The sequence below is a fragment of the Coturnix japonica genome, chromosome 4 (genome assembly GCF_001577835.2).
Source record: "Coturnix japonica isolate 7356 chromosome 4, Coturnix japonica 2.1, whole genome shotgun sequence".
NCBI classification, from domain to species: Eukaryota; Metazoa; Chordata; class Aves; order Galliformes; family Phasianidae; genus Coturnix; species Coturnix japonica.
The window spans coordinates 10,422,808-10,494,218 of NC_029519.1; the positions used below are offsets into that span (position 1 = coordinate 10,422,808).

Consider the following 71,411-nt stretch of genomic DNA (forward strand, 5'->3'; position numbering starts at 1 on the left):
CTTGATCTATTCATTTTTGGGGATTTTTAATCAACATATCCACTCCATCAGCATGGATGCATTTCTGATGGGGGGGGGGGGGGAAGAGAGGGAGTGAAGCTTAGCGCAGTGTGTGGAGAGCTGTGTGGGTGTAATTACGGCTTGCTCTTTTTTGGGGGATTTGACTGCTGTTGGGAGGCATTCTCTAACAGCCTCCTGGGAGACGGAGTCTCTTGTCCACTAAACTCATAGGTGATGACAGAAGGGAAAATAGCTGCCTGGCTCTCCTGGGAGCCAATGGTTTTGTTTTGGATGCCGCTCTCCTTTTGGACCCACCTCCGGACTCCATTCTGCTTTGATGTATCCCCTGCACCTCAGTCTCTTCACCACACACCACAGAATTGTGTGCTGAATGAATGTAACTGCCCAAGAGATGCTCCCTGACCTTCATCCCAGATGCACTTTCAGTGAGGTGAAGTGCCTTTGAGGCAGAGCCTTACTGAACTGCAGTGCATTGCCTGAGGCTGTTGAATGGATATGAGTACCCACGGCAGCAGGAGGTGACAAACACAGGTTCTGGAAACTGCATCTGTGAGAATAGCTGGGCAATGGTTGTATGGATGCGGGAGGTCCCAGTGCTGTAGCCCATGTGTGTTCCCAAACCCCTTTCCTTTATACCCTATAGACCTCAACACCAGGCATTCCACTCCCATTGCTGTTTCCTGACATTCCAACCTCAAATCTCTCTCCTCACACAGTCTATTAAGCTAAAACACCCTGTGAGGCTCTTGCTGCTTTCCCAGTGTTTATCTGTGCAGCTCTCCCTGGCCAGGGTGTGTGGGCTCGTGGGAGCCTTTGAAGATTTCTTCTTTTCCATTTTCTGAACAGGCTTCAGTCTTCTCTCCAATCTTTTTATTTCACCTCCTTTCAACACATCAGCCTGATTTTTGCTGAGACTTAACAGCGACGAACAAGATTAAGACTGGAGCTTAGCCAGCATTAGAGGAAGATATCTCCTTCCTGATGTGCTGGCAATTACTAGACCCCAGTGCCAGAATCTCTCTCCAGAAATGCAGGCATTTCTGCCCAGTTGGTTTTGCAGTGTGGAGGCTGCAGGGCACTGAGTGTGGCTCTGTGTCAGCTTCTCTGTTGCCTCAGCTGCCACTGATTGCTTTTGGCAGCTGGAGGGGCTGGGGTAGTGGGGAGAGCACCAAGAGAGTCAGGTTGGATGTTAGGAAAAAACTATTCTTAGAAAGCGTAGTGAGGCGGTGGCACAGGCTGCCCAGGGAAGTGGGGGAGTCACTGTCCCTGGAGGTGTTTAAGGAAAGCATAGTTGTGTCACTGAGGGATGTGGTATAGTGGACATGGTGGGTACGTGTTGATGCAAGACTGAATGATCTCTTCCCTTAAGTGCTCCAGGTGGGAGTAGTTTGCCCTGCAGAGAGCCCATCAGAGTGCACTGAGGTATGTCAGGTCTCATCTGCCCAAGAGCCACCTCCTTGGTGAGCTCTCACCAAAATAGTACTGATGGGGGGCACCAGGGACTGCAGCATCCCATGTGTTGCATCCCTTGCCTACACCAGAAGCCAACCCCTCCAAAACATGTCCCTGGGGTTCAGGTACTTAAGTGTGGACTTGTCCCTCCATTAGGAGGGAAACCAGAGCTTTGCAAGAGAAGGAAGTAATGAGACCCTGAAATGCCTCACAGCTTCTAAGGAGAGGTATGAGAACATAGGCTAGCTGCAGGCATCTGTTGCAATTGCAGCAGCTGAGCTCGGCCACAAATGAGCAGTTAGCATTATTTACTATTGTATAAACATTCCTGATACAGCATGGAGAGGAGTCATTGAAACCCTGCAGCTCCAAGCAGAAATGCCTAAGGACATTAACAACAAATAAACTGTGCTCCGTCTTTAAGTCCTGCTAGGGAGGCCAGTGGGTTCCTGTGGAGCTGCAGTACAGAGATGACCAGGCAGTGTTCTGGCTGACCCCATCTCCCTGTGGGGTTTTCCCATGAGCCCCAGCTTGTGCATGTGCAGGCTCTGCCCTGAACTCAGATGTGCCCTTTAGAGAGCCTCAAACCCACCTATTCTCTACTACTAGGAAGTCACAGTGTGAAATGCAATTGGCATTCCAATCCCTGTGTTTTCATCTCCATCACTTTCCTGGTTCCTTTTCCCTCATGCTGAACTACTTTGACAAAGGTTGACAAGGAGACAGCTTGTCTGTGTCCAGGGGCAGCTGCATTTCTACAGTGAAGGGCAGTAATTACTTCTGTTCCTGCAGCTGTGTGTCCCCAGAATATACACCAGGAGTTGCAGACCTTTTAGAACGTGTCCTGCTTGGGAGTGATGCTGTTGTCCACACACCCAACCACAGTTCCTGTGACAGACATGTGACATCCTGTGCATGGATGGCATAGCTGTGAATTCCCATTTGAAACTCTAGTGGAGCTTCTGCTGCTTGATTTGCTGAGGATTTTTTTCCTTTTTCACCAAATGCTGCCAGCTCACTTCACCTCCGCACTCTTTCCTATGTACATGTTCTCTTTTTATGTATTGATCCCAAGGAGGAATATAGCATTTTAAGCCCCAAGCTGGGGAGAGTGCCAGAAGAACAGAACCATAAAAAAAGACCTGGTGATGGCATCCTTTCCATCCCCGTGATGACAGCAAGAACCATTTTGACACCCAGGATCAGATCATGTATCTGCTCGGTGATCTCTTCCCACTAACTAGCTTGAAAGAGGAATTGTTCACACTGGAAAGGGGCAGGGAGGCTCCTTCAGGCCCTGTCTGATGTAGCAGCAGAGACTGAAAGCGAAGTTCTTGCTTCCATCAATACCCCCCTGGGACAGCTTGCATCAGTTCTCGGCCTGGGCTGTCCTCCCACACCCTTCATTCTCCTTGGAAAATCTTCATGTCACATTTCTTCAGTCTCCAGATATCTCCAATATTTCTTTTAATCCACAAGTTTGCTCCGGCACCTAAAAATCAAACGGTGTCCTCTCTGCTTCATCTATCATCACTGTCCATATCAATGGGAAGCTGGAGCCCAGCTGGAGCAGTTATTGATGTCGTGTGAGCCCAGATGCAGCATCTGCTGCTGTGCCCAGTCTGCCTGGTGAGCCTGAACAGACAAAACCTGGATGTGTTGAACAAATGCCCTCAGAGAGGAAACAAGTGTTTCTACCATGCAGGACATGCCCCAGCTCAGAGAAGAGAATTTAGATATATGGAGGGCAGTTTTCATCCTCTGAGTTTTCCAAGTGGATCCCTTGGACCAGACCTCTGCTGGAATGTCCCACAGCTTTGGAAAAGGAGAGGGAAACCATATAGCTGCCGGGTCACAACATGACCCCATTTTATTGCCAGGAGAGTGAGCATCAGCAATGGCAACTCAAACCCTCCTCCGACAGGAGGCAGAAATAGCAAATGCCTCTCCATGCCGCCCTCCAGAGCCTGTTTTTTCCCAGCAGCCAGCTCTTAAACGCCTCGGGTTAATACTTCCCTCCACTTGCATCCTTTTTCCATCAGCGAAGCCCTCCCGGTGCAGCCCAATAGAGCGGCCGCTGTCCGTGGTGCTGCCAGAGCGCTTCGCCTTCCGCCTCCCCCTGCAGCTCCAGCTCTGGTTATGGGGCATCTCCCTCGGGAATCTCGCTAGCCTTGCACGATAGGGGACTTGGCACAGGGCTGGAGTTGCCTCTGCTTCTCCCAGAGCTGTTTCTGCAGTCCCTGTGCAAGCGGTGAGGACAGCACGAGCAAAGCTTCATTCGTTGTGGCAGCAGAGTCCCTAGGGGTCCGTGTTCGTGAGGACTCTGTAAATAATTGGTTTTATCAGTTTGCCAGCTAAATCATAATACCAGAAGGGAGGAAAAGCTACTTGAATGAAACATTTCATCTCCTGTTTAAGTTTGGAGAATCCCACAACAGAGGACCTCAAAACAAATGTCTCTTCTAAGTGGAAAACAGGGACTGTTTCCTCCCAGCACGCTGGTGCAGGACATTTTGTGCTTCTCAGCATTCAGACTGAGCGTTATTTCTTTCCTGTTCAAAGCCATTCACTGTGAATTTGAAGAGGCTTCTTCCTTCCTGAGTCTGCACTATTGGTAAATCAGGTGTTGGAAAGGCAGTGCTCTCCCCTTCCTTTCCTATGCACAGCATCGGCATACTTCATCCCTACCTTAGGTACAAGTAAAAGAGCAGTTTAATCAAGAAACCGTCACAGATGAAGAAAAGCAGGGAGGACAGCTGTTCAGTGCATACAGCTACCTGGAAGGTGTCCCCAAAACAGCATCATGTTCTGATCCCCACCCTCTGTTCAGGACATATCCAGCTTTGTGAGCACTGTCCTGCCCCAGATCTCCATACTCATGTAGAAGAAGGGATGGTCAAATTCATACTATGAATTTCCACACGTACCACTTCACATCCTGCGTCTTGAGGGGGAGCTGAGAGCACATGTATGAACCCCTGGATTTTCTGTGATCTGTTCAAGCCTACAGCTCCTCAACAGCTGCATCCTCCTGTTGCGTTTTTTCCTACTTCAGCTTCATCTGGGTCTCTGAAGGACTTCTGGGGCAATCTGGTGCCTTGCTTTGAAGTTGAAAGAGCTCTTTTCACCTCCGCTGTTGCTTTGATTTTCATTATTTACTCTTTTGACATGTGCTTCCTATAAACCCATCATCCCAGAGTGGCTTCTGTGCATGCACTAAAAGCAACATCAGCTGCAGCTGCTCAGTTACAAGGAAATTCCATCTTGGAGCTGCGATGCCTGCAGCTGCCTCCTATGGCTTTGATGCTGCTCAGATCTCATGCTTGAGGGTTAAGGTGATCATTGCAAGAATCAGCAAGGGAGAGCCTGAGTAGGAAGAGCCAAAATCCCCTGGGTACACCGCTGTTATTTATTGCCTGTGCTCCTGTAGCTCTTCTCATCCCCACTGAGACTGGTCCTGGCTGTAAGACATGTGAACATGGGGAAATGACACATCCCTGTCCTGCTGAACTGAGTCAATGAGACAGTGGTTACCAGCATGTTACCGGTGGGGAAGGAAGAAGAGTTTTTACTGTGTCTGGGGGGGAAGGGCTGTGGCAGAGCCAAGGGAACTCATTGCCCATGGTGGCACTTCATCAAGTGGCATAAAATCCCAATTTGTGACCTTAGCAGAGGGTGGTGATGCCAGAGAAGCTGTGGATACCCCATTGTTAGAGGTGCTAAAGACCAGGTTGGTTGGGGCCTCAGGCAGCCTGAGCTGGTGGGGGATTGGCAGAGGGTTGGAACTGGATGGGCTTTGAGATCCCTTCCAACTTAAGCCATTCTGTGATCCTATGATGTCTGCAAGAGGCACAAGCAGGCCCTTTGGGGAATAGGCTCCTGCATCTCATGGGCTGTTACCAGCTAATGAAGGATAATTATCCCATCTGCATGTAGCTGTAACAAAGTTGATTCCCAGTAACTCTGACCTACAACGTGCCAAGAAGGAATCTACTACTCCTGTTTACAAGGAGAATGCCTGCAGCAAAAAGAACACGAGATCCTTGGCAAACCAGGAGAGTAGGAGCGAGGAGTGGCAGACAAAACCCTCAGCCCCTCATGCATCTCAACAGCTTGTTTTCACAGGACAGCAGGCCAACAGGTGGGAGGGCACCTACTGTAACACCATATGCTTTGCGTTGTTTTTCTTTCTTTTTGGGATGATGATGACCCTCTCTAAAATAGAATAATAAGTGAAGAAGAAGAAATCTCTATGTACTCAAAGCAATGAGGCAAAGACCTCGCCGCCTGCCATTCCTCAGAGGGGCACAACCAGCCCGGTGCCAGCTGCCGCTGTCGGCTCCCGGGGCGCGGTGCCGGCAGCTGTTTGACGGGGGCTCTCCGAGGAGCCCCCCCGTTACCGCCCGGCCCTCTGGGGGCGGTAGGCGGCCCCTCGCGGGGAGCTAGGACCCTGCGCTCAGCCCCTCCTCCGCCCGCCGCCGACTCGCAGAAGAGATGCCCAACTTTCCCCTGCCTCCCCGGCGGCGCGGAGCCGGGCGGGAGGCGACGGGGCTGGAGCGCGGCGCAGCGGGTATAGGGGGGGTCCCGCTGCCGCCGCCGCCGCTCCCCCCAAACCCGGAGCCGGCCCTCGCCTCGCCGAGATGCCCGCGATGGTCCTGCTGCTCTGCCTGGCCCTAGGGCCGGCGCTGCGTTCTGCCAGGTAAGCACCCCGCCGGACGGGTGCCCGCTCGCTGCCTCAGTTTCCCGTCGGGGTGATGGGCGCGGAGGAGGTCTGAGTTGTGGGGCGGCTTCAGCGGGGGTCTGGGCACCGCCGTGCGGCCGGCGGCTCCCAACAGTCCGCCTCGAGGCTCCGCGTCCCACCGCACCGTGCCCGCGCGGTGCCTTTGCGCATCGGGTCCCCATTTTGAACGCCACGAATCGAAGGGACGCCCCGTTCCCCACATCTCCATCCCCTCTCCGGCCGAATCCCGCCGAGGGCTGAGCTCTGGGGGAGGCAACCAGAAGAAGCTCGGCACCTCCCGGTTGTTCCGCGCATCACCGGAGCGTTTCCACCCGGAGCTGCGCGGGGCCCCTCCGTTAGTCCCCGTCCCTCGGCACCTGTCGGGAGGGAACAGCTTGGGTTCTGCCCCGCTCCACAGGTTGGCCCCGGAGTCGGTCCGGGAGCGCGATGCTGCCCGGATAAGGGCGAGGGGGCAGCGGAGCCGTGGGGCCGCGGGCACGGTTCTCCCCCAGTGCCGGCGTTTCGTAGCGCCTTTCTGTAAACAGCAGTGAAAGACCCCAAGCACGAAGGGGTTTCAAGTTTCTTTTTATTTTTTTTTTCCCCTCTCTTATTCGTTTTAATTTATTCATTTTTAATTATTTATTTTATTTATTAGTTTATTATTGCCGTTTTAACAATTGCTATCCCCTCTGGTGAGTTTAATGGCTGGATTGGGAAAGAACATGTCAGCAGATTGTTGCCCCCCGGGCTCGAGAGAAGAGGGATTTCGCTGGCTGAAGCTAATTGACAGAATAAGCCGCCTTAAAGCCGATCAAATCCCATTACAAATGCAGTCAGGGGCAGGGAGCACGAATCCTGCTACTGAAGGTCTTCTCTGCCAGACTCCCTGAAGTCAGGGTGGGCAGGTCGATCCCTGCTGCTGTCCTCCAGTGTCCAGCCGTGCCAGTATGGAGAATGAGAAAGCAGCCCCACGGCTCATGCCTGGCACCCAGGGTGGTTGAGGGCTGAGAGGAACCCGTGGTGGTCACGGTTCCTTTCATGCTGTGCTTAGAGAGGACAGGCTGCAAAACTGCACAGAGGTGATGTTAAGTCCTGTATTCATGTGCCCTTGAGTGAGGAGCTGTATCCTACAGCTGGCCTGGGTTCCCTTCTGCCTGCTGCCAGTGCCTACTCTTTCACTGAGCTGCAAGGAGAAGTGGCTGTGCATGATGTGGGGGTGACGGAGCAGCAGAGGAAGACTGGGGGAGAAAAAGGAGTAAAGGAACGAGCGGTACCACTGGGGTCTCATCCTGCACTTACTGCATTTTCCTGGCTGCAGGCAGCCCTGTGTTGACAGTGGGTGCCTGGGTGATGAGCTTGGATCAGATGCAGTGTGTGCAAGCTCTCCTCTAAGCATGTGCTGCGAGACCCCAGTGTGGGGTGGGCTGGATGCTCTGTGCTGTGACTCAGCACTCCCCAGGCCATTTCCCCATCAGCATTTCCCTGGCTGGGACCAGGCATCCAGCTCAGAGCCCTGGAGTTGTACCCAGCACAGTGTTACGCATCCAGAAAGCTGGCACTGACAGTGCAGGCTTCATCAACAGAGCTTCAGTGGGTGTGCTGTGCAAGGAGAGGTATAACGACAGGTGAAACACATTGAGTACTGTTCAGTGAGCCCCCTGTCCCTAAATTCTCTGCCTACTTCTAATTTAGATTAATTTACCTGAACGTTCCTGTGCCTACAAGCCCTTGGAGACATCGGGATGGGTGACAAGGACACATTAGCATGCAGTAATTGGGATTGAGCGCAGTGTTGTTTCAGCCAGGTGAAATGTCCTTGCACTGTGTTGCTGTCTGTTCCTGTGGTGCAGGCGAGGCATTGAGCTGCATTCACAAAGGGGTGGGGCGCTCTCAGCCTGGGGTCAGTACCTTATCCTGGACATCTCTGCTTCAGGACTGGGGATGGAGTGCAGGGCAGGGCACCAGTGCCCCGATGGTGGCATCTTTTAGTGTGAGATGCTACCAACCCCAGACTTTGTCTGCACACCCAAGGCTGCTGGGCAGGGTCATGGCAGAGCTGGGAGAAGTATCAGTTCTGGTCTCCCCACAGTTCCCCAGCCCATGGCACTAGAGCAGGACAGAGCTGAGTTCCCCAGCAAAGGAATGGAAGGGAAGCAAATATTCAGCAACCTGCGAATGCACCTGCTGGGAACCACTTAGCTGGCCCTGCTTTTAATCTGCCCATCAGCGTGCTTGGGAACCTCAGTAAAACAGGTGCCTGCTCCTGTAAAGCAGAATAAGGGAGGCAAGCAACTGTCAGTGTCCTGCAGTATTGCCCGGGGTTGCCCAAGGAGCGTTGTCCAATCCCATCTGTACACATGGTCACATTGGACAGGACACTTCCCTGCCATGCTGCCTGCTCAAAGCAGGACTCCCCGCAGGTTCCCAGCTTTGCCCTGCAGTGTCCCCATGCCCTCCTGTGCCGCTGTCCTCATCACTACGCTCCCAGCTGCACCCTGTGGCTGTGAGCAGCAGCGCTGTGAGGTGGCTGTTTTGACATTTCCACGAGCAGAGGTGAGGAAATGTGGCTCTGCCTTTCCTCCTGGCTGCACGGAGACATATGGGAGCTGGCTTTCCCCTGTCACCCAGCCAGAGCAGCATTGTGTGAGGAGACAGAGCCACAGGGACGGCACTGTGCACAGGAGCATTGGGCATTGCTGCAGGTTTGCAGTGTGACGTTCCCATCTGCAGCTGGAGTGGGACACGCACAGCTTCCATCCCTTATCTCTGTCTTCTGTGATAACTCCTGGGCTCTTGCCTTGTGGTTTGAACTGGGGCCTCTGGTGTGGAGGCTATAGAGTAGCACCGGTGTCATATCTGGTCATGAAGAGCTGCTCTGTGTGTCTTACATGTATTCACCAAAAGCATATTTTCTCCGGCAAAAGCTGGCTTGCTTATGCTAAAATGGCTTAGTGTGGTTTTAGCAGCCCAGGATTAGCTGCATTAGGAAAAGAAAAAAAGAAAAAAATATATACTTCTGGTAGTGTCACTGCATCTGTAATATGGATGTGGCTCCTACCCCAAACCGCAGGGTGTTTAGCAACAGTGCAAAATGGGGAAAGCCAGAAAGCTGAGGTCAGGGTATGCAGTCTGGCCTGGTTTAGCCCAGGGGGATGTTTAGAGCTTTGCCACGGCCCTGGAGATGCAAGAGCTGGGTTTGGAGGGGCAGCAGGAGGGCAGAGTGCTGGCAGGTGATGTGTCCTGGGTTGGGTCCTGGTAGGATCAAGGGAACACTGACATGAGTTTTTGCTGTGTTCCCACTCTGCTAAAGGCAGCAAGGGAAGCAGCTGGGCTCACTCCCCCTTGCTGGGCTGTGGGCAGAGACACATATCCCTCCCTGTTCCCCCTGTCCCCAGGATCCAGTTTTGGGGTGGGTGCAGCCTCAGGACTGTGGAACTGCCCCTGGGCCATAGTTGGAAGGCAGCGAGTTAGCGCTGCTGCAGCTTGGGTAGGAAAGCACAACCTGACAGCCCTGCTTTAAGGCTCCTTAAGCCTCGTTAGGAAGCGCAGCGCACAATCAGACAGGGAACAAGGAGCTGATGTAGCAGCGCGTAACGTGCAGAGGCAGGCAGGCAGCCGCACACAGCCCAGAGATGCGTTCCAGCACCTGAAAGCTGGGGAGATGCAAGGAGTCAGAGAGTGGCTGTGAAAGCAACTTTCATCGGGTGGTTAAAAGAGGAGCTTCTGATAAACGAACGGCAACACGTCAGCGTAACACTTTTGTTCCCTTCATCATCTGCCTGGCACTAAAGGCAGCCGTGCAGCAGAGATGCCCGCTCACACCTCGGTGCTGTGGGCTCCAGCTGGGAGGTGACAGCAGCAGGCAGCTCCTGCTGAGCCCCTGCTTGGCACCGCAGCGAGACATGCTGACATGGTAGATGATGAGCGGGGTGGGATGTAGGATCACTCGGCATCCTCTCACCTGTATGGCTGCGTCTTTGTAGGGACAGCATTGTGAATGAGCTGCCCAGGGTAGTGGCGGGTGGTTAGAGCTTTCCCTGTGACCACGTGGGCCTAATTTAATTAGATGGGGGTAGGAAGGCTCTTTTAGGATAAGGGGAGGTACTAAAGGTTTAGAGAGGGCATTTCTGATAGGGATGAGGAGAAGCTGCTGCTTGGTGCAATGTGTTCAAAGGAGGACAAATACTGGCTTCAAACTGGAAGATATTCCACTTTCCCCATCTCTAAGTGGGGAGGAAGGGTTGGTGAGCAGGGAATGGGTTGTGGCAGAACACAGCCTGCGGGCAAAGGAGTTTGCATAAGGCTTTAATTTCCCAGGATCTGTGCAGGGCAGATGGCTGCGTGCCTGGTGAGCCAGGCTTGCATGCTGCCTGCTTGGTGGCTTTAGGACCTCTTCTCTGAAGTGTTTTCTCTATAAATTGTACTGTTTGGTCATTGTTGCCTTCCCCTGAAGATGCTCACTCCAGGTGTTAGCAGCCATGAGCCCAACTGAGGCTCCTGGGGTCAGCAGGCAGCCCCTGGCTGGGACCCTGCAATGAGCGGAGGTGTGTCACCTCACATTACTGAGAGGAGATCCCCGACCTCCTCACACTCATCACCTTCCTCTTTCCCCTTTAGTGCCTCTGAAACCCAGCTGTGCCCCAACTCCCACTGAGCACTGGAGAGATGTCACAGTGATGTGTCTTTTGTCTCTGCTCCAGGTGTGAGAGCACAGAGGAGTATGATTACGATTACCTCAGCATCAATAAAACCTGGGTCCTCACCCCCAAGGCACAGGAGACGGATGCCACGCAGATCCTCAACTCACTGCTGAAGAACTATGACAACAAGCTGAGGCCTGACATCGGCAGTAAGTATCCCTGAGCTCTTGTGGGCAGTCTGGTGGTGGTGACCCAACCCAGGTTTTCCATTAAAAGAATAAGGCTGCTCTATTTGGGCTTTCTGGTCAGGTGGTCTTCACTCTTCTCCCTATTGCACACCTACACCTCCCCCTAGTCCTTCATTAGTGATTCTGACCCCTCTTACACTAGTTTTATTTTCTTTACAGTCAAGCCCACATTTATCGATGTGGATATCTACGTGAACAGCATTGGGCCTGTGTCTGTCATCCAAATGGTGAGTGGCATTGCTGCTGTAGGAGCAGAGCACTGCATCTGAGGGTATGGGATGTGGGAGGCAGCTGACCCTCACTGCTGGCTTGTGTCCTGCTGGTGTCATTACAAGAAAGGCACTGAGGCTCTGGAGTATGTCTAAAGAAGGACAGTGGAGCTGTGAAGGGTCTTGGACACAAGTCTTTTGGGCAGTGGCTGAGGGAACTGGGATTGTTTATTCTGGAAAAGAGGAGGCTCGGGGCAGACCTTACTGTTCTCTACATCTCCCTGAAAGGAGACTGTAGAGAGGTGCAGGTTGGCCTCTTCTCCCAGGTAATGGCAATAAGTAATGGCCTCAAATTGTGCCAGGGAAGGTTCATGTTGGAAAATTTGATTCTCTGGAAGAGTGGTGAGGCACTGGAACAGGCTGCCCTGAGAGGTGGCAGAGTCACTGCCCATGGGGTTTGCAAGAAAAAGTAGATGTAGCACTGAGGAACATGGTTAGTGGGCATGGTGGGGATGGGCTGATGACTGGACTAGCTGATCTTGGAGGTCTTTTCTAACTTTAATGTTTCTGTGATTCTAAGAGCTGGATTTGTTTGAGTTCTTTGGGAAGAGGTGCTCTGACCTGTTGATAACTGGGGCCAAAAAGGCTTGACTGCTATTGCTGGTTAGAAGCAGGGTGAGCTCAGTGATCCTGATGGAGGAATGACAATGTAGATGTAGGACAAGTTTCAATCCAAAAATCATTTCAAAGCAGCCCTTCCTGTCCTTGTAATTGTGGGTCTGGGAAAAGAACCACAACCCGTGGTGCCTAACCCAGGCTGTATGGCTGTCACCCCTGGCTGCCAGCACACATCTGCTTTGACCTGCCTGAAAGTGTGCCAAGGAAATCAAGCCAAGCCACAGTACATTTCCCCATGCTTCCTCTTCATTTGTTTCCTTTACCCCTTTATAGATCTCTTGGAGATCTGCATGACCACACAGGGGGTGGGGAGCAAAGAGTGGCTCAGAAGAGCCCACTCAGAGTTCAGTTCTTCAAAGCAGAGCACTAGGCACCGTTGGTCTGGTTTCCTAAGAAACAAAGCTTATGCCATGGTGATGCATATGTGAGAAGTACATACGTCCATCCTAGTCCTTCAGTAGTTTTCGATCCACTGGGCTAATAATCTGGCAGCAAATACTGGGGCTTCAGGCATGCTAAGTTTCTTCAGTACACTGAAATCAGGCAGATGAAACAGCTGTCTTCTCTGCTCCCTGCCCATCCTTGCTGGTCACAGTGCTTCCTTCCAGCACTGACCAGAGATCTGAAGATGCCTCCAGATGACATTCCTGACTAGACTTTTTTATGGGCATTTCTCCTGCCCCGTCTTCTGAAGTAACTTCTTAAGGGCATCCCTGATTCAAACTTGAGCTTAACCTTCATTCCTAAGATGCCGGGCTGATAATAAAGGTCCTGAGGACATCTAGACCTAGGTCTTGTCACCTTGCTTGGCAGCCTTCTGCCATCTGCACTGCTGAATTCTTCTCCTGGCTTAGGAGAGAGGCTGAACCCACCTGTAATCTGCATCTGTGGTGCCCGCTGCAGATACAGAGCCTCCTGTGATCTTTTTCTCGCCCCTCACAGGGTTAAGTACTCACTGCTGCCTTCAGCCTAGTGATGCTCTGTCAGGGCTTGGAAGCCGGTCCTGCATAGCTGCTGCTCAACCTCCAAATGATAAATCATGTCAGGATGCAAAACTGATTCCGGTCCTTAAAAATGAATAGGTGATTTGAAAATGCCCTGTGCCGGGTGTGAATTCTGCATCCTTCTCATCAATCACTTGTCATAAATAACATTAACATTCAGGAGTCAGCAGAACGCAGGCAGGTTTGGAGGGGGAAGAAATGTAAAGTGATTTCCTAGTATCTCTTGTAGATCAGAATGGCAGTCTTGTTTCCTATTTAGGTACTCGAGCATATTTTACATTCTCTTCTATCTGGGTAAAGGACTTTCTAAGCAGTGCCAGCTCTGGGACAGTCACTAGAAAGAATACAAGGAGATGGTTAAATAGTAGGAGTAGGGTTTAGGAGCTACACTATACAACCCTGCAGAGGAGGGCTGAGACAAAACAATGTGAGGATAAGCAGTTTCTATCAGGCCCCAGTGCTTCATGCTCCATTTGCTGAGTGGGGTGGGATTTCCAAAGGGATACAAGTGGCTTCCCTATCCCCTGAACCTGTTGTGTTTGAGGTACCTGGGCTTCCCAGGGTACTGACAAGATGCCTTTGGGGAAAGGCACATGGCTGCGAGCTCTTCCAGGGCCACCCGCTGCTGCTGGGTGCCAGCCAGCAGCACCTCAAGCCAAACGAGTTATCTCCCACAGTGCTGTAGCTTTCCAGGCTGTGCCACAGATTTGGATGCCCAATTAGATTCCCATTAACGTGACGGTGTTAGGTGTCCTTGGCCTGTAACTAAGCTTGATGGAAAAACCTGCCTTGCTTCTTTAAGTCTATTTGCAGGCAGAGATACCAGGGAGGGCTGTGGTACTTGGGGATCTAGGGATGGGGCTTTGGTTTCAGATTTCTCACTGACTGGTTGTTTGCTGAAGGTATTTGTTCCTGGTTTTGTTTAGTAATGTTATTATCACTATAGATTATGGCTTTAACTGGTGTCAAGGGCACCTAAAGCTCTGGATCACCTTCCTTTGGGGATGCTTAGCACTCAGGAAATGGTTCTGTAGAAAGAAAGCATTTGAAAAAGGTTGGAGCTGAGCACCTTTCAGTCCTGAGGATGCCCATGAAGTGTCCATGAGGGTCAGCATGGATGTGACTAAAAAACTGCTTCTGTTCCCAGCTTGACAGTGGAGAAAGCCCTGCTCTCCAGTTTCTCCCAGAGGTCTGAGTTACAAAATGCTTTTCTTTCTTTCTTGATCAAAACCAAGTAAGTCTTAAGGACTTTGTGTAGAGAATGTGGTGCAAGCACTGCAGCAGCCTCCTGGCCAAAGTGGAGGGACACGTGCTTCTCAGCCAGGGGCCTGCCTTGGTGTCTTCTTGTGCTCAGGCTTAGAGGTAGGGAAGGTAGAGTTAGTTCTGATGCTAGAGAGACTCCTCTGTGGTGCATGTAAGGGTGCTAACAGCAGAAAAGATGCCCCTCTGTGTGCAGTTCTGTAGCCAAACTTGATAAAAGGTCTTCTGTGGGGATTGTGCACCACGTTGGTCTTAATGATGCCGAAGACCAAAAAGAGCAAAACAGGGCTTTGCCATTCACCAGGAGCCGGATTCTGCTGCTCCTGAAGTGTGTGCGATTTCCATGGGGTAGCACTGAGCTCCTGCCTCCACTACTGCAGCAAATAATTTTCCTACCTCCCCCACTGAGGGGGAGACTGGTACCCGAGGAGGGTGATATGTCCAAATGCACGTGTTGAATATTCTCTCCCTCCCCTCTTTAGGAAGGAGAAGTTACGCACGATTAAATTCATAACGCTATGCCTGGCTGCAGTAGTTACCATGCAACACGCTAACGAAATTGAGGATGAAGAACATATTTTCCCATGTCTAGAGTATTGCAGAATAGATTTAATAGACTTGCATGTATGATGCGTTTGTGAAACCCTGGGAAGAAGGGAGGAGGGGTGGGGGAAAAAACAGGGGAAATGTTTATTCGTTATCAGATGATGAATAATTAATTTACAAACGTTGTCTTGTTAACTATAAATTAAATCCTCATTTGACACACTTTATAATTTAAAAGTATAAGCACAGCGTGAATGAAGAGAACTCCCCACTGACTGCTTTCATGAAATCCTGAGGAGCCAGGAGGGAAGGTTGGGCTGCCACAGCTAAAGCTGACATGGGGCAGAGGTGAGGAGGGGGCTCTTTGTCCCCACCCGCGGGCGCTCAGTGGGGATTGCTGCATGGGGTGGGGAGGCAGGGGCTGCCCACTGAGCCTTCTTCCCTCATTGCTCCCTCCCCGCTTGGAGCTGTGGGTGGTTGAGAGGCTGAAATGTGGCTCTTGGAGCAAAATCTCCATAGGTGCCACAGTGTGCGGTGAGTTGGCAGCTGTCTGTGATCGGCTGAGCTGTCCCAGCAGTGAGGGCAACGATCTCCAAAAGGGGAGCCGAGTTCTAAGCCTCACCGAGAGCCCTTCAGCATTTAGTGGCATCTCACTCTGAAGCAGAGCTGTATCCTGAGGAGTGAGCTGGGCTTGTGGGTAGGCAGCATGCATAGGAATCACTGTAGGAAGCCCTGAGCGACAGCCCCGGTGTCAGGCTGCAAGGTTCGGGTTAATATCTTCATTTCTTCTTAATAGATGGGGAAAGCGAGACCGGTAATAATTGTCTGGCTCTGAGGAACACTTAAGTCTTGATTATACTTAGCTTCAGCTGCTTTGGAATAAGTAGGAAGGAAATGAAATGAAAATGGCTTGCTTTTTAAGATGCTTGAATGTTGTGCTCTGGAGCGCAAGATAAGCCTATAGGTAAAGGGAATGTGTTACCTCCCCCTCCTTCCCCGATAATACTCCAGTAGTTGCACAGAGCTTCTCAACTAAAAGGACTTAAACACGCTTCACAAATCATCTGTTTAGGAGGCAACAGCCCAGATGCATCCACGACTGGGGTGGACTGCAGTGTCTGCAGTGCGCAGCAGTGTTCTGCCAAGGATCATGCATGGCTCTTGGTGTGCAGCATAGGAAACACATTTGTGTAATGAGCAAGGTCAGGTTTTGGTCCCCAAAAAGATGTATGGTGTAGAAATGAGAAGTGCTGGGAAATGAGTATGAAGGGTCCTGGTGCTTTTTCTGGCCATTGGTTTCCACGCCTGAGTGGCGGCTCGGCGCAGCTCCTCACTGGGGCTGGCGGTGCGTTTATAACAGCTCCACAAATACTCATTTGCTCAGAGCGCTCCTATCTCTCAGTTCCTTGGCATTCAGAATTGGCCACCTGAGCCCAGCCCTGTGTGCCCAAGCATTAGGAGAGGGACTGTTCCCTGCGTAGCTCATGTTCCTATGGTGGTGCAGTTGGGTAGGCAGAGAAAGGCACCAGCCCTCCTGGAGCCAACATTTGTCATTGTCTTAAGAAAAAGTCCATGAGGCCACTGAGAAATAGCAGCATTCGTGTGTTACATGTGGGACAAATCATGAGCAGCACACAAGGTCTAATGAAATAAATGAGTTAGTCCTACCCTGAACGTATCCCAAGAGCTTCACAAGTTTCAGGGTCTGCTCCCAAACCAGATAAGGGCTGATTTATTCACTATGAATAATTCAACCAGCTCCATTTATTATCTAGAACATACACTAATCCCCTCCAGATATTTTCTCTGTGACATCCATGTCGGCATTTTATTTATAGGCTGTTTATTGTGCAGAAAACATGAGGAGTTTGTTATCAGCAAAGATGAACAAAAAGCTGGGGGTTTGCTTCTAAAATTTGGAGCTCAGTATATGATGAAAATCTGGAGAGATGGATTCTGGAGAGGAAAAGTGCTGGGGTGTTTTTTGGAGGCATTTCAGAAAGCAAAGCCCCAAAGTTAATTAATGTCCCCAGTCAGATGCGAAATGAGGATGGTGACTGCACCCCATTGGGTTTTTCAAAGTGCAGTGTCAGTATGGAGCTCAGGAAGCCTGCAGAGCTCGGACAGTGTGGAATAAGTCAGCATTCATAATTCATAGACTATCCTGAGTTGGAAGGAACCCATAAGGATTATGGAGCCCGACTTCTAGATCCTCACAGGGCCACTCAAAAATCAGACCTAAAGCAAGTAATTAAGCAAGTGGCTTCTGTAAATTCTTTCACAGATCTGTTTTTCTGTCCTTCTGCTGGCAGAAATGGCTCAGTTCTGCATTTATTTTGTGCCAGCTAATGGAGAAAGCTCCCATTTCTTTATCCAATCTTAATGCGGTGTTTGGTAGCCCAGAGCCCTTGCAGGTAGGGAAGGATGTTTACTGTGGTGAGCTGAGGTGCTTGTGTTGTAATGTGCAATTCCTGACCCTTAACCACAGAAAACCTTTCTATCTTAGTTCATGGCCACAGCAGCTGCATCTAGGCCTCCTTTCCAAGGGTCTTTACCAGCACTGGTGCTCCTGTTGTTAATAGACTCTAATGATAGCTTTCCAAAAGCAGGGGGCTTGCCTGATGGGGTGCAGAGGTGCGGAAGTGGCTCGGATCAATGAGAAGTAGCAATTCCACCTGGATGTGCCTGGGGGATGCAGGCTTGGAGCAGCCTCACAGCTGCAGCTCATTGAGAGGAGCGCGGATGCGGCTGTCTTCATCACAAACCCATCAGCTAATGGAGCTGCTCTTCAGGTACCCAGAGGCTGACGTCTCAGCACAGACATGGATTTGTGGCCAGGCCAGGAAGCATGTGTTTGACTCTAGTACTAATCTGTGCTCTGAACCTCATTAAATTGATTCTTCCAAGTCAAAGGGAAAGCGCTATTGTGTCAAATTTGAAAGATATAGGCTCTGAGCTGTACCAATAGTTGTCACTTGATGGGCTGAATTATTTTTAAGGCAGTTGATTTATCTGAGCTGAAGGCTTTAGATCTCTCCACAGGAGAGTTCAGGATATTTAAGGTGCACAAGAGGAAAGTCAGTGTGGTGGTAGAGGCCGGGGTTTGTGATCTGGGGTTCAGAGCCAGCACTGGGGGAGCAGCTCTCCAGACAAAATTAAGACAAAATTAGTGGGCATTCTGAGGGCAAATGGGTTGAGGGACAACCAAAACATTCCCATGTGGCATCATCAGAATGCTTTGATTTGCTTTTCATTTGGTGATAAATTCTGCCCTATAACTAAAGCATCAGAGCGAGGGCTGGGAAATAGAAGTTGAAATGAAATGAATCAGATAAGGGTGAAGCAAAATATTTTGCTCACTTACTGATGGAGGAAAAAAGTTTCTAAGCAAAATGATGTGGTTGCAGTAATTCACTTCAGATTTTGACGCTTTTAGTTTATTTTCAGGAAAGTTTTTTTTCGGTAGATATTGGTTCTATTTATTTCCTGCACCCTCAGATGAAGCCATCCTACCATCTCCCTTAAAGGCTGGCGTGAAATCTGCCTGCAGTAAAGTGTGCAGTGAAATGGCACGTTTCTTCAGATTCAGCAGCCGTGGGGGACCACAGGCAATATGCATCACAAACCTCGCTGTGCCTTGATGCTAAATGCTGAATACTTGGTCCGTTACCTCCCAGTAGAGGTGTTGAGAGATGGAGACAGAGCTTATGGTGTCAGGGCAGGGCTGCTCGCCCCAGCTTCATGTGATGAGGCTGTCAGTGAGGGGTTGCTGTATAATCACCCATGACACAAAGTGCATGTGAGCAGGCCTGAGCCTCCACGTGGGGCTGTGGCAGCACTCTGCTTCTTTCTGCCTCCCCCCAATGCATGTCTTGGGTGCCTCATTCTTCAGCCTTTTGTGCTGGTTGTACATGTTATAGGGTCACAAGTGAGGGGGCAGGTAGGGTTTTGCAGCTATACAGCTGTATTGCATACAGCAGGCCAGCTTCCCCAGCACAGGAAAAGAGTTATTTGCACTAACCAGATGCTATGGGAAGTAAGGTTTGCCTGGTGGCTGGTGTCCTGGCTTCCAAATGGCAGCCACACCTGGCTGAAATGTGGCTATGCTGTTGGAGAGTCACTTGGCCTGATGTCCCTTCTGTAACTGTGCTCCGGCTTGCTTTGTCCTTGAATATTCAACAACTGATACAGAAATTATCCTTCTTCTGTAACCTGATTCCTTTCTCCCAGCTGCTTCCCTCAGACTGCGCTCCCTTGAAATCACATTAGGCTGGGCTGTGATTTTATGGTAGCTTGAGAAGAAGAACTGAGAAAGGAAAAAACAACACGAAGCGGGGAGAAGGAGCTAAATTGAGGAACTGGCAGGGCCAGGAGAGAAAGCTGGCAAGCACAGCAAGGGGCATGAGAGACAAGATGAAACAGGTTTCCTTGAAAGAGTCATTGGAGCAGAGTACACTCGTTCTTTAGCTCGGAGCAGGAGGGAGCAGTGTCAGGAGTGAGAATGTCTGCACAAAGCCCTCGCCCTCTGTGTAAGCAGAACTTCCTCAGATTCTCAGATTTTCTTTCTGTTTTTTCCTTCTTTCTTCTTTTTTTTTTTTTTTCCTTTTTTTTTTTTTTTTTTTTTTTTCCTTTTTTTTTTTTTTTAATTTTAGATATATATTTTTTCCTTGGAGATGAGGTTTAGAAAGGGATTTTTACATGCAAACACCTGTTTTCCTTCTGGCCAGCACGTGTTTTTCTTTACAAAGGACAGCAATTCAGGGATATGAGCAGTGGGAGTGCACTGTGCCCTCTGACACCTGTTTTGGTCAGAGGACAGAGCAGCATCTGCTTCTGTGTCATGGGCCCAGTAGGTCAGTCAGAGGAGAGCATAGTTAGGAGAAGCCTGCAGTGCATTCCCTGCTCCATATACTCTGTCCCTAAACTCCTGCAGTTGGCCATAGTAGGAGTCTGTTGGGACAAGAGGACGCTACCTGATGTCATTTGCCCATTCTTATCCTCTCTGTTTTTGCACACTGCTGTGACACATCATGCAGTTTCTGTGCTGAGACGATGCTTCCAGCTCTGGTCCACATAGAAAGCAAAGCTCTCATGGCTCCCTTTCTCTGCCACCCTTCCCTTGCCATCTTGACTTCAAATCACAGCGTCTGTAGCAACTTCTCCATCCTTTAGTCAGGAGTGGGAGGGACTTTCTTTATTCTCTTTGCATGACAATTAGCATCCAGCTGAGATCATTAGGCATGTTTCAGTCCATAGAGAGACTCAGTCCCTGCCCTGGAGAGCGTACGCCTTACTCGATGAAGCAAAGTCCCATAAGGAGGTAGCAAGGGGGTGGGAAATGATGTGATGCTTGAATAGGGCCACTATAATTGAAGCTGTTTCTGTTTGTGGGGGTGTATGGGCAGGGTAGCGATGCCTTCTTGATGAGGCAGAGAAGCAGAGTCATAATCTACAGACTGAAGGGAGTGCAGAGAGGGATAGGGAAAGGAGATGATTGAAAGCAGAGTGCTGAGACCACTGTAGAAGTGTGTGTTTTGCAGCAAACTGCTTGACCTCTGTAAGATTCTCAGCTCTCTCCAAGCAGTGCAGAAGGAACTGGGTGTAAGTAAGAATCAGAGCCTATGTCTCAGAGGCAGTGCTGAATTCAACACCTCCCAGTCCATTGGGTGAGCCAGCAGCAGCAGCAGGCTATGTTATGGTCCCATAAAAAAATAGTGGTGCTGCTGAACCAAAAGTTCAGAAGGGTCTGCATGAGGTGCCAGGTTGGAGGTGGAGGGATACACCCAGTTGATGAGCCCTACACCCAGGGGGCTGCAGCAGCTACTTCTGCAGTCCTGGTCAGCATCAGACTGCCCATAGTGGTGCTTCGTTTTAATTGCAGTGAGTGGCATAGGAATGGGAGGTGCAATTAAAGGAATTCCAGCATCTCATCTGAATCTTACCAGGCTGTCCTGGGGGAGCATCCTTGTCGAGTTAATTGCACACAGTGAGAAGGTTCAGCTTTTAGCCTTTTCAAAGGAAATCTCTTCTTGTCTCATCAAACACCCTATTAGCTTAAAGGACAAATAAACGAGCACCTGCCCAAAGTGCTAAGTATTCTTTTGCCATCATCCTATGAGGTTCTGTCCTTACCTGTCTCTCCTGACACCTGCTTTCTTCTTCCAGCACAGAGTTGCTGCAAGACCAATGTCATGCATTCAGAGGTAAAGTTTGATATGCAAGCAACACTTCAGCCATGAGTGGCTTTGCTTTGCAAGCAACCCAGGCATTTCCTAGAGATCACAGTAACTGGGCTGCATCCTTACTTGGCTCTGAAGGTGTTTACACATCACTTTCCACCCAGGCCATGCCCTGTTCAGAGGGTGATGTGAATACAAACTGAAAGGAGGCACCTTCTTCCCTGTGGTGCTTTGCATAGTACTTCATTAAGTGTTCAGGATCTTCCTTTTTAATCAGTTCTGTCCCATCTGTATATAGCATCCCATGTCTCTGCCTTTTCAATAATAGCCTCATCAGGGACAGTGCAGACAGACTGTGCTTCTATAAACCAGAGTCTGGCTGATGTCATGTCTCGACTCAAGGACTTTCCTTGATCCTTTGGGTAATGATTGTTAATCAGATGCTACAAAACATACACGTCCAGGTCACACGCCCCTGAAGCTCACAGTGACAGATTTCTATGTACTGGGTTACATTCCCATGAACAGAGGAGCAGGTACAATGAAAATCATCACCTGTCTTGGGGGTTTCACATAAGGAGAGAACATTCTGAAGGACAGCAGTCTGGGTTTGTTGGTGTGTATAAAAGCCTGCTTTTCCTGGTCAGCAGAGTTACTCAAAAGCAAGATGGCTTGCATTCAAACATGCTCAGAGCATTCTGTGCCAGCAAACCAGTTAATTTTCATGGCATTGGGTGGTCTGCAGCTGGGGATCTGGAACTTACCAGAACTACAGCTGCCTGTTTTGGAATCTGTAACTCTGTGGATCATCCTCACCATTTTTGCCAGTTTTTATGTGAAGGAAGCTCAGACAGGGAACTGCACTACAGGAAAGATATCTCAAAGTTTAGGTCTCTTTTTGTGCAGCTGGGACTGAGCATTTTGTCCCTGCTTGCACATGCACAGGAGCAGACATGAGCAGAGGTGTGTGGGAGCTGGCAGGCAGAGATCTCAGGAGGCAGCACTTGGTGTTGAAAGCCCTGTCCACTTCCATCTGCAGAGACTGCAAAGGTGAGCAAACCATGATCGGGGAGTTTGCAATCGACAGCATAGCGTGTACAGCATATCTTGTTTGAAGGCACCTGACAAGAGCACAGGACATGGTGATGGTTTTTAACAGCGAGGTTGTATTATAAAAAGAACGCTGTCTCAACTGAGATTCCCAGGGCAGAGGCAAAAGACATTCAGACAAGGACGGCACTGCAGAAGTGAAACAGATGGGAAGTTCAGTGTGTCACCTTGAAAACACAGATCATTGGAGCTCTGTTCTTGTTGTCCTTGAGAGCTCCCCCAGTCACTCCAGCATTATGGCCAGAGAGCTTTCTGGCATGTGATTTGGAGAGGAGGATCTTGCAAACATAGTAGAATTTATATTCTCCTTCTTTTGCTCTTTGCGTTGGGAAGACAAAACTGAGTCTCCCTTTACTCTGAGGTCTGCACAGTTCTGTTGCACTGGAGGTTTATTCCTTCCTTTCCATCACATCCTGCATTCAGGAGTAGCACCAGAACAGGGAAGTGGGGGCATTCAAAGCAAAGTGGTCATTACAGTGGGTCAGTGACAGGACTAGGGGAATCCTGGCACTGCCCAACCTCTGGCATGCATCAGCCTATGCTGTTAGTAAAAGTACACTCTGCTGCCTTTTAACAGTGCTTACACATCATTCTAGAAGGATGTTTCTGCTCACAGTCTCAGTGGACAAGAACTTCTGCATCAGATTTGAAGGTTATTCTGAAATAAGGTTATTTTATTTAGCTATCAAAGCATGGAGAGCTTCTCCAGACCTTTTGTGTGTTCCCCACAACGTGAAGCTGACTGCAGGGAGCAGCTCAGGTGTTGTCAGATCTGTTTGCAGGCAGGGAGGGATGCGTGGGATGCTGTGGAGAGGGAAATGCTCGCCTGCACAAGGCTGTGTGGGTGAGGAGTTGCTCAGTGCGGCTAGATCTGAAGAAGCTTCCTAGCGTGAGCTGCACCCACCAAGCCTTGAAAGAAATATGCCCCATTCCTGGGTCTCCTCCAATATCTCCTGAGATATTACTGAGTTATGCAGCATCTCAAAGGGTGTGCCTGAAATAGTTGCTTTATTTAGCCCTATGGTGAAGTGAAAGCGTGGACCCATCGAATTCATGTCAGCCCACCTGAAATGCTAGCCATGCTTCCCAGGCTAGCAGCTTGCTTTGTTGTGCTGCACAAGGGATGTGCTTGGAGATACAGAGAGAACTAGGTGCCACAAATAGAGAAAAATATCAGAGCAATAAAAGCTGGAATGAATCTAGCTGGGGTTTTAATCCCTCATCCCCTTTCTTCAGCTTGTGGCTTTGCTTTTCTCTTTGGCATCTGACAGAAACATGAGCTCTAAATAAAACAGGGGGAGAATCTCATAGATGAATACAGAGAGACAGGTGCCAATACAGGTGTCAATTTGCAAATTACACAGCATGGGGATCTTCTGGCAATGCACAACTGTGTTTATCTGGTGCACAAGGTAACCTGAAAATGCAGAATGTGGGGTTTTGGGTTGTGTTGTGCTAACCCTGTGAGTTTAAGCTGCAAGTCTGAAACTGGGCAGCCCTAACCTTTATTAGGCAATGTGTGATTCACAAGGTGGAACTTAATCTCAATTAGAGCTCCTGGGGTCAAATCCAACTGGAAATGCTGGCTGATCCCTCATGTGTGCACAGAGGTGAGGGAGGAGGCACAGGAAGGAGCTAACTGGGTTGCCTGCTGAGGGTGCCCCAGTAACCAGCAGGTAACCAGTGCTGATGCTGCAGGGTGTTCCTTGGCTTTAGATAAATGCACGTGATGCTGTGTAAGTGTTCCAGTGTATTTCAGTGTTTGCTCTACTGATATATTACTGTATTATTTTATGACTGAAGTTTGGTGTAAGATTACATTCACGCCAAAGCGTGTGTGCTACTCCACATGTGATCCAAATGGCGCAGCCCAACTCTTAGAGTGATACCTCTTTTTTCTCTGGTTCCTTCTGTTGAAAATCCTAAAAAGCCCATGCTGTTACAGAGAAGTTAACAACCTCCATGTGCCGCACAGCAGATGGTACCGTAATGTTGGAGGCGTTTTTTACAATAACCTTTTTTTCACATGGGGAAATTGAGGTGTAGAGAAGTTTCCTTCTGATGCTTGAGAATGAATCAGTGGCGAAGAGAAAACGCACGGGTGCAGGAGTTCAAGAAACAGCACTTCCTTATGTTTTAGGGGCTGAGCTCATCCTGATGCCAGGTCCCTTGGAGAGCAGGTTGTTTTCTGGTAGTCCAGCTCCACAGAATGGATCTCACTGAAACATGGTGGTGTGAGTCTTCTGAGGTAGGATCCATGGAAAGAAAAAAGTGTCATTCCACACTGTTTTTGTTGCCCACTGCTGGTGCTTTGGGCAGCTTTGCAGCAAGCCATGTAAGTGATGGTCTCCTGATGAGAAGTGAAGCACAAGGGCAGAAGGTCCTTGTGGAGCCGCAGATCATTCCCTTCACAAATACTTCCTTGGAGGAAAGAAGAATGTGAAAAGCGCAATATCAAAAGGATCAGAAGGCTGGCTATCCAGAAAAGGCAGTGAATTATTCATAGCAGTAGCCAGAATTATTGGTGAGATGCCCAAATGCCAGATTTATATATTTTCATATAAATCTTACCTCCAATAATTCTGAATGAAAATACATCTGTAAATACCAATGTTTCCCAATGGGCTCCCCATCTAAAGGCAAGGGATCTGCATCAGCTAGTGAGCAATTCTTCATGAATAAGAGCCACTGAAATTAGATCAAACTACAAGACAATGACAGTAACAGCTCTGATTTTTCAGAGCAGCTGAATTACTTGTGTTCTACACTTGCTGCAGAGGCTGTCAGTGGCACAAGAGGAGCTCTTTAATGCTGATCCTTTCTGAAAGCCTGGGCTTGACAGCAAGTGCTAAACCTCTGGGATCTCTGACCCTCAGCTCTACTGAAACTTTAGCATTGGTTGTCCTAGACCTGAATAATGAACTTTGCAGCATGGCCTCTGACCCGAGCAGCCAACCCTATGTTGAGAACTCCCAGTGTTTTCTAGTTAAGTGGTAGAACTGATGGGTGGCATCTAACCTGGATATATCATTGCATTTTTGTTGTTGTTGTTGTCTTCTCCTACATCTATTCCTGAGGAGGAGCAATGTAAGCTTGTAGTGACTCAGAGCTTTCAGAAGTTTGAGATGAACATTAAATGTTATTATGGTCCCAGCAGCTGGCACGGAAAAGAAAATGGTCCCAAGGTGATCTCTATCTCACTGTTTCGCAGTATAAGCCATGCCTCCATCACCACATACCCTACTTCCCAGCAGTACCCATTGTGATCCAGAGCATTCAGATGCTGGAGGGGTCTTTCCCTACCACCTGTATTCAGGCAGTGGGCACACCTGTACACCTGGCTTTGAGGACTGCTGTTGTCCGAGCTTTGTGACTCTGAAAGGGAACAGTGTGCCTCCTCGTGTCTGTTTTGAATCATCTGTGGAGGCAATGCCATCACTTTTAACTTGCTTTAGCTTAACGTGCAGCATCTGTTTCTATTTAGAGCTATTTTAGGACCTCATTTTCATTACCTTGGCTCATCCCCTTGTCTAACAAGGGTGAAGGATCAGCCTAGAGAGTGAATTGGCCACCTGATGGCAAATGCTCTTTTTTCATCATCTCATTCCTATGCAAGGGACATTTTGGTACCAATCATTCATTACCAGTTGGCTGACAGCAGAGCAAGGGTGAGGAAAATGAAGCGGAGAGCTGAGTGCTACCCTGCTCTGCCTCCTCCAGGCAGGACACCATGTCCGAGGGAGTGACCTAGGAGCACCACATTTATTTTAATGGCATGGTATGAGAAGTGAGATCTGAACCAGCAGGGAGGGCAGCAGAGGGAAGGACATGCCATAGTTATAAAAATTACACTGAGATAAATCAATAGAGGGAGGAGGAGAGATGGCAAAGTCAGACTTTGTTCCTTTGCCCACAGGAGAAGGAAACAATACTTCCATGGTCATGGTTGTTTAACACTGAAATTGGAGCAAAGACCAAGTCAAAGAGGAGCTGTCAGGAGCAGGTGACAGCCATCAGTATGGGCTGGTGGACCTGGATTCAGGCTGGGGGCCTTGTTCAGACAACCACTGAGTGCCAGACATGTTCCTGCATGGCACTAATTAGCACCTTTTCCGTCAGACTGAAAAAAAGGGTAAGGAGCAAATTGATTCACAGCAGCAGCGGCAAGCAGCAGAATGCTGGGCTAATGATATGAACGAGTGCCAGTCCAATCAAAAGAGGAGTTACCTCCCAGAAGTGCTAGTTACCAGTTAGCTGGATACTCTGTCTCTCACTAAAACTGAAAGTTCTCATTATGCTGGAAGCCCTGTTTTCTGTCAACAAAACACTCAAACACATGTTGAACTAATTGCACCAAAAAAAAGAGATGGATCCATAGCAGCTCTTCCCAAGCTTCCTTTTCTAATCCTCAGCAAAATGTATCTACCCGGGAACCCTCAGTGTCTCAGTTACTCATATAAATGATTTACACTCTGAGTTCTGTATTTCACGGGGTTAATGCACAACACCACTATGGTTACATGTACAGATTAGGTGTATAGAGCACTGCTGGGCTTTGTCCTGATAAACAACAGAAAGAGCTGTCTGTTTGCATTCTCTGGTTAGCTGGCAAGCAGCTTTCCTTGCCTGTACTTGAAATGTGTACCTGAACTTAAGACTGGATTTAGTTGGTGTCTGCACAGTGTTTGGCCCTTCCTAAGTGTGGTGTGGATGTCCTGACCCTGAGCCAGAAGTGAACTAGGAAAGTTGTCAGTGGATACAGACGTTGGCTCCCAAACTCCAGAGGTAAATGTTTGGACCGTGACTCCAAATCGGTGGGCTCCAGACCAAAAGACATGGCTCTGCTTTTCCTGAATCCATCTCAGAAAGGTGTATTCTTCTTTCTCTTTCACAGGAATACACCATTGATATCTTCTTCGCTCAGACATGGTACGACCGGCGTCTTCGTTTCAACAGCACCTTGAAGGCTCTCACACTGAACACTAATATGGTGAGCCGCATCTGGATCCCAGATACCTTTTTTAGGAACTCCAAGAGGGCTGATTCCCACTGGATAACCACTCCGAATCAGCTCCTCCGCATTTGGAATGATGGAAAAGTGCTCTACACACTCAGGTATGTGCAGAAGGCACTTATAGGTGGCTGCTGAGGTGAGGAAGCGAGATAGCCAAAGTAGCATTTTCCAGCTGTAGAAGGACAGAGTAGTGGAGAAGGTTCACAGTGCTGATGTTCCCAGACATGCAATACTGGTTGCAGAATGAGCCTCCTCTTGGTAAGAAAAGAGCTCACCCCAAAATGTTAAACTATTTTTCTGTATCGTACTGAGACAGAAGTCAGAAGCATAAATGGTTTCCAACATGAAAACTGTGTTAATTTTTGTGTTGGTCAGCCCAGTCATTTTGATTTGATAATAAACATCTGTGCTTTTCCCCCATAAATTCCCACTCTCAGAAATGAATCTGAAAAGCTCACTAAACAAAAAGGCTTGTTGAATGTGAAAATTAGATGTTTTTCCTCACTTTGAAAATATCCAAACATATGCTTTGTTTTGCTGCTGTTTTGAAATGTTCCTGCAACCAGCCAGATCTTCAACAAATTAGTGTCTCTCTTTTAAGGAAGCGAGAATCCCTCTGTCACATTATGGTGTTGAAATCAAACTACCTTCACTAGAACAAAAACATCAGCCTTGCTCTCTCTCCCTTTCTCTCTCAGGCTGACGATCGAGGCGGAATGTCTGCTCCAGCTGCAGAATTTCCCAATGGACACTCACTCCTGCCCTTTGGTTTTTTCTAGTTGTGAGTATCCATATTTTAAAAATAGTTTTAGAAGGCATCTGGAGAAACTTCAGCACAGTAAAACTCTTTTATAAAGGAGACCCTCTTCCATTTTATCTGCATTTTCACCCAATTTCTGTGTTACTCTTCGAAGGCTATTACTGCTCATTCCCTAGAGCATCCTCCCAATCTTGGTCTAGCAGAGGTATTCAGATACAGCACCTCTGAGTTTCTTCTTCATCTGGGTGGACAGTTAGAGGTGTTTATTTCACTGACCTGGTCATTCTGATCTCCTGGACAAGATATTCTGCCTTACAACTTCATTCTCTTCTTACTCTCCAAGGGAACAGAGTAAGGGAGACTCCAGCTTTGGGTACTTTCTGTACCCATTGGTACAGAAAAGCTGTATCTCCATTGGTAATTTTGTCTTCCTGCACTGAGAGATTCCTGTCCTCATGAGTTGGTTGGGAACCTGATTTAGTTGCTGTACTCCTGTTTTGGACTCTCCCGCTTCCCCTGCCACAGAGGAGATGCAACTCACATGGCTCTGAGTTGCTTCAGAAGGAAGCAACAAGCTGAGGAGATACCACTGCCTCATCTCTTGCCATCCCTCATTCTTTGCTAATTAACTGTACATGCCATGTGTTCTTGATAATTAGAAACACGCTGTGATTTAGCTGCCAAGCTTTGCTCCTTTCCTCCTCTGAGGAGCTTTATTGTAGGTGTCAAGGTCTCTTCTTCACAGTAGGCTTGTTTCTTTGCCAAGAAAGCCAAAACCAGGAGAAGCCATGCTCCAGCCTGCAGGAGCTAGACCTCCTTCTCAATGGAAGGCACAACCCTTCTTCTCCATACAAAGATCTGCTCCCAGGACGTGTTTCTTCCCACGTTGGCAGCTTTGTATTCTTGGTGTACTGATATCTGGGAAGGAAGAGTAGCCATAAGAACTGGTGAAGGCCACGTGCTGCCAAGGGATGTTGAAACCCTTAAAGATTTCATACTGGGAGAGTCCTGCTACACCAACTCACATCTAACACTCACCACTGCAGTACTCGGAAAGGCTGCATTTCTAGCATTGCTTTCCCCCCCCCCTAGGACTGAAAGTGGTCAACAAAAGGAGATGCAGTCCCTGCACCCACTGACATTAGATCACCATTAGGGATACCTAATGGTGATCTAATCAAGGGCATCAGAAATATCTACCTGAAAACTTCATGTTTTCAGAGGACCTAGACTACAGTGCAAGTACTTCTGTAAACCAAGGTGGTGTGTGAGAGGGAGGCACACCATGTACTCTCTTGCTGATGTCTTTCTCTTTTCCCCAGATGGCTACCCACGTGAAGAGATTGTCTATCGATGGAGACGCTATTCCATTGAGGTCTCTGACCAGCGCACCTGGAGGCTCTACCAATTTGACTTCACAGGGCTGAGGAACACCTCGGAAGTTCTCAGGACTGGAGCAGGTAAGGCAAAGGGAGACAGCCCACAGAAACACCGGTACATCAGAGACCTTCTGAGACACAAAGGGGCCACCAAACAATTCTGTGGGTGGAAGGGGAGGTCACAACAGTACAGTTAGAGGAACATTAAGAAAGGAAAGATGGACCTTTACTAAAAGGGGCAGTAGTAATGAAGTTGAAAGGTGCAGCGAAGCCAAAGCAGTGTAGGCCAGAACACAGACACTTTGGAACTGTAGGGTGATAATGCTGATGTGAATGAAGCTATCCCTAGTCAAAGAGTTATGAGGAAGAAGAGACAGAGTTAAGATTCCTTCTTGGCAGCGTATGTGAATGCTATGTAGATTCCTGGATGATTAACATCAGAACACAGACAGAGAAATCAGAATTTGCAGATCTCAATTCTGTCTTGGTCTTTCCTTCTGTAAAGTAGTATGTGGCTGAACACCTGAACTATGATTTAAGAGCCAGAAGAAATGCTGCATGTGTGAAGGAACAAAGAAATGGAGGCCCTTCAGCTCCTCACATCCCGCTTCCTTTCCACAGACAACTAAGGAAAGCCTCTTTGGATTGCTGACTATGCAGTCAAATGTGCATGGGTCAATATTTTTCAGTCCCCTGAAGCAGCAAGTTCAAGCAGTGATCTCCCACTCTAGAGAGAGCTACTAATGCCAGCCTCTAATTTGGATAGAAAAGCAGCACAAACCAGGATGAGGAGTGATGCAGTAAAAGTGTCTTGAATGCACCAGTTTGCCATTTGTAATTCTCTTTCTTGGTAATTGCTTGCAGGCTCCATCTTAACCCCAGAGTTATCGGGTTGCTTTCTTTCAGTCCTCATTATAAGCCTCTGAAAAAGAGGAAGAACTTCAGCTCTGAGTTGCCAAATGAACAATTAGGATGTCTACCACCACGTACCTTTTCCAGGGGTAGAACCAGAATCTAAGAACTGATTGAAGGACACCTCTTTTGTCGCAGCTCAGGTAGTTAGTTGACAAGACAGGCCATGTAGCCTTGTTATAGCTAAAAAGCTTTCTATAGAAAAGAAACCATTGAAGCAATCAGCCAAAGATTAATACTCTCCTGAGTTTCTTCCCTGAAACTTTCCCTGACAGAGTGCTATTCAGTGTGCATGGCCAGCCAGCTGGCCAGTTAGGCAAACGCAAAATCAACTGTTAAACTGGTCATGAAGCCAGAAAATCAGACAGCCACAGAGCCAGCCTGCCAGGGAGGTAGCCACAGAACCCACTAGCTGCTAAAACAGCAAGCCAGCACAATGCCAGAAAGCCTACCTCAACCAGGCACGTTGCTATCTGTGAAGCTAGGGAGCTGAGCAGTCACAATGTCAGGCACAAGGACAGCCAGATGGGCACTTAAAACAACAGAAACACTCTGAATTCTGAAGCTTTCTGCATCTTAGTAAGCTACATGTTGTGATTCCAGCGTCTCTTTCGCTTCTTTTTTTCTAGGGGAGTACATGGTGATGACAGTTTCTTTTGACTTAAGCAGACGTATGGGTTATTTTGCCATTCAGACTTATATTCCCTGCATCCTGACTGTTGTTCTTTCGTGGGTTTCCTTCTGGATCAAGAGAGACTCTACACCAGCCAGGACATCTCTGGGTAAGAGAAGGGCTGTTTCATACATGATGCTTGTTGACCACTGCTGCAACATTAGCAGACTGGAACTGCTGGAATATGAAAGTTCCTAAAGCATTTAGGCATTATTAAGCTTAGTGACGTCCACCCCTCTTTCTGTTTATAGCACCATTCTCAAGCTCAGCTGAATTTCTACCTATCTGTGCTTGCCTGGACTTCTGAACTAATTTAAGATGGCAAAAGACTCATTTCTTGATCTCAGTTTTGAACATGGCCTTCTCAAGTGGATAGTGTGGTATTCTTATGCTCCAAAAGGGATGTACTGAGGCACTGCAGTGCTGACTGAAGATCTCTGTCCACATGCACCACATGCATGCCTTCTACATCTCCTCATCACTTCTAAGGGGCTCAGTGTAGGTCCAGTCACATGAAGGTTGTAGGGTAATGAGCAAAGTTGCTTGGCCATATAAATAGAATCCCAAACTGTCAGGAGCTGGAAGTTCAGTAGGTACAGACTTTGTCAATTACACTGTAGTGGGAGCTCAAAGAATGGCAACAATTTACCTATTGTTTAGATCCACTCCACAATCTGCAGTGGCTCTTTGAGGCAGGATAAAGCTCATGTTGATTGAATCCTGCTCTGATAGGAGCTAGAGAGAGCTTTACAAATCTTTAATGCACTTCAGCTGCATCTGCATTTTGCAGAAAGCTCAGCTTCCCTGTGCTGTCCCTCCAGCCAGCCCAGCTGACTTTCCCTTTAATTGAAGGTATCATTCCCAGCCCTGCCTACAGAGACAGGCTCCCACAGGAGGCAGACCTTTGCTGTAGGAAAGAATGTCAGCACATAAAGAATAATGTGTTCTTCATATATATGATCGCCACTACATTTCAAGCCCATTGGCCTCCATTAAAACGATGTAAACTGGACTAGTTCAATTGGCATTTCAAATGTATGGGAAGTCACATCACAGTTGCAAATGAGATAGGAAAATATGAAAATCTCATGTTATGCTCCCACCCAGAGCCACTGGGCTGAGCACCTGTGTGACAGGTGGATTTAGATGAGCACTAGAGAAAGAGAAGCAGGTGAAATTGCCGCAGCTTTCTCCACATCCTAAAAGCTATGGCTGAGAGCGCAATACCAACTCTTGGAGCTGATCGTGTATTGGTTCCTAATGCCTGATCTCTGAAAACAGGTTTGTGAGCATTAATGCTACTTAGAAATCCATTCCAAGCCTCATTTGAGCCACAAGAGATTCATTACTATCTCCCATCCAGTTGATGAGCCATTGGGCCAATTCCATCCCGAGGACAAATACTCAAAGGGAGAACAATTCATCCACTGCCTGCCCAAAGATGCCTAGCAGTTATTTCCTAACATCCAAGCCATTGCACTCTGCACGCAACCTTAAACGGAGTTCAAGTTCTGTGCTCCTTTACCAGTATATGTTGATGGCCTGTGCAATGTTCTGGTTTCAGACAGCTCTTTTTCCATGGTGCGTTGTTGGAGGTTACTGCAGGACCAGAGTCTGGCTAAGCAGAGCAAAAAAGGGACCAGATGTCTAAAGAGGGGAAATTGAGGTGTTTGAGGGACTGAGAGCATGCTGGAGACAGAAGTGCTTTTCTTCATTAGCTGAACTAGCTCTTTTTGCTCTTAGGTATCACCACTGTGCTAACAATGACCACGCTGAGTACCATCTCCCGCAAGCACCTCCCCCGTGTTTCCTATATCACAGCCATGGACCTCTTTGTGTCTGTGTGCTTCATCTTCGTCTTTGCAGCTCTCATGGAGTATGCTACACTCAACTACCTGGTGGGAAACAAGAAGCCACTGGAGCACAGCAGCAGGAAAGCCAGACTGGTAGGTTGAAGCAGCCAGCCAGCAGAGCTGTATATGGTTAGAACTCCAAGCCCTTCAGGAATCTCTCTCCTGAGCCTGTACTGGAAACTGCTGAAATTGTTTAGTGCCTGACATGTACTTTGCTCATAAAGTCCTCAAACCAATCTGTGAGCTGGGTCAGAATGCTTGAAATTCAGACGCAACCAGAAAAATCCCTCGAAACTCCCATAAAACAAGGAGGTCTCTGTCAGGGCCAGGAACCCTGTACTTAATTGCTGGAGAGCTTGTCAGTATAGTTTACATGACTGAACATAAATGTCCACTTTAAGATAGAGCAATCCACACCCAGGCTCTTCAGTCTTTACTGATTTAATCTTTAAGGATTACATAAGTATCTCAGGTCACAGAGATGCAGAGACCTACTGTCTTTTGTGGTCTGTCATCAGAAAATCTGCTGAGTGTGGAGACAGCAAACCCAGAGATGCCATAATCCTCTTGCTATCAGCCTAGGCTTAGTGCAGATACATCTGACACATCAGATGAAGCAGGTCCCTGAGCCGACACACAACTGAAAACAAAAAGACAGATCTCTACCTCCCCACTCTCCTTTCCCAGCACAGGTGGAGAGAGCTCCTCCGTGAGGTTGGTGATATGCCTCCTCTACTGGGGCATGAGATTAAGAATTGAAAACAGCCTTCACCCCGCTATCCTCCAGCAGATGAACAGCAACCAGAAGACATACCTGGACTGTGTGCTCTGCCCTCAGAGACAGCAGAGCTCAGGGGAATGAGGGAAGGGGCTTGTACAGCTGGAAAGCAAACACCCTACTTGCTGAGTGTGTCAGAGTTGGGGAATCATAGCAAGTAGATTTTTGCTGCCTAAATCTGTGCCCTAGGATGCCAGGGAGGAAACTCACAGTCATGCAGGTAACTGCCAAGTCTCCTCAGAATGCCAATTAGATGCAGAGAAGGGAGGTGAACAGTCATGTCCCTCCACTGAACTGCACCTATATTAGGAACTGACCAACTGACAGTTGGATAATTTTTATTGTATAAAATATGTTTTATTGCATTTTCTTTACCCATAATCCACTTACCCTTCCTCATTACAGCCACCTGCTGGTGCACAGGTGATGCCGTCCTTTACTGCTATCAACATCAACATCAACAACATCATGCACTGGCCCCCAGAGATAGAGGAGGATGAAGATGATGACCCTGGCTCTCCGTGCCTGGAAGGAAAGGAATGTGAGAGGTTCTTCTGCTGCATTGAGGACTGTCAGACAGGGATGTGGCGGGAGGGGAGGGTCCGCATACATATCTCCCGCCTGGACTCCTACTCCCGTGTCTTTTTCCCCACTGCCTTCCTGCTCTTCAATATTGTCTACTGGATTGCCTATCTCTATCTCTAGCCATTCTTCTTCCTCAGCTGGAATGGACTGGAGGCCAAAAAGATGAACTTTTCAAGGAGCATAGAGAGAACAGTGTCTCTTCAGTTTAGTTGATTGTCGCTCTGAACATTCCAACCTTCTTCCTACTCTCTCATCTCTTCTAAGAAGAACCAGACAGCTTTTTTTCTTCTTTTTTTTAATCTTCAAACCTATCTTTTTAGAGAATCTTCCCTTCTCCCGAACCCCATCTCCAGCACCACCAGCATTTGGCTCCTTGTAAGATTGCCCAAACAATTCCTATTCCCATCTAAATCATTAGGGATTTTGTCAAGAACAAAAACCTTGATGCTTCATTTCTCCATGCATACCTTCCCCAAAATTCCATGCGAAGTGATTGCAAATGGAGTATTCTGTGTAGTTACTAAGTCTGCAAAGAAAATAAAATGTATTTTACAACTTCTGTACCACCTACACCAGAATAGACTTTGTGGAGTGCTGAGGGCTTGGAAAGGTCAGAAAGAAAGAATGGTAAAAGAAGGCGATGATAGTACAGGTTTCCCACAGTAGCTGTACTTGATTGGAATGTTCTGAACCTGTCCAAAAAAAAACTGAGAGAGGCACAGACAAGGATGGATTAGCCACAAGCCTCCACCAGCTCCTTATAGGATATCTGCGGAGCATTCCTAATGCATCACTTCGCTTGTTGTACCAAGTGGCATCCAAGAAACTCACCCAGGGAGGCATTTATCTTCAGGTGGCAGTGAAAAGTGCCTCACAAGTTTTGGAAGGCTCACCTGCTTTACTGGAGCAGGCTTTTCAGGGCTTGTGTTGGCAATCAATTTATGACCAAGGCTTTGAGCAGTAAACACAGCTTACATTGAGCATAGCCAAAACAGGTAGAAAAGTCCTTGTGGTTTGAAGACTAGAAGCAGTCCCATGAATCCATAGAGCAGTAGACGTCTTTGGCTTCTCTCGTGTGATCGGGGCGCTATTCTATCATACGTGGTAGCAGGGTAGTGCTCTCATTTACAAGGACACTTGTTGAAACCATCAGATCTGTGCATGGTAGTAGATGCTAACTTGAAAAATGGGTATTAGAGAAAGGAATGCTATCAGCTATATGTGCTGCACTTACTGGTAGTGGAGGGAGCGAGTTCCTGCAGCTCAGACGTTTCCTTTTTTTTTTTTCTCTCTCTCTCTCTCTTTTTTTTTTTCTTAATTTAATATTTGAATTAAAAAACAGGCTTCATTAAAACTGAATGAATCCTTCCACTTGTCACCAACCCCTTTCCTTCCCAAAATGAAGAAAGGGAGCAAGTGCTCCTTGTCAGCTCCCCAGCAGATCAGGCACAGAGATGGCTGCTGTGCAGGACCCTGTCCACTGCAGTGGGATTCTTCAACAGCCCTAAAGAAAAGGTCTAGAGAAATGCAAAATATAGTCTAAAGTAGAAAGAAACTACATAGTGCAGAAAGGCAAATTCAAGTCCATTGTCTGTACCGTGTAAATCAGCTGCATCCCCATTTATCCTAGATGCTGAGGTGGACCACAGCATGACTGTGAAAGGCAGTGTGCCATTAATATTTGCTTACTCTGTAAATCACAAACAAAACCAATCTTTTTAAGAACAGCGTGTATTAGACAAATTGCTACTTAAAAGGCTCATCATGAGAAAAAAAAAAAGCTGGCACGACTGCAGAGGAAAGTTAGGAATGGTTGGCTCTTCGGACAGCTAATGGGCAGGAGGTTTTATATATCCTTAGAGAGCAATTTGATCTGGTTTAAAGATGGATTTCGACACTGTTAAATCTGATCTGAATAATGAAGTGTCACATTCAATTCATTCATAAATACAGCTTTACCTTGGTTCCAGAGGAACAGCTAGAGTGCCTAATTAAGTATACAATAGTACAACACTCAGCTAAGTATAACCTAATGGGGTCAGACCAGCATAGCTCTGGGAAGGGGAAATTGTGCCTGTCTAACCTGTTACTGTTCTTTTAAAATACCAAGTAAGAGATAAAGGTTACCCAGAAGCATAATTTGCTTAGCTACTCCGACAGCTTCTGAAAGGATGGAAAGAAATTATGGCGGGTGGTTCTAACTAAGGAAATTGATTTAGCAAAAGAATTATTAAGGAGGTTCTAATTAGAGGAAATTAACTGAGGAGAGGGGAAAAAGAATTGTTAAGGAGGCTCTAATTAGAGGAAATTAATGTTTTAGAGAGAGACACACAGAGAGGGAGAAGTCTAAGAAAAGAATCAAAACAACTTCCAGACAAGGAGGGCTGCTGGGTGACAGTGCCAGCTCCCAGCCAAGCAGGTTGATGTTCTTCTCCTGATAGCAAAGTACTATTAGATGTAGCAATAGAAAAAGCTCCTATGACTCAACTGTACTCAGACAGGGAGCTGAATTAGATAGGGACCTGTGATCTCAACAGGAAAGAGCATCCTAGATTAAAACTGGCTCACGTGACAGCATCTGAGTGAAGCATGTCTCCAGATGTCAGAAGACAGCTGCTAGTGTGTGGGATGGGATGCCCTGGTGGCAAGCCAAGGCCCATGTCAAGAATGATCATTAACAGAATGGTAGCATAAAAGGTATGCCTGCAATGCTGGCTATGGTGAACACAGGCAGCTGCACCTGGAAGGGAAGCATCCAAGACAGGACTGCTGGACAAGAAAATTTATCATACTTGCCCAAAAGAGTCCAAATATCTTAAACTCATTGGAGCTTCAGAGCACTTGGGAGCCTTATAGGATGCAGATGGTCATCATGGACACCAGAGTAAAGGTTTCAGCCCTGAGAGCAGCAGCATGATGAAATTAGACCTTTAACAGAATAAGTAACTCAGGAGAAAAGCACAGCATACAAGTGACCTAAGAGGATGATAGGGACTTGGGCAAAATAGACTTGAATGATTCTAACATTTCACACACACATATAAATAAATAAATAAGACAAAGCCAATACCTCGGTTATTTAACTAGTGATGGAGGAAAATAGCCCGTGTGGGCTGGAGCACAAGGAAACTGATTACTTAGGCTGGGTAAGGAGGAGGGAGGGGGCTTTTTGGCATAGGGAAATCTATGCCCATCACAAGTAGCTCAATAAATAAAGGCATGCACAAATTCAAGTACGTTTTTAGGTAAGCTTCAACAGTTTCTCAAAAAAGGAAAGCCAAGAAAAAACATATATATATATATATATATAATTACTTTGCAAAGCTTCCATTTCCTAAAAACAGGTGCAAAGAATATGGGGCACAGAGACCTTCAGCAGCCTGAATTTGTGGCCCTATTTGAGCAGGCATGCGAAGTCAAGCCCCACTGCTCCCTTCCCAAAACTGCTTCAACCACCTGCCTTTCCCTGCATTCTGTAGTTTCTGCCATCAAGCTGGAGTGCCTTTTTCGTATTGCAGCATCTTTCAGCTTGGGACAGCTGTTGCCTTTTCACCAGTCTGACTAGCTCGCTCCAGGGTACACAGCCCAAGAACATCTGGCTAATGATGGGGACTGAAAATGATGATCTCAGCATTATGTATGACGTTTTTTGTTTAGAAGACGAAACAAGTCAGAAAACAACAACAACAAAAAAAAAACGTTGATTTCTCATTTCTCTGTCTCCAATTCCTTCTTTCCCTCCAAATTATACCAGATAAGGGACCATTTTTAGACTGTAAGCTCTTCAGGGCAGGGACTCTCTTATTGTGTATTTGTACAGAGCCTAGTACACTAGGATTTGATCATTCATTGAGGTTTTGGGATGCTACTTATTATAGATAATAAACAACAGAATGGACTCTCTGTCTCCAATGACACCGTCTGTCTACACCATGTAAGATATCCCATTTGGGCTTCATGAACCAGCCAAGGGGACACATATCACTGCAGACGTGTACTCACCCATAACATAAACAGAGGCTGAAGGAGGGACCCTGCCTCCAAGAGGACGCAGCCCATATGTGCCACATCTCATGCTATTATATTACTCCCTCTCTCCCTTTAATTTTTCTCTAGGGCCATGTTTTCTGTGTTTCTTCCTGCCCCACACTGGTCCTGGGGTTTTCCCAATATATCAGGTGCCATCCCCAAGATCATTTCGCCCACGCATGGAGCAGGGCTGCAGCAGGGCCTTCTCATCGTCATGGAAACCATTAGGCCGCGGAGCTGCTGCCAGTGCTCAAACTATAAAATCATTGTGCTTCTAATGTGCTTTTTTATTCTTCTTCTTTTTTTTTTTTTTCCCTACCTTTTCATTGCTAACAGGAGGTGTTGTTATTTTCACTTGGATTGTAGTGAAGGGCTGTGCTACTTTCTGAGCAAGGCTGGGCTGCCAGCACATCCCAGGGCTGCCCCAGCAGATGGGCCAGAGGGCCCCATGGCTCAAGGCCCTTCTTGTGTGGGTTTATTTCTCCTCTTCATGCCAGACTCCTCATACAAAGGGAAGCTATTGATAAAATAAGGTGTTCTTCTCTTTCTGTTCAAATGTGCTATGTCTCTGCCCAAGCCTGGAACAGCACAGCAGGCAGACATGTGGTCATTACTCGCCTCTGGGCTTAAGCTCTGATCTAGAAGGAGGGGAGAAACTCTCCGCAGGCTCAGTTCACACCATCCTAGAAAGGGAAAATCTCTCTTCTCCTTTCTCAGGAGCACATTATATCCCTTCAAGATTTGACAGTTGCCAAAATGTTAAAAACATGAGACTGTGAATGAAGGGGGGGGGGGGAGAGAAAAAGCTATATTAAGTCGTTACTTTTTATATTGCTAGAATATATTCATAATGTCTTCCTCCTAATGCCTCAGATTTATGGGCTCTGGGAAGATTGAATTTAAGTAGAATGAGCACGGCCAAAAATTGTTCAAGCTCTGTGCTGCTGTTGTTGCGGATTCTTTATATTATTGCCTGACATGATATTACCATCCTTGTTGTTTTTTCCCCCTTTTTCCCCATGTCTTCAAGGAAAACAAATAATTGAGACCAGGCCCCATCTATCTGAGACGCAATTCTGGTACCATCTGAGCACATATGACAGTAGCAGCACTGCAGGATGGGAGAGAGCAACTGAAACTTTAATAGCTGCTGTAAGCAGGTCGGCATAGCAACATCTCTAGAGAGGGCTCTCCATGGGGTCATTTCCATTCACTTTAAAGCCCACTTGGGCTGTTTCAGAGCTGTATAAAATGGACTCAGAAAAGCTGTTAATTAGGATTAGCAGCTTTAGGAACATCACGCCACAGTGCTCCAAGCTGAGCCCTTTATTTAAAAGAACTGAGGTCTCTTGACTGCCTTCTGAACCAAGACACAGGACAGCACATGTCAAGGCATACAACTTCGGTGTCAAATGACAGAACCATCTGGTTAACTGTGAAAGAACACTCTTAGCTGATGAATAACACTGCAGCACCTCTCCGGGAATCAGATGATCCTTTGCTGGACTCGTGTTTTGCAGGTCTAAGAGGTGTGGTGTGAAAATGCAGTGGGCAGATGATGGGTGACCCTGGCTAAAGTTTCTGATTAATACGTATGTCATAACAGGGCTGTAGGGCTCCAAACAAAAGCAACTACAGTGAACAAGAGAGTGTGCCTATGGGTGTCAGCATGCTCTTTCAAGCCCTGTCACAGGCTCCAGAACAAAACAAAGTAGTGATTTGTGTTTCACAGCTGCTGGAAAATGACTTTTATTCTATTGCCATAAACTTTCTGCCCTTCATCAGTCTGCAGCATTTTTGGTTTGTGTCTCTTACGTGTTACTGACCCTGAAAAAACTCCAATGACAGTCTTTTCATACACCTCCTCTTCTTAGACACAATGTGAAACAGAGACGTACCTCTCACATTATTGTACTTTTCTTGGTGTTTTCATTCCTTCCAGAGTAAATCACTGTCTGAGACAAGTCTAGAGACAAGCTGGAAGCAAAACTTCCCAGCATGAAGTGTAGAACCAGCTTCTTTGCATACATCACTCTTCCTGGAGAAACACATTAGGTCCGATCAAAGAAATGATTGTGACACCATTTCAGGCATTCAGACTGTAACCTGTCTTTGCCATAATAGAGATCTATTGTTCCTCTATGTAAATGTCCTTCACCAATAACTCAATCACAGTGCTTCAGCCAGCCCTGAATAGCATCCAACAGGGATCAACATCTCAGGGAAGAAAGCCAAGACAAAATGTAAGAACGAAAAGCTGCAGAATTGAGTGAGCTAGAACTGTCACACCTCAAAAAAAGAGCATGTGCAATGCTAGCTATCTACATTCATGAGTAATCCCAAGTGCGAGTGATTTGGCCAAGCAGGTACTAAACCACAAATCAAAACAAAGCACAACTCTTGTGGGACCATCTCAAAGTGCTTGTGTGCCCTCTTTGTTCATTGCAATACAAAAGCCTAACAGCCCAGTGCAGACATTTCTCAGACATTTCCCAAGATTTCTCAATATTCTGTTTTCAAGATAATTCAAACAAATTATAGGAAAAACCATTTAGAGAATGCAAAGCAAAAATGAAAACCAGACAGGGAAACTTCTGGAATCATCATCTTCTTTCCCTCTCCCTTTCTAACACTGCTGGTAGCCCCAGGGTTGTTCCATGCAGCCTGGAACCAGAAGGTACAGATTCATTCTGAAGGTATAAATCATTTTAGTCCAGAGGAGAAAAGAGGGTTTTTAAAATATAGGTAGATAGACTTTAATTTAAAATAAATAACAAAAGAGTGGTTGCATGTGATGTCTCTTTCTTCTTACCCACCTTACATATGTTCTTCTGAGTCTGATGGCCCACTTGTGCCAAGTGCATGAAATAAAATAAATAACCCTTTCCCAAAACAACTGCCATCTTGCCCAGTAGACAAAGAAACAAACAAATAATACATAAGTGGATACAGCAGAGAGAACACAAGAGCACTTGTTATCAGTGCAAAACAAGCCAGAGTGACTACACATACATGAAATCAAAAGAAAGAAAAACAGTCTGATGTCTACAGAACAGATCTTCAGATCCAACTGTGCAAACTGCACCGTGTTTTTCATTTTCAGTGTTTTTTTCTATATTCTACCACGTATTTCCAATTTGGGCTTGATCACCAACATTTACTGATCGAAAAGGAATATAAAAACTTACTCTAGGCTGATATATTTTAAAGAAACACGTCTAAATTTCTTTGGCCAAGTTTTCAGAACAAATACATTTGTCCTTGAGATAAGTTTTATTTGATCTGTATTGATATTCACAAAGTAACCCCCATCTCCCTGGCTGAAGAGACTGAAATGTTTGCCGCAGAGACTTCAGATAAGTCGTTAATACATGTCACTGGTTTCAGAGGTCACAGAGTCACCATTCTATGTGGACTATACACAGCCAACTTTCTTACAGTACTTAGGACTTGAATTTAAATTCAGCATCAGTCTGTGTGTTTAAAATAGGAAAAAACTTGGCAGGCTGTAATACAGTTCATCATACTTCTAACACAGTTTCCACATTGGGTTTGCCATCTCCCAAGGAACTTCAGACTTTGGTCTAAGAGTGGGGTTAACATACTTCCCCTGAGGATGCTCTGAAGCCATCCCAACACAAGAGGTTGCTGTTCCTGTTTATTCCAGGGGTACTCCACAACACAAACACACACTTTTTGCCACCAACTATCTCTTGCAGAAACAGCTTTCACCTGCTGATTCTCTGGGCTCGTCTCCAGGGAAGAGCTTGTCATAGTGACTCTACAAAATGCCAAGTATTTAGATCACAGGAGAGACCTGTGGTGTACATGATAATTGCACTGGACTGTATAGAGCATGCTGGGTTTCACTATTGCAGGCCAGCCACAGTGCCAGGCTCTCCAGGAGCCTTACAATGAGGGAAACAAGAGTGGCTCAGCAAGGGTCTCAAGGGGGCAGAAATGCACATGGCTGACACCTGAATTTACAGGAATAGCAAAGTGTGTGTTTAGCGGTCGTTTTACCCAAGAAGGCATCTGGTAAAAGCAGATAAAGCATTTGCTCTCACGTGTAGTTCATGACTTTGGGTGAAGCAAGCAGAGCAAAAAAAAACCTCAAAATCCAAAAATAATGTAAAAGTTTGCCCATCTAAAAATGTGTCAGAAGAGAGGCAGTGTCTCACTGTGATCAGATTCTAGGGCAAAGCCAGAGTGCTCTTTAGAAGATCAAACTCTTTGTAGGCTGCCTAAAACAAACTATGAGGATAAAGCATGCGGACCACACTTTGAAGAAAGTAAAGAGCCTTCTGACCCCAGGCTGCACATATCAGCATGCTGTGAAACCTCCCAGACTCCTGTTGAGAAGAGGGCAGCAACTCTTACCCCATCCCTCTTCATGGAGGCATCTGACAATCCCTCCAGGACATCTGGGACCTGGGAGCAGGACCACAGGTCCACACTATCCCAGATCAGGTCTCTTAATTCCTACACTGTTTTCAGGAAACCTGACCAAAGGCACCTGGAATGCTCACAAAAGCTCCAAACAGGAGAACAAACATTGGATTCAGGCATTAATACCCCATGTTAGGGGTACATTGTACTTACCCCTTCCTCCATATTAAGAGCATCTAACTTCTCTGGCACAGCCAGAGCTAGGACACAGTTCTTAGCAGGACCTGCTCAATGCCTTCTTTTCTTCATCCCAGCAACTGCTGCACTGTAAAGGCAGATTATTATATTGCAAAATTTATTTTAGCTATAACTGGGAAAAGTAATCAAAGCAAATGCAACAGCTCAGGAGGAATCAGAGTAGGATTAGACGTTTGTATGAATAAGAATAACTTCTGTACTTTGACTTGCTGTGATAAAAATAATAAGAACCTCAGTGTTCATGCTCCAGGGCAGAAACCTGATCTCTGAACAAGATGTTAGGAATAAATTTCCTCTCCCAATAGCAGTTCCCAACTGCCCAGGCCACTGCTTGGGGATGCTGTCTTACTGGCCACTACTAGTGGCCACAGCAAGAGGCAAAGCTGGCTGGGTAGCCAGCCTTGCCATAAGTGAGCTTTTGCACTAGACTCCAGGGTTCTGTTTGCTTAGTTGGTTTGTTTCTGTGTGGAAATGGCTCAGAGCTGCCCCTGTGCCCCTTCGCAAGTTGAGCCGCTAAGCTATAACTGCCTTAGCCTCAGCTGATTAATAAACTGGCTTGAGTCTGCTGATCTCTTTGGACCATTAAACCTTCCCCCAGCGACTAGTCATTAATCCCCCAAAGAGATATCCTAGATGAGGTTGTTGTTAGCCCCATCAATCCTTTTTAAGGCCTCAGTTTGCAGCGGAAAGGAGCAGGGGAGGGGGGGATAGAATGCATTTGTCAGGGCTTGCCATCTGTTCCCTCAGGTTACAGACAGCTACACAAACCCCTGCGTGCCAGAGCTTAGCATTTCCACAGAGGTGCAGATTGTCACTGTGCAGCAAGGACCATCCACCAAAGAGCAAGAAACTACTGCACCAGACATCTGGAGTATTAAGCAAGACCAAGAGAAAAAGACAGCATTTGTTTCCTTAATTGCAGTGCCTCTGGCTGGGGCCAGAAGGCACCACAGCATACGGTTAACATAGGAGTACTTGCCGTATCAATTTCAGCAGAGATGCTTTCAAACAAACAGAGTTAGGACATGAAATACCCAGAGCATTGCTGCCTCAGCTGTCAGCTATACTTCAGAGACAACCACGGCAGTTCTGTTATTTCAGTATCAAACTTCTTTGGCCATGAAGTACTTCTTAACATCAATAAGCCCAAACTTTACAGGTTCTCATCAGAGGTCCCAGTATGCCCCTTTACTACCAACACTGTCCATGACTTGGCACTCTAGCCAGCTCTCACCAGATTAATGTGAACACGAGACTAGAGAAATCCTTTTAGCTGTGGCAATGACTTGGCTGGTGCTGAGCACAACAGCTGGACTCCATGGGGAAGAAGGGAAAAGAAAACAGCCACACGTACACACACACAAAAACCATCAGTCGGGCTCCTTTTAAATGATTAATGCAGCACACAGAAGAAAGCTTTTCAGATCTCAATTCTTCACATGATTATATAAACCTTAACTCATGTCGCAGCTACCGCGGACCTGTGTTTGTTTGTGAGCATTAATAGCTACTATCGTGTTATAATTAGACCAGAGAATGAAGAATCCCACAGGGAAATGGAGGAAACCCCACGTTGCTCAAATGATTTAAACATTCCATTCAGGGAGACAAAACACTATAGAGGAGTTCTGGATGGAGAGAAGGGTTACAGCCATCACAAAAATTGGTTCTTCCTCTCTTGAGTTCATGCAATTATTTATGGTTATTAATTATTTAGGATTCTACAGTAATAATTAGTACAAAAGAATAATATCAGACATTGAAATAGGCCCTTCCAGCCCCTGAGGATCTCTGACTGCCTCACAAATTCCAACGCAGTCTCTTCCTTCTCTGCCTGTGTTCTTAGGCTCACTCCCACACCCATGGGAAAGGAAAGGCTGGTGGCCCAGCAGTGAGGAGAAAGGATCACCCCAGACAGAACCCACCCAACACTCTAGATACATTAACAGGATCCTGGGTTGGAGGGTGATGAGACCTGCCTACATGGGAGGGAAGCAGGGAATGTGTACACAGGGATGGATGCCCCATCCCTGGAGGTGCTCGAGGCCAAGCAGGATGGGGCCCTGGGCAGCCTGATCTAGTGCTTGATTTAGTGGTTGGCAACCCTTGCAGGAGACTGGAACTTGATGATCTTTGAGGTCCCTTCCAACCCAAACCATTCTATGATTCTACTTGGTTTGGCTGCTGAGGCTTTCCTGGGAAGACTCACTGGGTGCCAGCACAGGGGAAAGAAAAGCCCCAAGAGACTACTAAACCAAAGCTTGCCTGGGAGCAATGGGAGACTGTGGCCTGAGCCTGCTGGCCATATTCCCCAGCCTTCTGCTGGGCACCTGTCTACCTGTGAACCTAAAATCATTTCAAGAGATTGGAATTCACCAAATCCATCACTTATCTATTGACTCCCTCAGCCTGCCCTAGGAGTCCTCACATTTGTAGCACAATGCTATCAAGGAATTATATTCCTCAGCTGGAGGTCAGCGGTCAGAGGTCACTTCCCAAACCCAAACCTCCCATCCAGAGGGTGAATCCTGTGGACCCCAACTTCCTTCCAGCCCAGCTTCTCATCACATCAAGTTTCCCCTCACAAGTAAGGATTTAACTCCACCAGTAATTAACATATTTTACAATGCCCAAACCTTGAAGAAACACCAGTTGACCCATGGCATCAAATAAACAACTCTGAAAACCAAGAATCATCCCTCTTTCTCCACTTCCAGTTGCTCCTTCCTCCCCCTAGAGCAGGTCCCCAGTGCTGCTCACAGCAGCCGGGTGTTAAGTGTGACCCAGCAGGTCTCCCGGCCCAGCCTCCCGGGGACTTGCGTAATGGGAAAGTGTCAGAGATTAGAGACAAGAGAGCAGCAACTGCAATATAAAAGCAAACTGAATAATTAAAGAGAGGAGCTGTTCCTCGCAGAGAACAAAATGAAAGAGTTGTGTGATTTGAGCAGAAGTGACCTTTACACTTCATTACAAGGAAGTGGCGTCCTTATAGGGTTATTAATATTTCCAGCTGAATTAGCTTAGGTTAAAAATGGCTCAAAGGAATGAAGAGGGAGAGGGAGAGTGTGCACAAAAATATATCATTCTGTCTTTTTCTCCTCCTCTTTGCTTTTTAGCTCTTTTGTAATTTGCTGAATTGAAAGCAGAAGGGCTGAGTGGTCACCAGGAACAAGGGTTCATTAGAAAGGGTGAAAGCCACAGAATGACCTGGATGACAGCTTTTCCCTCCACACTGGCTGTGCTTCAGCAAGAGGTCTGTGTGATGCCTCTGCTGCTGCTTGCCCACATCCTCAACTAGAGGACAGAACACATCTTCATTCACCAGGGTGTAAACTCATCGTTGGACTGATGGCCAGGGTCTTTTAAAGTCAGTGGCAGAGCTTGGTGCTGATGTCTTCAGGTCAATGCAGAGGATCACCAGGATCAGATAGGGCATTGCAGATCTCATGCCTGCTCTCAGGGTTACTTGCCACTTCTCTCTGGGCCAGCTGATTCCCTTTCCTGCTGTCCTATGAGGCTTCTTCCCACCTTCATCAGTGGAGAAGTGGGCCACTCTGCTCAGCAAACATTATCAGATTTTGGAGGTGTTTACTTGCTGGGACAATGAAAGGACATATATCCTCCCAAATGGAGACAAAGCCAAGGCCTTCACTAGGATTATTTCAGCAGAGAACAGCCCATTCAGAGCAGAGCTCTGTAGCTGTTGGAAGGTCATACACAGACGTTTTTCTCCCAAATTTAAGCACAGAAAAGGCCCTTTACTTCAGCACGTCCCAGCAGACAAAGGCCCACACAGGCTTACAAAAGCATAACTGCCAGTAACGTTCCAAAGCATTGGGTGAATTACATAAGCAAAGCTGAACGCAGCAATCAGAACCTAAATCCAAGCTGCCGTTATGCTGCTCAGAGCCTCGAGGTGTACACAGTTGTGATTTTGTTCAGATTGCTGTCTCATGTTAGACCCATCACTTTAATTCTAGATGGAAAAGTGCTGCAATCTCCAAAACCCATCCAGGTACCTGGCTGCTTCTCCCCATTTCTGACCTCAGCAGCTTCTTTTAGTGTGTTCTTTTCCCATTGATAACAGAAAATTCACCCAAGCAAACAAAAGAGAAACGTGAAAACAGGTGTGCATCAATAAGAAATGAGGATGCTGTGGTGGAGCCTGCTATCAGTTTCACAGGCTGTGTCATTCCTGCAGTGGTTACTTCCACACCATACTCCCTGGAGGCATAGAAGATCAGCTCCCCCTGCTCCATTGGGGGGCTTTTGCAAATTTAATGCAAAAGATAGAGTAAAAAAGAAATGTTAGGCCTTTTGAGATCATGAACTGGACATGGTGGCAGCTGCTGCTCCTCCAGTGACTGCTGAATCACAGCCCCTCACTTATTTATAGGCCTCCCCAGGGTGCTTGCAGCCGAACAGATGACAAATGCCAATGAACATCTACACTCACCCCCACAAGGTGTTGTTATCCTGGCTGTAGGGGAGGCACAGAGCAACTAAATGACACACTGTGAGCTACGCCAGACAGATGTAGCAGAGACTGGCAGAGGGCTCAAGATATCTCACCAACCAGCTAGTCCTTCCAGTGTCATCTTTTGTGCCCAGCAAACACACAGGCTCCAGTCTCTCACCCACAAGATTTAGCTGGTGCCTATTACTACAGCTAAGCTCCAGAGTTTTTAATGTTATTTTCATTCTGAAGAAGCCCCAGAATTGCACCTAGATCCCAGTGAGAGAAGAGCTAGGTATGGTGTGTATTCCTGGTGCTACACAGATGGCAGAAGTCGGAGTCAGCCAGCAGGATCGCCATTATCAGTGATGATTCACAGGCCATAGAGATCACAGCTTGACATGTAGATGTCACTGGGATATGGCAGTCAAGGGAAAACATCTTATTTATAAAGGGGGGAATTAAGACTGCTGAGGTATAGTCCGCATGGGAGCTGCTCCCTGCTTCACAGAGCAGAATAGCTCCGTAAAAGACACAAAAGGCTACAGGATTCTGCTGAAAGGCTTGATAACAGGGGCTGGGGCATTCAGGGAAAGTATGTATAACCTCATCTTCCATCATAGCCAAACCTGGTCTGGCCTTTCTAGTCATCTTTTTGGGGTTGTCTGGCCAGTGCCGCTGTCACTGGTACGTAAATGCCTTTTGAACAAATCTGAGGTGGCTATTTGGGACAGACATGTTTCCTGTGAACTTTGTGAAGGGCTGAAAAAGTAGCAAGTTTTACAGGAAAAAAACAAGCAAACAAACATGAAGTTGTTCTAGGGAAACACAACTGTGCAGCAGTAGAGAGAAGAAACAGGAAAGGGTTAGGACAGAGAGATAAGAGGTGAACCCTTGCTCATCTCAGTAACCAAACCCCACTTTAACTCCACGAGCACAGAAAACATTAGCGGCAGTAGCTCATCATCTGAAGGCTGTGACATGAAATTTATCTTTTTTGCTTGCTTTCACAGCAGTTTTGCACAATGTTTGATTGCTGATGTGCATACCCAAATTCACACAGCCCTCCCATCCCTCTCTCTCTGCCTACTCACACTCTCCCACGCTCCTTCCATGCGTGGCTCAGGATGAAAAGGGATTTAGAAAGATGCAGGGAACATTTACAAGCCAGTCACCATTTCATTTTCAACCTAGATGGCTACATAAGCATCTCCACATTGCATTTAGAGGTCAGGCTGGTCAGCATTTGGGGTGAATCTGCAACAGGAATTTCCCATCCCCAGAACAAGTAGATTGAAAAAAGTTGAGTGACTGCTGTTGACTGGGCATTGCAAGGCTGGATTTGCACTCAGACAAGGAAAGTGCCCCGACTTCTGGCTCAGTGTTTTGTCCATAGGCTGCATTGCAATACTCACTCAAGAACTGTCACTGCAGCAGACCCAGTAGACCTGAATATGGTCTCAGGATAAGGAGTTACCTCTGTCACCTTGGGGAGCGTAGGAGGGTGGGAGACTTACAGCTCTGGAGAGCCACAGCTTGTACCTTTCAGGATCACTGGTAACACTGGGATTGTGTGAATGACTGCAGTTTTTTATGGGCTGTCAGAGCAAGGTGTGAAGACCTGATTCTGTGAACTTGACAGGAAAATACCTGCAGCACAGGAGTCTGGTGCAGGTGCCACCAGCAAAGAACAGGCAGAAAAAAATCCCCATGGCAGCAGCTATCCTGGACTGATAGGGCACAAACTAATCAGATCTGAGTGAAAAACTAAAGCAAGGCTCCCCCCTCTAACAGAGCTGCTGAGCAGCCATTTAGGAGAGTGCGTCACCACTAACATCATCTTGTCTCCATGGAGACCAGATTAACAGCATGGTGAGAGATGCTGCACTCCTAATCTCTCTGAGAGAAAAGAGTATGCTAATGCAAGAGACTTCCAGACATCTTTAATCCAAACTCAGGGTTCTCCTTTCCATGTTCTCTCTAATTCTGCTAGAAACTAACATTCTGTGCAGCCCACAAACCAACATATGTAAAAGCAGGCTATAAGATAAGAGACAGTCTTCGGCAGGATCTGCTGTGATAGGGCAAGGGGAAATGGTTTCAAACTAAAAGAGGGGAGATTTAGACTTGATGTAAGGAAAAAGTTTTCTGGAATAAGGGTAGTGAAGCATAGGAACTGATTTCTCAGAGAGGTGTTGGATGGTCCATCCCTGGAGACATTCAAGATCAGGCTGGATGGTTCACTGAGCACCTGATCAAGTTGTAGGTGTTCATTGCAGGGGGCTGGACTAGGCAACCTTTAAAGGTCCCTTCCAACTAAAACAATCCTATGAATCTATGGTCCAGAGGCATCAAGACATTCACATACCCACAGCCTCTGCAATCCCTTGCTAAAAGAGAATCTGCCCTCCCTCTCTGTGTAAGTTTATGTCTTAATATATGTTTTTGTTTATGTCTTAAAAATATATCACTTAAATACCTCAGTTCATCATGTGCAAGTGACCTTGTGCCAGTGCCAGAAAGGGATGAAGGAGGGAATGTGACCAGGAAAGTTCAATTTGATCTGTTTTATTCTCATTTTCCCTGCCAGAGGTGTTGACGATGTACTGCACGTCCAGAGGCACAGTCATGTTTATGTGTTCACACAGCCTCAACCCAGAGGGTTGGAGCTTGTAAGTCAGCTGTAGTACAAGGTCTCACTTGAGTCAACCCTCTGGCCTTCCCCTGGGATCCCACAGTGCTGAGGTTTCTCTTCTTTCAGGTAATGCATACACAAACCCAAAGCTTCCCAAAGGCACATATCTGACACAGACACTAGATGTCTTTGGAAAGGACCAGCCATCGGCAGATGTATCCTACAGCTGTGAGCAATGAAGGCTTCGTTTCCTCTCCAGTCTCACTAGGAGCATAGGACTATTTCTGATCGGTCTCTTTGATTGCAGACAAGAGTTCTGCTGTGGTTTAGAGCTGGCATGAAGGAAGGAATGAATATCCCTATTCCACAGCACATTCTGGGGCATCTTCTTCCATGTGACTCCTTTGACTTAAGGGCCCTTGTAGCTCATGGCTGTGTATGATGGCCAAAGTTCATAATGGCAGATGTGGAAGCAAGGGGCACAGCTGCACAGATTTGATGGCAGCTGTGCATGTTGGTGATTTTTTTTAATGCTTTTTTTATTAGCCAGATTATAAACCCCTCCGGGTTTGACATCCAAGACTATTTCATCTGAGTGTAGCCACAGACTCCAAGCTCATCCCACTCAACACCAAGGCTAAGTCTTAGGAGGCCCATATGGGCCATAACCAAAGACTTCCAGGAGGGCAATCTGCAGCCTGATGATGTCCAGTAGAACCAGCACCACAGGGATCTGCTTCTTCTCACACACTGGCTGGGTGCTGAGGAACATGAGTGGGGCCTTGCTTTGCTGACTCGGCCCTGGCTGTCGGGCCCAATGTGTCTCCAGCGGGGTCTGTCACGCTCTGCTGCTGAGGCTTGTTTTTGCTGGCGGGCAAGAGCTGAGCTATGGCCAGGCAATCAGAGGGAGGAAGGCAGGGAGAAGAGGGGGCAGATGAGATAAATAGGTACTGAGAGGATAATAAAGGAGGACAGCTGGCCTAGAAAGCTCAAAAGATAAATCGGCAAGAAAAAAGCTGAAGCTAATTCCACAGCGTGAGGCTCCTGCTGAGCCCACAGGAGGGGCTCCTTGCTGCCGAGTGGGACCAGTGGCCAGGGCCTGGGCAGGGCTGGCAGCCTTTGAAGCTCTTCATGTCAGCAAGACATGTAGCCAAAGAAAGCAGGTGGCTGCACGGTGTTCACCATGAGGAGGGGACCTTCTCTGCAGTACAGAAAGGTGCTGTATGCCCACTCTGTACCAATTCTTTGCCTACCAGCAAGCAACTTGTGGCCTCCTTATTTCATTCTTTCCCCTATGGTATCACTACCTGAGACCTTCAGCCTCCCAAAAGGAGGTAGGCAAGAACTTGGTTCTACCTCAGTTCAAGCCCTAATCCTCACAGAGCCCCGGAGATGAGGACTTGCCATCCTACAGCACCAGAGGCAGGAACATGGCAAGCCTCCTTGGTACCACAGCACCATGTCAGTGACCTGTATCTAAGCAGGATGCAACCTGCTGTATGGATCCTCCCAACCCCTGTGAGGAAATCTGTGGCCTGTGCAGAGATGAACCCATAACTCAGCTCAGCTATTTGCATGTGATGAGGTCTGCTCATAAACATGTAGCACTGGTACTTCCACAGATGGCATGAGCAAGCTAAGTCATTTCCCAGGGCTGCAGACAGAGATAAAGGGGTAGTTAGGGCAAGAGGCAACATGAGAGTAGGGAGCAGTCCATTCTTCCCAGGCTAATGCAAAAGGGGCAGAGAGGTTAATAAAGAAGCCAGAGCACTGCTTCGATTCCCTACCAGCCATCACATCCACAAGCCTTTCTCTCCCAACACAGGAAAGGCTGCTCACACTTAATCTCCCCCACACGTATTCACACCCCTCCCTTCAGAGCCTGGAGCCTGACTTGGAGAAGTGAAAACAGCCGCTACAAAGTCGAAACTAAGTGGCAGCTTCCCATTTAACCAGCTTTAATTGCCAGCTGAGCAGACGGTTAATCTCTGAGAACGTGCTGTGATACGGGTGTTGCTGAGTCCCCATAATTGCTTAAGAGCAGCCATCGAGGATGCCAGGAATCGGCCAATTATTCTCCCTAGTTTCTTTTTTCTTTTCTTTTTTTTTTTTTATCATTTTTATCCTAGTGTTGTGAATTAGCAAAGAGGTTTTTTTTTGCCTAAAAGCAGTCTTTGCAGGATCTCTCAGCAGTTCAATAGGGATGAACAGATTATACCTGGGCTGGCTAATCCTGTGTAGGCAAGAGATGCCGGGGCAGCAGTGGGAACCCCACACAGCTGTGCCCACCATGGGAAGGGGAAGTCACTGTGAAAGCTTTGATATTATCTTTGCTCTGGAAGTGAAGGGCATGGAAGGCAGGAGTCACAGGTGAATCTTCTGAACAGAATTCATCCCTGCAAGCCAGAGCTGGCCCTGAGTACAAATCACATCCAATTTCCCGCTCCTCAATGGCTCTATTGAGCAATAAATCAGCTCTGCGTCCAAGCTGGCTGAGACACTTGAGCTTGCACAGTTATCTTAGTCAGTGCTGAGAAGCTAAAGACTTCTTGCCAAGGCCAGCAGGCTGGGGAGAGTCAACCATCCAAATCCCTTCAGAGCTCACCAATAAAAAACAAAACAAAACATGCCAAAAATACACACAAGACAGAAAGCAAGTCCCTAAACTGCAGATCACTTGCACATCTCCATTCATTCAGCTATTTTTCTCCACACTAGAAGAGGGGATGCAGTGGATCATGTATTCAGCTGGCATGGTCAACTCTCCACACCTCTGCAAATAGCCAGGGCTCTTCCCTGTTCGATGCTGATCCATATGTAGCAGTAACACTGCTCAGCTCACAGACCTTTGGTATCCTGGCAGCTGTTAAACATCTAGTTTAATCCACAAACACGACATGGCCATCCCTCAGTTACAACTTTTATGTTCCAGCAGAGCAGCCCTTCTTTAAACTGACCAGGCAGGCAGGAGTGAAAGCCACTAAAACATCTGGAGGACTCAAAGTCTATCCATTTAAATGGGTTCAGGTTTGTTCTTCTGAAAATCAGTTCCTGTAAGTTTGGATAAAAAACACACTGTAGATTCAATAGTGCTAAAGCAGCAATGACATCCTGCATCAGCCCTTATCTGCCTGGTAGAGGACAGCACACTCAGGTAGATTTTGATTCTTTTCTACGAGTGGCCACTGGGATTGCAGTGAACCAGAGTTCTCTATACCCCAGGAATGCATCCTAACTGAGCTGCAAGCCACAACACCAAAAGAATCTGCACCTCCGCTATCTTACATCTGTAAGTGGTTGTCCATTGTGCAGCCCATCCCTTCTATCATTCCTGCACTTGAAGACACTGAGGGTAATCCTGCACTGGCTTAGCAATGGGAATCTCAGTCTTGAGCTAACGTTGGGCTTGGGACAAAAATCTACCCCATTCCATCATACTCATGGCAGGATGGAAGGCTTCCTGAAACAAGAATATCAGCAAGAGGAAGAACAGAAGTGGAGGAACTACAGCTTAAAATCCCCCAGCATACCTTCATCTCAGTGATTGCCAACCACAGTACTAAAGCCGTTATCACAGCAGATTGAGGAAGGCACCTTCAGTAGCACCATCAAAGCATGCCCTGTTGATGCTGCCAAGCCTTCTAGGCAGTGGAAGGGGGAAAGTCCCCTCTGTCAGGGCAAGGTTCTGCCTTTACTTGTCAGCCAGCCCCTGTGGCAGAGGCTCTGGAAGACAATACTGCTCCAGGGGTGGATCTGCAACTGACCAGGGGTTATGGGCCTGGTACAAGCACTGCAGGAGCCTTTCAGATGTATGCAGCTAAGACAGTATCAAATGATGGACTATAAGCACAACACCAAGTGACAGCCTTCCTACAAGAGGATTTTGTGCTTACTCAGAGAGGCCTCTTGTTTGCATCGAAGATTGACTGTCATAGGGCTCACCAAAAGCCTTTTAGGGACAGAAGAGCTAAATTCTGGAGTGTCACAGAGCCCAGATCAGCAACAGGCTTGTACTCCCCTCTTGCAGCATCAGTAAACTCAAGGAATCCTTCCACCTGACACCTCCCTTTGGCTCCAGGGAAACAGAGTTCTACCCTACAAAACTGCTTTGGTTGATGCAGGAGTAGGATGATCCTGCAGGGTTGAAAGGGTCACGGCACATTGATTTTGCACAGACATCAGGCAGTGGACAAGATCTCCTCTCTCTGCCTTCCCCAGCCCCATTTCGTCTTGCTGCTACCCTCTGCCCCATAGGTATCTGCACTTCTGTAATGGGCAGGGCCACACTGAGAGCTGTCCTTGCATTCCCACTTCCTCTTCTTGCCATGCAGTTGCCCAGTGTGCTTCCTCGAGGATACCACACTTGGGAGAACCACTGAGCCTTCTCACAGCTGCTCTTCATGCAAAACCCTTCGCACAGGGCAGTGTTAAGGCAGGAGAACATATGCTCCATAAGCCACTCACTACAATGAGCATTGCTTAGATTAACCATTGTCATGACTGATGGCACAAGTACTCTTGGGGAGTGGGGAGGGAGCAGATTTTCACAGCAAATAAGCCCTAATGAGCAGAGAAATAGCTTCAGTATGCTGCAGGAGATTGACAGAGCTCTGACAGGCATGTCCAGCCTGGCAAGAGAGGAAGCACTTCATTGCAAGCAGACCCAGGGAGAAATAGTTGGGGCGGAACAGAAAGGGATGCTGAGAAAGCGTATCTTTCCTCTGGGTCTGAGAGCAAGTGAAGGAGCAAAGCATTGCATGGAGAAATGAAAGTGAAGAAGGATGCTGCAGAGCAGGATGGGCTCTTTAGGAGCAGGATGAGGTCTCCACTGTGCAATTAGAACATATCCACACAGCACCCAGATTGCCTCACAGAGGGGAAACTAAAGCACGAAGCAATACAAAGCCAAGCAGCCATTCCCGCAGGCCAAGGCACCCCTGTGCTGGGAAAAAAAAAAAAGGAAACTTCAGAACTCAATATTGGCCTTCGTGCCTCGTGAAACGGTTGCCAGCAGAAATCTCTGTTGTTTAATACTGGCTCAAGTGCACACGGCAGCCTTCCCAGCGCCTCAGAGGGAGCTTCGCCATGGGAACTGCTGCCGAGCCATCTTCTATTAGAAGTTACTACAGCTCTGCCAGGAAGCCTGCCCCGTGCTTTCTATTTTTAGCTGCAGGCAGACCTATTCATATCAGTCACTGCTGAAAGCCAGGTCCTCACGCGTACGTTTGGTGCAGTAATTCAGGGCCACAAAGTCAGTTCCTCAGCTTTGAGCACAGCTCACCAAGATAAATAACAAACCCATGAGCTGAGCGCTCCCAGCCCAGGGCGATGCAGCAGGGCTGAAGACACTCCCATCACACACATTTATTGCACAAGATCACACCACTACCTACGTGCGGTGCAAGCACTGGCCTGGATGTGATTTACCAGCTCAGGGCCATAAAACGCAAGGGAAGCAGGAGAAATGGGATGGGAGAGAGGAAGGGTCCTGAGGGAAGCATAAACAGCTTCACAAGGCTCCAAACTGATGTTTGTTCTCCTGCTTGCTAATTAATCCATCTTAAAACGCTTTTAGAAGGGAAGTGCTTCATTTGTGTTTAAAACAGGACCAATGAAAGTGATGTCTTCTTTTACAGCTACCCACTGTAAGCATATGGAGGGCAAATCCCAGTGGCCCACAGTAACTCGAAGTTATTTGGGTAAACTGATGCTGGGAGAAGATGCACACATTTGGTGATGGAGCTCCCAATTAGCCCAACCATGTTCTAATGGCACTTCATCATACTTCCTTCTCTCCCAAGCACAATGGCACCTGCCAAACCTAAGAGACCCCAAGCCAAGAAGTCTCCAAGTGTAAAGATAAAGATGTTAATTATGAGTAGCTGTAATTCACAATTAACCTCCCGGAGCTCTCAGCAGAGGCTCTTGCACTGGAGGAAACGACAATCACAATGCTCTTTGTGGGACTTCAGATCCCCTATTTGCAGTGCAAAGCCCCCTGGGGCTGTTGTGCAGTTGGTGACAAGATGCTGGTTGGTTATCTGCCTTTCTCCTTCTCTTCCCCAATTGTTTTCTGAGTGACAAAGCAGAACATGTAAGTGCTCCCAAGTGTTCCTAACTATAACTCTGTGCTTGGGGAGACTTAATTCAGAAATCTTTTGTCTGATTTGATCCAAATTCTGCAGAAAATACTACCTGGAGCTCTGCTACCTATTTGGCGGCTGATGCAGGTTGTTTTTCTTGCTACGTGTTGACAAAGGATATCTGAGTTTGTGCTCAGCCCACAGACAGTTCTTCTCCATGCAATGGGACAGGAGGAGAGGCTCAGCCAGAAAGTGCTGGTCCAGCTGACAGGCATTCACGGCCAATATCTATGGGTTTAATCCCAACAAAGGTAGCAGAAGGGTGTCCCCTGCTCTCACAGCTGCTTCACTACCTGCCACTGCCCCGGGTCCCTCAGCATCATGCTGACGACAGCCCCAGCCCTGCTGACCCCAGGTGCTAATACAGCAGATGGGCAAATGAATGGACAAATGCTCCTTCTCCCATCCATGCATTTTCCAGGAGGGGCACCGACAAATAAATGAACAACAAAAAGCCCAAAAAACAAGAGCATATTAAGACGTTTTTTTCTCTCCAGTTTATGCTTCAGCTGCTACCTTGAGACTGGCACAGAAACCAACGTGCCGTACACTCCGCACAGCTCCTGGGATCTGTGTGGCACACTTTCTGCTTGGGTACATTCACTTCTGGAGGCCATTAGGCAGGGTAATTTCACCAGTTTCTGAGCAAATGCCTGCAGGGGTCTTTGCAAAGCCAGTTCAGCACAGCTGAAATATGGAAGAAATGTTCGTTTGAATCCTAAAGAGAGATGTAATGACTGCTTCATAGTAAAGCACATTAAAATCAGCCCCGTTTTGGCTGATGGAGGCACATCATCAGCCCCCTCCATCCAAGAAGAAGAAATATTTCTGATCCAGCAAGTGAGCTTAACACCTTTATGGAAGAGTTTTCATCAACTGACAACACCCAGCTTGCAAAGAATTCACTCACAGCACCAGATTCAGATTTAAAGAAACAAGAGCATTTAATCTGTTTTTTTCTTTCTTTTTTTTCTTCTTATTTTTCTCTGGAACAGCACTGGGAGCACTTGGAGTTTGCTGGGCCCTGCTATGCTTAGATGCTGCCTGGATGAACACATCAGCTAAGGTTTGCCCTGCCAATTTGCTCTGCTGATGGATGCAACCTGTTTGCTCGTCAGTGCATTGATGCCTGGGGTGCTGCATCCTGACCAGGAGTGAAATGAAAATGGGGAGGGAAAAACCTTCTTTACAGAAACTGAGTGGGAATCACTGTGGGTTCACTGGAAATTTACAAACAAATAGGATAACCAGTGATGGGATATTTGTAATAGCACACCCAAAGGATGGAAGGGCTACAAGAGACAGCCTGCAATTCACTTCTTTCACACCTGCTTCAGTGCACAGCCACAAAGATGCCCTTCCTCTTGCCCCATCTCTCATCTTAAACCACAGCTTTGCCACCAGTGTCAAAGAAATACACTGGAGGGAATGAGGGAGCAGACAAGGTGTTAGAAACTGTTTTTTCAACAAGAAAACTTGTAGACATACAATGCACATTGTGTTTTGTTAGAGTCTGGGGACCTGAGGGCATTAATTACAAGCAAGGTAGAAAGGGCTCTCACCAGGACAAACATGCAGAAGATGTTCATAGAGTGGGTCAAGAAAGGGAAAGGAAACGGGGCTGTCAGTCCTCCCCATTGCTGTCGGATGGGGTCAAAGCCTCATCCTTGGCAGCTGTGAGCACTTGCCTGTGCTCATCTGTGTGTGTGTGTGCAAACTCCTATGTGTGGGATGGCACACAGATGTAAGGAAGCAAGGAATTATATATATAATAGATAGATAATATATATATAGCAAGGAATTGTATATATAATATATACAGCAAATGCCCTGAAACATACTTATGGTCATGCACAAACATATGCCAGAAGAAGTCAACACCAAGAAATAAGCCTCCTCTGACTAACAGTATGGAATGTGAGGCTGGCTCCTGCAGGCTTCCCCCAGCACAGGGTGACCACCCCCAAGCAGAGCACCCCCTGTGTGTGCCATCAGCACAGCAAGGAAAAGCTGGACTGAGCATCCCTGCAGATGGATTTGTTCCACCAAAGCAAACCCAATATGTGAGTTTCAACTAGTCCCCTCCAGGCAGGAGGTTTCTTTGCTGCCTGCCCCGGGCTGATCCCAAGCAAGCGTCAACATATACCAGCAAGCAGTCAATGGCAAAGGAGGACCTGGATCCTGGCTTACATGTCCTCTCCCAGGTATCAGCACTGTGCCACTATTATCCCATGTCTCAGAATCTCAGTGTGGAGAGGCTGCCACTAGGAGGAAGGAGAATTCAGCTTCAATTTGCAGCTCTGAGAACAGAGATGCGGCTGATTTCCCTCTGGTGACTCCCACCTGGTGTCCCTTGATTAAGGGAGATGGGCTACCTGATCCATGTGGGTTTTTAATCTCTGGCACCAAAAAGCCTCTGATGCTGCTTGCACTATTTTTAACTTATTTTTAACTAACCATAGCCCTGAAGTTGTTTCTCATCTCACACTCTCCCAGTCAGTTTGATTTTCAGAAAACATAGCATGTCTGGGGAGAAACCTTTAAAAAATAGAGCACATTCTCCATTTGCATCTGAATGCTGAAAAACCCCTTTGCTCCTCTATGATACATCATATCAGTGCCACCCCTGCCATGAAATATTCATGGCCATTTATTATGATGTTCTCTATTATCCCTGTAGAACTCTCCGGTGATCGGTGTCTCTATTTGCCCAGCCTTCAGCCTGGATCAGTGCTCCAGTCCCCCCACCAGCACTGGCAGGGTTTAGATTAATCCCCATCCCCGTCAGCATTTAGTCCAGCCCTTCTGTGCTCTGGGGGCTCGGTACATCCCATCCCCTCCCCATAGCATCAGCAGGGACTGGGAGGGCAACCAGGACACACCACCTGCATTAAGTTGCAGGAAGGGAATGAAGTTAAAGCTAAGATTGACTTCCCCAGCCCAGCATGACAGCACACAGAGCAGTTTATGATGCAAAGCGGTCCTTTAGAGCTGGACACATAACAGTCCCATTCTGCAAACCTTTTATTCCTTCTGCAGGAGCTTGCTAGACCTGCCCGTTACGTGTAGAGGGGAGTAAAAAAGATCTACGAGAGCGCTGAGCTCTGCTTTCATAGAGGCTGCAAAGCTGAGTCTCATTGGGGTGACCTTGATACAACCTCTTGTTTCAACACAGCAAACAGTTCTGCACCGAACAAACTGCTGCAAGAGGATTCGGGGCTCCTCGCTTGCCAATATCCTGGCACTGCTTTTCCCCAGAGCAGTGTCTTCCAACAGCAAACTGCATCAGCCTCGGAAAAATAAATAAATCTACTTTCCACATCATTTCATCTTCTGATAACAGTAATGAACTCAGTCCAAGGCATTACTGGGAATTAATGACTGGCTGCCTCCTGACTCACCAGCTCTTCCTGAGCTACCATAAATTCCCAGGCACCCACATGAACCACGCACCAAGCAGGAAGCTGAAAATAAAGCAATTGTGCAAAGCATTGGGATATACAACATGCTGCCCCATAGGAGGCTTGGAAACCGAGATGGGCTCCGAGGTGCCCACCAACAGCAATGCCACAGCTACTTGAGCTGCATTACTTCTCTAAACTAAGTTGAAAACAGCAGACGTCACCCTCAGAGAGCTGCTCCTCTGGATAATTAAACTCACGTTGCATGTATACCTTTAACCTTTCTTCTGGCTAACTCGCCAGTCTCACTGTGCTCTTGTCTAGGAGATTAAAGAGTCTCCCAGAAGCCCCCCCTGGATGTAGGTACTTCTGGGCCATTATCACATCACCTCTAACCCACTCTTAATAAACTAAAAGAAGATGCTTCATTACTGAAGCCAAGCCCGGCGGCTCATACCTGCCTGGCAATTAGCAAGCAGGGCACCTCCCGCATACAGGGCTGCTCAGGTCTGTCCTTCCAGCTCACACTGCTTCTGTGGGGAGAAGAAGAGTTAACAACACTGGAACATTCACAGAGTTATTGGAATATCTTGATTTCTTGCTCTTGCGGTTGCAAATGTAAATTTGGATGTAACCAGCTCCAGTAATTAGATTTAATGACTAAAGAGCATTTTGAGATGGCGCAATTCATGAAATTCTCTGTCAGAAAGGATGGATTAGATTTGTTTCTGGTTTTGAAAAATACAAACTTCTGTCATCATCTGAGCACTGAACACGTTATCTCAGCTGTTAGTCTCAAGAAATTTAACTGAAGTAGCACATGATTGTTAGCACTTATTAAGTGCAGCCTATGTGCAGATTTTTATGCGCCGGAGCATTCAGCTGGCAGAAGAGACAAAGGGAGGTAGGGCTGATATTGGAATACATTTTAATTTGGAGAAAGAAAATAGCTGCTACATTAAACCAAGAGGCTGAGCAGTTCCATGCCAGCCCATAGCTACATTCATTTCCCGTTGGGTCTCACTTCAGCTGGAGTCACGCATCCAAACGACCCAGGCTCCAAGGACAATCACTGTAACATACAGCCCAGCACAGGATGGAGATTCATCTCATGATGGATTATCCCCAGGCACGAGCAGTGCGATGCTGCAGGTGCTTTAAGAAGACGAGCCCTGAAAACTAATCCTGTGCTACAGATGTGTCCTTCTCCCCCCACAGACACTGACCCTGTCCTTGGGCTGCTTGGGGCAGAGGGGGAAGTCAAGGTCCTGGGGCAGCGGTCATGGCCCCTGGGGAGCTGTGTGACAGTGCTGCAGAGGTACCCCTCACCTGTCCAGGAATTGTGTTCCTCTGGGTCTTTAATTAAGGCAGACTGAGCTTCTCAAGCGATGGAGTGTGAAAGCAGTACCTCATAAAAACGTCCCGGCCCCAATAACAATTCTAAATCAGCTTCCTGGGACGCAGCCGCAGTACACCACGTGGAGAAGCCACGGCAGCAAGGGGAAGGTTTTACGGGCTCTTAATTATGAGGTCTGGCACAAGTCTCTGGAGCTGGAGCTGTGGAAAACAGTGGGGAGGTGAGCTCAGCATCATGCTGCCTCTCAGCTGCTCCCACACCTCCCCACCTGCAGAGAGAGAGGAAAGGGCAGAGGCCTCAGGTCCTCAACAAATGGGGGTGGGATTGATGTGCACCTACCTGTGGGGCAGGTGGGCTCATTCACACCACAGAGTGCACATAACTGCATATCTGCTACACACATCTACATGCACTGGTGCACATATGGCCATATGCTGCTGAGAGGGGAACTAGAGCACAGGCTGCCCAGACAACTGTGGGTGCCCCATCCCTAGAGGTGCTCAAGGCCAGGTGGGGTGGGACTCTGGGCAGACTGACCTGGAGAGAAGCAACCAGCCCACAGCAGGGATTGGGAATGGATGGACTTTAGGTACCTTCCAACCCAACAACTGTGTGATTCTGTGAAATGAACAAATCCCCAGACAGGGAACCTTGCAATTAAGGGCTATTTAACCCAGCTGAATCCCTGCCTGCAGGATCAAAGGCTGCAGCTAGAAGGCTGGATGTGTTCAGAAAGACATAGTTAATTGTGAGAGCAATTAGCCTCTGCAAGAATTGGATTCTCCGTGCCTGGAAGTGTTTAAATCTCAGTGGAGATCCTTCTGAAAGATATGCTTCTGTTTGGCTGGGATGGATAAGCTTGATACAGGAGCAGCCCACTTTATGCAGAAAGTCAAAAGAAATGAACAGAACGGTCCTTAGAGCCAGAAAATCTCTTAAAATCTATGAAACTATTAATAGAGAGTGAGACATTTCCAGTGGGTTTGACAGCTAGATGACAAATCTGTGTTAAATTCCACAGGATCCAAAGAAACTCTGCTTGGCCTCATTTTCTGATATCCTCCAAGGGGTTTCCCAACAGGGGAATTTTAGTTTTTTTTTTTGTTTTTTTTTTTTAAGCTTTAAAATGATATTCCAAACTGGAAACCTTCTCCACCTCCACTCCCCTTACCTTTCCTCTGCCCCTCTATCTCCTCCCACATCTCAGCAAGAACCCACTTGTCCCCCATGTGTGGGTAAAGAAAACACGAGCTGTGCTGCCCACCAGCCCTGGAGCCAGCTCCCCATGGCAGCCCCCAGTTCACAGCCCCTTCAGTTCCACACAGAACTCTGCTCACCTCTGCAGTTTCTGCAGCCACCATCACACCTCATTGTCCAAGTCACTCCAATTGGACTGGAGAAGGAGATCATTTGCACTTTCCCACCGCAGTGCAACCTCAGAGCCAGGATGTGATCCCATGGGTACATTCTATTGCAACCAGAATAGCTCAATTTATCAGTGCTTCCCTATCAGTATTTCTCTTTTAGCTCTGCTGTGAAGCTCCATCCTCCTAAATTCAGCCTGGCATAGCAGCTCTCAGTACCCTCTGTTGGGGACATGCTTTCACGCTGCCTCACTGCCTGCTCTCTCATCTCCCTCAAACAGAACAAGCGGTCGCAAGGCACATTACATGATGCAAGTGATTAAGAATTAATAACTTCTTCTAAGGCCAATCATTTCAGCTGAGACTGCTACGAGTTTATTATTTTATCTGGATGTTTTGGGAAAGATGACAGATAATTGAAAATGTAGTATTACTCCCAACTGCTCATCATTTTCCACTGAGCTTACACACAGGCCCCCACATACAAAAACCTCACTCAAGCACGCTGCATCCTCGCTATCAAGCCTTCATTTGTCATGCTTGCTTTAACTCTTCAGGGAACTCTGAGTTACAAGTTTGTACAGTGCCAAGATAACAAGCAAAAAGCATAACAGGAATGAGAATAGCAATACCTTGTTTGCCGGCAAAATTACACTCATGTGAGATCGTATCTGTTGCTTCAGCATGACTTGGGAGGAAAAAGCAGGTTTAATCCTAATAGCAACCAATAGCAATCAGGATGGTGAGGCACTGGCATGGGTTGCCCAGAGAGGTGGTGGTGCTCCATCCCTGGAAACACTCAAGGTCAGGCTGGATGGGGCTCTGAGCACCTGATGGAGCTACATGTGTCCCTGCTCATTGCAGGGGTTGGCCTTTAAGGCTCCCGTCCAACTCAATTCTGTGAATCTATAATAGCAATAACAATGGGAGTAAACCTAAAGTATGACCAGACCAACAGGACTACGCAGGGAAGGATAAGTCAAAGCAGTGCCCACCACTGACTGGGCAAAGGAGACCATTAAGAAACACCTCGAGGGACTCTTCAGCTGGTTTGTGGTGTGCTGCAGGATCATCAGGGTCACAAATTGGGAAGGTGAGGTCTTCCCTAGGGAAACGCCTTTGGTGGACAGTGAAGTGGGTCGAGAATTGGCTGACTGGCAGAGTGCAGAGTTTCTAAGCGCAGACACTCACCACCCAGAGGGTCGTCCTGTCACACCTTATCTCCTCTCCCTCCCAAACACTTTATTATGCAGATAGAAAACCGCGGAGCTGCCAGGCATTCATCCCTCGCCTATAGCCAAGCCAGCAGTGCTGCCCTCTGGAGGCCTCGCCTTCCTCCTGCAGGAGATGGGTTTTGGCAGCGGGGGGTGTTTCGCTCTCTTACTTCGCAGGATCCATTTGTGCCTCAAGGAAGAGCAGAGAGGAGATGCCCACCAGATCCACATCCACCTCCCCTGGTTCTAGCATCTCCTGCAGGATGCAATAATGCCATTCCCAAGACTCAAGAATGACAAACACCTCCGTTCTTCCTCTGAAAAGCTGAACTAGCCCAACAGACCACAGCCGTGCCTCTGGCTTTGCCCATAAGGAGCTGTTTGATATTCACAAAGCCTTTTTCTCTTTTCTTCCTTCCCCGTCTTTCCTACTCGTGCCTACTCTCAGTTCCTAAGCACTGAGCAAAACCGAATGTCTGCAGGGGAGCCCGGGCTGCAGCTGGTACAAATCAACACAGCGGTGCTGATTCAGAGTGACCGAGCATCTGATAGGAATCCTCCTGCATCAACAACACATTCTTGGTGACTACTGGCACTGCACAAGAGGAAACCGCACAGAAAGACCCTTCCGTCACATTCGATCTCTCATCCCTCCCCACACAGTACAAGCCCTGGAGCCCAGCAGCCAGCCTTGCCCACCACTCCCAGCCACCTCAAGGGATGACAGCCCAGGGAAAGGCAGAAGCACAGCACCCTGTTTCACACATCAAGGGATTTGGGACCCTGAGCTCGCAAGGAAAACATGCTTGAAAGCTCTTGTGTGCCAGGAGACACATGTAAATCAGGGTATCCCCAGGCAGATCCTCCTTGTCCTTCTCCTGCAGCGGCAGGAGAGGGGTGGTGGAGGTCAGGCCTTCAAAGCCAGAGGACAGTAAATCCATGTGGCACTCACTCCATTGTCTAAAGATTCATGGCTTTGTTCCCTGAAGGTCAGCTCCGTCTGTTCTAGTCAATTAAGGATAATCTATGACTTTTCCCTCTGCACCCTCCCCAGCCGTATGCTCCTTGTCAGCAGGAGACCATTGGTCAAAGAGAAGCCAGAGATGCTCAGTGTCCCAGAGAGAGGCAGGGAGAAGAGCAGAAGGAGGCAGAGAGCTCTTCATCTCACAGTGGGTTCCCGCTTCCCTAAAAGGCTGAGGACTGGCAGAGAGAACAGACTCCAGAGTGATGTAAATGCTCAGAAACCACCTGTGACTTGGGACAGCAGAGAGTTTTCCTGCTCCAACAGCACAGCTCACACAGGTATCCATTTAGCACCCAAGCCTCTTTGTTCTCTCCATTATTATAGCATCATCAAGACTGGAAAACACCACTAGATCACCATGTCCACCCATCAACCTATCCCCACTAAACCATGGCCACAAATACCATATCCACGTCTCTTGAACACCTCCAAGGAACAGTGACTCCACCACCTTCCTGAGCAGCGTGTTCCAATATCTCATCATTCCAAGAAGGGCTTTTTCCTAATCTCCGACCTGAACCTCCCCCAGTGCAACAAAGCCATTACCTCTGCTCCTTGATCCAGTGCCACACCAAAAAGGAGAGGTGGTTACCTGGGCTATGACCTCCACATGGTACCCCTGGTGGGCTGCCCTACCTAGGGCAGGAACCAGGAACTGGGACACATTTTACCTGCATGTTTTCTATGGGACAAAAAGAAAGTGGAAGAATGATTAGTCTTCCCATTTGTCCTCATTTGCTTTGCTGGCTAGCTTTGTTTGTCTGCTTTGTTTCTGAGCAGCCCTCAAGGCTGTGTTTTGGAGAGAGGGTTTCATCAAGCAAAAGAAGGTACAAAGATGAGTTAATGAGAACGATTATTCAGTGACAGCTGTTACCGTTCACCTCCTAACAAGCATAAGGCAGTGCCTTGCTAAAACAAAGCTTTCTCCGGTGATTATGTGCAGGAGGATTAACTTTGAAAACTTTGCTCAAGACCTGCAGTGATGCTATTGGAAATCCACTCAATGAGCAGACAAGTACAGGGGAAATGGACCATGTTTGAAGTGCGCCTGCTGCGAGGAGGCAAAGCCTGGGGATGGATTATAGGCACAGCAGAGATGCACAGTTCCCTTCTCTGCCACCCCAGGATGTACAGCTCAGGGTATGGCCCACCTGGGGCTCAGCAAGGCACAGTCTATCTGCAAAAGAATTTTCTCCCCCGCATGCCGCAGCCCACAAATCAAGCCCTCCACCTCTTGCCCAGACACCCCATGGCTGGGCTGGGCTATGAGCTCCTGCAATGAACGCTGGCTGTTCCTCATTGTCATCTCCTCCACAACTACAGTCAGCTCCAATAATGATTATATCTGCATCCATGCCTGAGAACAGCTCTTCATCAGCTCCTCCGCATGGGGATGAGATGCCTAAACTTGGCACATAGCACCTGCCATTTAATATCCCCATCAAGCCACAGGGAAACCAAATGGAGCAGAAAACTGGCCCAGGAGCTGTGCTTTCTTTCCAAACTGGCACCCACTGAACACAGGACCCCTCTCCATCCTCAGACTAGCAATGCAAGCAGCTCCCTGCCCAGGTTGGCACTGGCAAGAAGCAGTGCCCAACATTGTGCTTCCACTTGTGCTGCTGCTGCAGCATCACACACAGAGACCCCAGCTCTTGGGGGCTTTGCTCTGCAGCATTACCCCCAGGCTCAGCTGCTTCCAGACCCAGAATCACTGCCCAGCCACAAGCTCAGACAGATGGTGAGGAAGCCCCACTCCGTCTCCTTTGGCTGTTTGGCCACTACAGAGAGCTGCACTCAAATTTGACTGGCAGATATCCATACCCCACATGTAAACATTTTGGCAGGGAGTGGCTACAAGCTGAGTAGGTGAAACTCCCTACACAGGCCAGGAAGGCAGGTCTTCCCACAACTCCAGGGAGATCTTCTCTTGGAAGCACCAGCCTCTCCCTCCACCGGCTCAGTTGAATTTCAGACATAGGCAACCACAGAGTCACCACCAGCTCCAACCCTGCTCCACAGGCAGAAATCCCAAAGCAGTGGTAATGGAGTGGCTTCCTCCTTTGAGTCCCTTCTCCCTGACTCCCAGCTGTTCCACATCCTCTACAGTCCACTCTGCTTCCTCCTGATGATGAAACAGCAGCTGCAACACATCAGCCCCTTTATCAACACTGATTTTCTACAGCTGGCTCTTAGAAGTCCTGCAGGGGTCCTACTGCCACCTCTGTAAACCAAAAGCTCTTATGCAACATGGGGGGCTGGAGCTTGATGTTCTCTAAGGTCCCTTCCAACCTTAGCTGCTCTATAATTCCACAGTTCTATGAATAGAGTAGGCAGTCCTCATGGCAGTAAAACTCCCACCACTGGTCTGTACCATTCTGCTTCCAGAGACAAGGAAGGAGAAGGGTTACTAAGCTCTCATGGGATGAGAAAACCATTGTGGGCTTCTCCACACACTCAAATCACATCTTTCACAGCCCACATTTAGGGCCAGAGGGCTGCCAAAAGCAGCGCTCTTAACATGAAATAAGAAGCCTTGACAAATATTTAATTGCATCTCTGCTCACAGGCAATTAGAGGAGCAGGACATAAGGTCTGGTTTTATGTGATGTTTTCTTTTCATTCTTTCTTTCTTTTTCCAGTTTGTAGCTCTTGTACCACAGAAATGTGTTTTGCATCATAAAGAAATTGAGGAAGAGCCCTCGTAGCATAAGGAGTCTGATCAATACTGCTGGGCAGGCAGAGCCAAAAGCATGACAGAAACGAGCTGGGAATTGGAAGAAAGCAGCAGATATCATTCAAAGCCCCAGGGCTGATGAAACATGAGCTGTGCCTTGCCTAGATGAGCAGCCCTGGTGCAATGGGACTTGTGAGATCGAAGCTTGGGAGAGGAGAGCTCATGGGCATTGGACACTATGCAGTAGGTGGGGAAACTGCATGAGCACCGGCAGGGAAAATTGCATAGCAGGTGCTTTTGCTCCTGTAGAGTTTGTCCTGTCAGTGGGGAAATAAGAGGGAGGGAGATGCCAAAGGATGGAGAGCAGAGGTTGCATGTGGAAATGGGAGCAGGTGCTGGGGTGAAGGCAGTGATGGGGAAGTGGGGAGCAGAGGAGCCCCCGCTGCTGCAGAGAGTGTGGGCAGCGTGGCTGATGGCAGAAGCCTGTCCAGAAGGGGATGCAGGAACGATTTATGAGCACAACTATAATGAAAGGCAGTTATCCGTGACCATCTTAAATCTTGTCAGAGGGAGGAGGAGAAGGGCCATCTCTGGTGTGAAGATTGGAAGACTGAACATTGCTGTTCTGCAGTGGAGTTGCAAAATGAGACCCCCACAGAAGCAGCTGCTTTATGGGCAGGGGGTGATGCTCTTGGGCTGGGCCTGAGCTATGGGTGCTGTGCTCACACTGTGAGGGACGGGAAGGCAAACAGAACAGGCATCACTGCAGAGGGGCTCAGCATCCCTCCCAGGGAGGAATCAGAGTGCTGCCAGGCTGTCACAGCCTGAATGCAGGACAGGCTGAAAGACTCACCTCAAAGGCTCAAGAGACAGGGACATCATTCTGGTCCTTTCCAATGCACACCAGTGCAGTTCAGCTCCCACTGCTGTGATTAACTCTGCAGCACTTGCAGCCCACGGTGATGCTTATCCCATCCAAAGAATGAGAAAAGCTCTGTGCCCTTCCCTTCCCCATAGCAGCTCTCTGGGGCTGGATCCTGAGAAATTTCAGTCCTCTCAACCCCACCAGCTCCACCTGGGGTGACATTTCAGTCCAGGACTCGAGGGCACAAGGTGGCAGGGGAAGAGCCTTCATGCTCCCAGCATCCAGCACAGGAAGGAGATGCCCGCTTCTGCCTCTGCAACAGAACAGCTGAGCTGCACTCTCACTGGGAGAGAGAAGAATCAGGTAAAGCCGTGTCTACAGGCACATATGGAAGGGCTGGGATGCTGCCCAAGCTTCGGCTCAAAAAAAGTGCACATCTTATGGTATAAATATTTTGGTTCGCCTCCCCCTCTCCAGCCCACGAGCTCCAGCACTGAAACCACAACAGCAGCCCTCAGCACAGCCGTTCTGGCACTCGCTTCCCTCCGATCCCCACAGCCACCAATGTTTGCTGCAACACAAGTCTGTGCCACCTGCATTACCCCAGCCCTGCGTGTGGCCCTAAAGTTCCTGCAATGATCCACGTGCCCACCTCCCAGCGACTCACCCTCCATGCCTGCACAGCAGGGACCTGGGAGAGCCCAACAGCATCAGTGCTCATTCAGAAGCTAGAGACCCAGTGCCAAACCTGAGCTTGGGCTCTGTGCTTACCTGGGCAAACATTTGTTTTGTACTCTAATAGCAAGGTGTATGCGCTATTCCCCTGTGTAAACATCCACTCTCCAGACATAAGCACTTCTGAGCTGTGCTGTTCTGTTCAAACAAGCCCCTTTCTAGGTGAAATCTGCTGCATTCTCCTGTGTCAACAGCCTGTGCTGGGGGCTGTCCCAGTCTCCTCTAAAACACCTCTTAGGATGGGAACACTCCAAGGGTGGCTGTTTGTCTGTGCAAACACCTCCTCTGTAGGTGCAGAGCTCTGTGCCTGTGCGGCTGGGACAGGGTTTCTGGTCCCATTGAGCTATATTGAAATGAGCTTCCATAAAGGATCAACAATGGGAAGGAGAAAGCTCCTAAATTTCCTTCCGCCAGCCCTTCCCACGAGATGGAGACACCATTCTCCCTATATAGGGAAACTGGGGCAGGCAAAGCAACATGGTTTGTCAGCCACTGTGGTGGCTCAGCCAGGAGGGTGCCCACAACAAGGGATGGTAAGGAGGAGCAGAGCAGGGCTGTGGGCTGAGCCAGGTCATGGCACGGAGAGGGGAACAGATATCGCTTAGCCCAGATGAAGCAAACTGGCAGTGATGTGATATTTTCTCTATAAATACATCTGGAGGGTAAACATAATGGAGGGGGAAAGAAGGCTGTTTAGGCTGAAGGACAATAGGGGTGCAAGAAAACATTCACATTAATGTTTACAGAAGTCAAAGAGTGGGTTATGGAGAGAAGGAAGGGAGGGACACACAGCCTGGGGGAAGCACAGGGGAGACGCAGGCTGTGCCCTCTGCATCCAGACAAGGCACAGCTGGGGATCTGCACTTCCACTGCACAAGGCTAAACAGCAAAGCAAAATGAGACAGGTGGGAGATGGAAGGGCTGGCTCCTGTTCCAGCACAAGTGTGGGTCCCACAGAAGCTGATCCCTCTTGCCCTCATCCTGCGAGCTTTCCAGGCAGGTGCTATGGAGAGCCATGATACCCTAAGGTTGTGCAGAGCCCCCCAGAATGCCACCACACAGGGCCCTCATGCACTGCTGCCCACTGGGTTCAGTGCACAGCATTTCCTCCAGTGCCTCCTGGGAGCAGTGGGATTTCCATCCCCATTAAAAACAAGCCTTTGTTATTAGCCCTGTGAATTATTTATTCCATCATAATTAATGCAGGACTGTTAACAGCCATGGCAGAGCTCCCCGGCTCGCCTGTCTGCAAACACTGCTCTGCTTCTGCTCACCACTTTGGCATTAAATATGCATCGGGACTGATAAACGGCTCCAGCACAGCGCAGCCCCACAGACAAAGTGCCCAAAGCACAGATTCTTCCCTGGGGAAGGACCACACCGGGCATCTCCTGGCAGAACGGGTTCACCTGATCCCCTACCTCCAAATCAGACACCCACCAGTCCCCCAGTGACACTCCCACGTACACAGAGAGGGATGGACTGATTTCTTTCAGTGCTTTCATGCCCAGATGCCTATGGAGAAGAGGGAGATGGGCATTAGCTTGCCTAATTAATAAAAAGGAAATAGATAGATAATCTGGAGCTGCTGAGCAATTCTGCTCCTTTTTCAGACCAGCCCCTGGAAGCAGAAATAAAGCAGTGGTAGGGTACCACAATGCCTCAAACTCGGGATTTTTTGTAGGTAGAGAGCTGTGCTTGGAATGCCTGGGAGGAGGACCTCCTGAGGGCAGGTGATATGGGATGGCTCTGGTACTCCCCATCACACTCACAAAAAGAAACAACAAAACCCAGCTGAATCCAGGCTGAGTGCCACAAAGCAACCTGGTGGAGAGCTGCACCTGGAAAGGCTTCATTTCCCCCCACCAGCTGCATCCCTCTGTCCCACTGCAGCCTCCAAGACACGGCCTGAGCCCCCATCCTATTGCTCTCTGCTGTCTCCTTCCCCACAACCACTGCTCTCTTGGTTGGCAGTGCCTTGAGAGAAAGGCAGCCTTCAGCTGAAGTCTATCTGAAATCCGGATTGTGGATGCACAGCATATGGATCAGGTCAAGAGATGTGATGCAGCCCAGTTCCATGAGGTCACCCCAAGCAGCAGCATCCCTGTCTTGGGATGGGGTAAAGCCAGGCTGAGCTGCATTATTGCAGAAGAGGAGATGGGCTGATGCTGAGATGGAGTTCTGAATGAGGTGCTGAAAGTAGGGCTGGTGGTGCTGCTGGCTCCTAGCACTTGGGTCTAAAACAAGGAGAGAAAAGAGGAAGCATTAGCCAGGTATTGTCTGGCTAATCCTGGCCCAGCAGTGAAGTGCATTTAAAGTGACCCTTCTCAAAGCCTCATCTCTCCCATTTGATGTTTCTCTGATTCAAGGATCTTTTTGCCTGCAACATCTATTTCTCTGTCAACAGCACTCAGAGCATCTCTCTTGCTATCTTTAGTCTTGGTTTATTGATCCCTCATTCCTATCTATCCATCTAATTCTTTTGTGCTTATTTCTGCCTGTCACTCCATTTACTGCAGCACACCTGGCCTGTTTTACAATGTGCAGCTCCTGTTGAGCATGAGCTCAGAGCTGAGCAGCCAGGGGGATAAAACTGCTTTGTGTAGAGAACACCCCTCTGCAGACCCTGTAGTGTCTCCATAGCTGTGTCCAGGGGAGGGGGGGATGAACACAAATCAGGCAGCAGCCCATGCTGTCGGACCCTCTGCCCTGCCGTGGCATACTGTATCAGAGGAGATTAGTCAGAGCCTTGATCCTAACGCCATCCTGAATCCAAAAGGCAAGCCATACCCTTGGAGATAAGGGCATCCTTGACAGCAGTCAGCTCCCAGCGCTGGCAGGTT

General features: G+C 47.9%; 1 protein-coding gene across 1 annotated transcript; it reads left to right on the plus strand.

Annotated features, from left to right (window-relative positions):
* Positions 1-5,936: 5,936 nt before the first annotated feature.
* LOC107312875 (gamma-aminobutyric acid receptor subunit gamma-4) lies at positions 5,937-37,920 on the plus strand. Its single transcript, XM_015860693.2, has 9 exons — positions 5,937-6,172; positions 10,894-11,042; positions 11,241-11,308; positions 26,962-27,182; positions 27,780-27,862; positions 29,164-29,301; positions 30,762-30,914; positions 32,549-32,751; positions 33,842-37,920. Exons 1-9 carry the CDS (start codon positions 6,114-6,116, stop codon positions 34,139-34,141), a joined length of 1,374 nt encoding a protein of 457 aa, XP_015716179.1. The 5' UTR covers positions 5,937-6,113; the 3' UTR covers positions 34,142-37,920.
* The last annotated feature ends 33,491 nt before the right edge of the window (positions 37,921-71,411 follow it).

What these genes read in the sequence shown, in the direction of transcription:
- LOC107312875 (XM_015860693.2), top strand. Translation starts at nt 6,114, where the DNA reads ATGCCCGCGATGGTCCTGCTGCTCTGCCTGGCCCTAGGGCCGGCGCTG. An exon ending in CCCTTTGGTTTTTTCTAGTT is followed by an intron (nt 27,863 to 29,163) that starts GTGAGTATCCAT and finishes TCTTTTCCCCAG; the next exon opens with ATGGCTACCCACGTGAAGAG. An exon ending in GCAGCAGGAAAGCCAGACTG is followed by an intron (nt 32,752 to 33,841) that starts GTAGGTTGAAGC and finishes TCCTCATTACAG; the next exon opens with CCACCTGCTGGTGCACAGGT.